General features: G+C 44.1%; 5 protein-coding genes across 10 annotated transcripts; 2 read left to right on the plus strand and 3 right to left on the minus strand.

Annotated features, from left to right (window-relative positions):
- Positions 1-2,812: 2,812 nt before the first annotated feature.
- On the plus strand, positions 2,813-7,552 carry gper1 (G protein-coupled estrogen receptor 1). Of its 2 annotated transcripts, none has more exons than XM_077007810.1 (2): positions 2,813-2,990; positions 5,438-7,552. In XM_077007810.1, exon 2 carries the CDS (start codon positions 5,864-5,866, stop codon positions 6,923-6,925), a length of 1,062 nt encoding a protein of 353 aa, XP_076863925.1. In that variant the 5' UTR covers positions 2,813-2,990; positions 5,438-5,863; the 3' UTR covers positions 6,926-7,552. The 2 variants fall into 2 exon arrangements, with proteins under 2 accessions (XP_076863925.1, XP_076863926.1); XM_077007811.1 differs by having other exon boundaries at positions 5,443-7,552.
- A 3,567-nt stretch (positions 7,553-11,119) lies between these two features.
- Positions 11,120-13,232, minus strand: h3f3a (H3 histone, family 3A). Of its 2 annotated transcripts, none has more exons than XM_077009288.1 (4): positions 13,074-13,232; positions 11,862-12,002; positions 11,588-11,741; positions 11,120-11,471 (listed from the first exon to the last, which is right to left on the minus strand). In XM_077009288.1, exons 2-4 carry the CDS (start codon positions 11,987-11,989, stop codon positions 11,343-11,345), a joined length of 411 nt encoding a protein of 136 aa, XP_076865403.1. In that variant the 5' UTR covers positions 11,990-12,002; positions 13,074-13,232; the 3' UTR covers positions 11,120-11,342. The 2 variants fall into 2 exon arrangements, with proteins under 2 accessions (XP_076865403.1, XP_076865404.1); XM_077009289.1 differs by lacking the exon at positions 13,074-13,232 and adding an exon at positions 12,210-12,325.
- Positions 13,233-13,744: 512 nt separating this feature from the next.
- Positions 13,745-30,962, plus strand: unkl (unk like zinc finger). Of its 3 annotated transcripts, XM_077009286.1 has the most exons (16): positions 13,745-13,894; positions 14,865-15,074; positions 19,366-19,542; positions 20,871-21,004; positions 21,117-21,252; positions 21,336-21,453; positions 21,590-21,674; positions 21,759-21,925; positions 22,632-22,820; positions 23,351-23,413; positions 23,534-23,723; positions 23,910-24,002; positions 24,247-24,477; positions 25,127-25,323; positions 25,490-25,747; positions 25,930-30,962. In XM_077009286.1, the coding sequence occupies exons 1-16, from the start codon at positions 13,830-13,832 to the stop codon at positions 26,083-26,085; spliced, it is 2,469 nt and encodes an 822-aa protein (XP_076865401.1). In that variant the 5' UTR covers positions 13,745-13,829; the 3' UTR covers positions 26,086-30,962. The 3 variants fall into 3 exon arrangements, with proteins under 3 accessions (XP_076865401.1, XP_076865400.1, XP_076865402.1); XM_077009285.1 differs by having other exon boundaries at positions 21,590-21,925; XM_077009287.1 differs by lacking the exon at positions 22,632-22,820.
- Positions 30,963-31,341: 379 nt separating this feature from the next.
- On the minus strand, positions 31,342-43,651 carry LOC143517131 (dynein axonemal assembly factor 8). 2 transcript variants are annotated; one of them, XM_077009291.1, is made up of 30 exons: positions 43,497-43,651; positions 43,025-43,135; positions 42,562-42,942; positions 42,364-42,472; positions 41,303-41,432; positions 40,944-41,132; positions 39,451-40,713; positions 39,093-39,231; positions 38,809-39,000; positions 38,566-38,709; positions 38,290-38,484; positions 38,056-38,169; positions 37,816-37,960; positions 37,474-37,738; positions 37,293-37,366; positions 36,954-37,108; positions 36,610-36,736; positions 36,367-36,498; positions 36,115-36,282; positions 35,678-35,974; positions 35,546-35,602; positions 35,443-35,475; positions 35,189-35,358; positions 34,892-35,084; positions 34,574-34,668; positions 34,321-34,441; positions 33,915-34,132; positions 33,725-33,807; positions 33,193-33,262; positions 31,342-33,102 (listed from the first exon to the last, which is right to left on the minus strand). In XM_077009291.1, exons 1-30 carry the CDS (start codon positions 43,566-43,568, stop codon positions 33,031-33,033), a joined length of 5,514 nt encoding a protein of 1,837 aa, XP_076865406.1. In that variant the 5' UTR covers positions 43,569-43,651; the 3' UTR covers positions 31,342-33,030. The 2 variants fall into 2 exon arrangements, with proteins under 2 accessions (XP_076865406.1, XP_076865405.1); XM_077009290.1 differs by having other exon boundaries at positions 35,678-35,977.
- A 1,255-nt stretch (positions 43,652-44,906) lies between these two features.
- igfals (insulin-like growth factor binding protein, acid labile subunit) lies at positions 44,907-47,341 on the minus strand. The gene is made up of 2 exons (XM_077007812.1): positions 47,230-47,341; positions 44,907-46,954 (listed from the first exon to the last, which is right to left on the minus strand). Exons 1-2 carry the CDS (start codon positions 47,264-47,266, stop codon positions 45,150-45,152), a joined length of 1,842 nt encoding a protein of 613 aa, XP_076863927.1. The 5' UTR covers positions 47,267-47,341; the 3' UTR covers positions 44,907-45,149.
- Positions 47,342-70,156: the final 22,815 nt, after the last annotated feature.

The following is a 70,156-nucleotide window of genomic DNA, read 5'->3' on the forward strand; positions in this document are numbered from 1 at the left end:
GATGCGGTGAGATTAACATCAGACATCTCTGATGTGGTGAGATTAACATCAGGCAGTGTAAAACGATTTGGATCCACCATCTAGCCTCTTGAGAAAAGGTGCTTATAACGGTTGTCGGATGATATTATATCCAAACAGTTAATTAAGATGTACTAATATATTTTATTTGTTCTTGTACTGGAATATGTGAATATTATGTTACTTGTAATTTGAATTGGTAATGCATTAGCCTAGTTGATGTGTGGGTTTGCTTGTTCAGAATGATCATCAGTCTTTTCACATATACTTGGACTGAGCTTCCACATTTGCAGGGTTTAGTTTTACCCTGGAGTTTATTTAACTCGGTCATGGTCCAAGGTTTCTCTATTTAACTCCATGTGTAGAGGTCATGTAACATCAGTGACATTTATTCAGGTCCCATTTGGTCTCCTTGCTCACATACTCCCCAATCAAAAGCTGCTGCCAAATGTTTGCTAAAGCTAAACTAACTGAAACAATAGAATTAGCTTTGTATTGTACAAAATAAATGTGTATACATGTGCATGTGTATATATTTACAAGATATATATATATATATATATATATATATATATATATATACAGTTGTGATCAAATTTATTCAACCCCCAATGCTGCGAAGGGTTTTATGGAATTCAGTGCACATTTGTAATTGTGTTCATAATGAAATCTTACAAGGACTTGTTAAAGAACTAAATGCAACTAAGATAGCATCAATTTTTTTTGTCATAAAGTATTAAATGGACTTTTTGTGATTTCTTCATTGACACAATTATTCAACCCCTTTACGACTACCACTCCTAAGAACAGAGGTTCATTCCAGTGTTTTCCATCAGGTATAGAAAACATCTGTGGATGTCAACGAGCAGCAATCAAGCATGATAAGCACCAATTAGGCAGATTTAAAAGGACTGTGATACTCAGCTCCTTCTAGACATCTACTGGTGTGTTTCCAAGCATGGTGAAGGCAAGAGAATGGTCCCAGAAGACAAGAGAAGAGGTTATTGCTCTTCACAAGAATGGCAATGGATATAAAAAGATTGCGAAGTTGTTAAATATTCCAAGAGACACTATCGGAAGTATCATTCGCAAGTTCAAGTTAAAGGGCACAGTGGAAACGTTACCTGGTCGTGGCAGAAAGAAGATCCTGACCGCGACTGCTGTGCGCTACCTGAAGCGTAATGTGGAGAAAAATCCCCGCGTGACTGCTAAGGAACTGAAAAAAGACCTGTCAGATGTGGGCACTGAAGTTTCAGCTCAGACAATAAGGCGCGCACTGCATAACGAGACCTCCATGCCAGAACGCCCAGACGCACCCCCTTGCTGACTCCAAAGAACAAGAAAAGTCGACTGCAGTATGCCAAAAGTCATGTGGACAAGCCACAAAGGTTTTGGGACAGTGTACTGTGGTCAGATGAAACTAAATTAGAACTGTTTGGGACAATGGACCAGCGCTATGTTTGGAGAAGGAAGAACCAGGCTTATGAACAAAAGAACACCTTGCCTACTGTGAAGCATGGCCGGGGGTCAATTATGCTTTGGGGCTGTTTTGCTTCTAATGGTACAGGAAAGCTTCAACGTGTGCAGGGTACCATGAATTCCCTTCAATACCAGGAGATCTTGGAGGAAAATGTGATGGAGTCAGTCACAAACCTGCGGCTTGGGAGACGTTGGACCTTCCAACAGGACAATGATCCGAAGCACACATCCAAGTCCACTAGAGCATGGTTGAACATGAAAGGCTGGAACATTCTAGAGTGGCCATCGCAATCACCAGACTTAAATCCAATTGAGAACCTCTGGTGGGACCTAAAGAAGGCAGTTGCAGTGCGCAAGCCTAAGAATGTGACTGAACTGGAGGCTTTTGCCCATGAAGAATGGGCTAAGATACCCATAGGTCGCTGCAAGACACTTGTGTCAAGCTATGCTTCACGCTTGAAAGCTGTCATAACTGGAAAAGGATGTTGTACTAAGTACTAAAAAATAATGTCACTAGGGGGTTGAATAAAACTGATAATGATGTGAGCACAGTAAAGACATTTGTGGTTATTCCATCATAAATATTATGTTATGTTTGTCTAATTTATAAGTGCCTCTTTGATATAATTGTAAATAAGATGACTGAAATGATCAAAATCAATGTCAAACTGGCCAAAACACTTTATTTCAGTGGGGGTTGAATAAATTTGATCACAACTGTATATATATATATATATATATATATATATATATATATATATATATATATATATATATATATATATATACACACACACAAGAAATCAAGAATTGCGCAACAAACAAGTACAGTTTGTTATCCTGTACCATATCCCAGTTAGCACAGTACAGGAAGTATTTTCCTCAGCCTGGTTTCTGGGATGTGTAGGTGAGCTGCTAGGACAATTCTCTCTCTCTGCATTCTCTCTAAAAATGAAGAGGTAACACTATGATGGTCTTAGTAGTGCGACCCTCAGGTTCCTCATCTGTACATTCTCAGAAGAAATCGGACTTTTAAGAGCTGGAGCAGGACGTCCCTGACAGCACGCCTCAGGTACCCAGAGCCCGGCCGCTGGACCTGAGATCGCTTGGAAAGTCAGGAAGTGTGTGTGCAGTCACCTGCTCGTCCTGGGGTCACTGGGTTTGTCTTGATCCCACTGTTGATGAGAGCGTGTGTCGTGGTGAGGGAGGGAGGGAGTCTGAGCTGCAGGAGGAGGAGGGGATGCTGGGGGGGGGTGTTGGGGGGGTGGCCAGCTCGCCAGGACACCAAGCACCAGCAGGGAGCTGACGCCAGGACTCTGCTCGGATTCTCCCCGGAGTGGAGGCTGCTCATAAAACGTCCTCGCGCGGTGTCTAACAGCAGGGGGCGCCGCGGGGGTCCCGGCTCCTCGCGGTGGGATTACAAAGCCGTGCTTCCTCTCCGAGCAGCAGGATGGAGCGCCGTTGCACCTGTGCGCTGGCCAACTGTACGTGAAGTAAGTACCTCTCTTCCGGCTGTGGGATTTGCATGAGACAGAGAGACTGCAGAAACACCTTCAGCGAGGGGGGGTGGGTGTAGACAACCGTTGTTCAGAGGTGAACTCTGCATTCAAAGTCTTTGTAAATCAAAAACGTCATAATCTTTGGGAAGTCATTCTTTGGTGAGATGTCTCTATTTCCAAAGTGCTTCGATGGTGAATCTAAGAATGTCGCTAGGATGAGTCTGTGTGAGTGCTGTGTCTACTTGAAGAATATACAGTCCAGTGTGTCCCTATCGTCCGGAACATGTGTGTTTCTCATCAGTAATATAGCAAAATGCAATCTTACTGTTATTCATAACATTGTATACACATACACCTGTACACATACACTTCTACAAACACCAAACACTTTCTGATCTCACATTATCTGGCATAATCAGTTTCTCTATAGTAGTTTACCCAGTTCTAACTGAGAACTTTAAAAAGAAGCTTTAAATACATGTCATCCACTTCTACCCTCTGCATGCTGGCTGACACTCCTGAGATTTACAAGAGACATTTAACTGATTTCTCTTTCTGAGCTGTGTGGGTGTTTCACATGTTAAAGACACCAGTGCTTATTAGGGTTTGGAGGATAGTTGGTCAGAGGGTTTGCGTTGTTCACTAGCTGTGTGAGTGTGTATTTGTAGCCTCCACCTGTAGCAAGCAGAGAGGGAAACAGACAAACTGAGGAAGCTGGCAACTCTGTCATCTCTGTTGTATCTGTTGTCTGTCGTCTGTGTCATCTCCGTAGTCAGTGTCGTCTCTGTCTCTGTCGTCTGTTTCGTCTCTGTTGTCTGTGTTGTGTCTGTGGTCTGTGTCGTCCCTGTTGTCTCTGTGGTCTGTGTCACTCTGTTGTCTGTGTTGTGTCTGTCATCTCTGTTGTCTCTGTCGTCCCTGTCGTCTCTGAAGTCTGTGTCGTCTCTGTTGTCTGTGGTCTATGTCATCTGTTTCGTCTCTGTTGTCTGTGTTGTGTCTGTGGTTTGTGTCACTCTGTTGTCTGTGTTGTGTCTGTCATCTCTGTTGTCCCTGTCGTCCCTGTGGTCTGTGTCCCCATGTTCAGCCTGAGCCCCGAGTGTCGGTCTGTGGTGTGGTCTGTGTCCCCATGTTCAGCCTGAGCCCCGAGTGTCGGTCTGTGGTGTGGTCTGTGTCCCCATGTTCAGCCTGAGCCCCGAGTGTCGGTCTGTGGTGTGGTCTGTGTCCCCATGTTCAGCCTGAGCCCCGAGTGTCGGTCTGTGGTGTGGTCTGTGTCCCCATGTTCAGCCTGAGCCCCGAGTGTCGGTCTGTGGTGTGGTCTGTGGTGTGGTCTGTGGTGTGGTCTGTGGTGTGGTCTGTGGTGTGGTCTGTGGTGTGGTCTGTGGTGTGGTCTGTGGTGTGGTCTGTGGTGTGGTCTGTGGTGTGGTCTGTGGTGTGGTCTGTGGTGTGAAACGTGTCGTGCGGCTGCTCCAGGTGGGATTCTGCATGATGTACTTCATCCCAGGTCAAACGACGCGTTCGTAGGACTCTGTGCACTCCTCACTTCTGGGGTGTTGGCACAGTCTTTTGTCTGATTAAAATTCAGCACGGACATGTCATGCTGGTGAGTTATAGCTGTGAAAGTGTGTGTGTGTGTGTGTGTGTGTGCGTGTGTTTTATGGGAATGGCATTAATATTTTAACAGTTTCCTCAGTATAGAAGAAGGAGACAGAGCTCTGATCACTAAAGGTCGGTTTATTCGGCCACACCTGATTATCATTTTCATTTGGGTAATACGTTTGCATCTTTGATTTCATTCAATCAGCCACAGATAAAAACAAATCTTGACAGGAGTGATTTGCTCTTTTTCTCATTAGTCAGATGTTGAAATGTTGAGTCACATGCTCATAAGACAATTACAGGTCACCTCGGCACTGTACCAGGACACACCTGTTTTAGCCTGCACTGCTATGCCCTCGCAAATCGGTGACTCGTCGTCATTTCAAACACAAAACACTGCGATGCAGTTGCCATGTTGACAGGAAAGACCTTTCTTCCTGCTGTTCATGTCTGTTGGATGTGTGTCCTGGTGGGCAGCAGGTTTGTTGACTGTCGGGACTGTCTCAGCTCTTTAATGCATCTGGTTAAGTTGTTTCTTTGCATGTTAATGCACCTATGGACCACTTACCCCTCGCTGAGCAATCACAAATAAACATTACTATCAAAGTCAAAAGCTTGCTCTTAAAAAGAAGTGTCATCTGCAGTTACGTTTAAATTGACGACTATATTGCTGGGAAACAGATGGTAATACTGCAACAGATGTTACAATAAAGAGGCATACATTAGATGTATCAATTAAGCACTTTGTTCACAGCAGAGATCTCAAAAATGTAAATTTATGCCACTCAAAGTTTTTGTTCTGTTGTAAATGCTTTTTGCTCTGTGTCTGCCTCCCTCTTTCTCACTAGATTAGGTGTCACTGTAATAGCGTCATCGGCTGCTGCGCTGAGAATAATCATGCAGTTGGACTGGAGGAGTTGAGACTGCACTGGGATTAAAACGTGTGAAGAACAAAGTGCATAGAAGGAAGCGCAGAAGTGCAACCCTTACAGAGAGAGAGAGAGAGAGAGAGAGAGAGGGACAGAGAGAGAGGGAGGGACAGATGATGGATCACGCACATCCAGGTGGCCTCCATGAAGGAGAGAGCTGATCCAGAACCATGGAGGTGTTTGATGGTTTCGCGGTTCTTCACGCCTGCTGTGTAAGGTCCAACTGTGAGAACATGCGGAGTTAAATGAGTCATTCTCCCGGTCCGCGGAGCTGGACACTCACTCGGACGCAGCATGTAGCAGGACAGCATGTGACCGACGATTCAGTCCCGAGAGTCCGCCAGTATGGAAGAGCAGGCGGCCGTTTTAATTCAGATATACGGGAATAGCACTGAGCACTTAAACAGTTCGCTCGATTACAACTCGACGGACGCGAAGGAGAGCTCGGAGACGTACGACTTTTACGTGATCGGCCTTTTCCTCTCCTGCATGTACACAATCTTACTCTTCCCCATCGGCTTTATTGGCAACATCCTCATCCTGGTGGTGAACCTCAACCACAGGGAGAAGATGACCATCCCCGACCTCTACTTCATCAACCTGGCGGTGGCGGACCTCATCTTGGTGGCCGACTCGCTCATCGAGGTCTTCAACCTGAACGAGAAGTACTACGACTACGCCGTGCTGTGCACCTTCATGTCGCTGTTCCTGCAGGTCAACATGTACAGCAGCATCTTCTTCCTGACGTGGATGAGCTTCGACCGCTACGTGGCGCTAGCCAGCTCCATCAGCAGCCGGCCGCTACGCACCATGCAGCACGCGCGTCTCAGCTGCACCCTCATCTGGATGGCCTCCATCCTGGCCACGCTACTGCCCTTCACCATCGTGCAGACGCAGCACACGGGCGAGGTCCACTTCTGCTTCGCCAACGTCTTCGAGATCCAGTGGCTGGAGGTGACCATCGGGTTCCTGGTGCCGTTCTCCATCATCGGCCTGTGCTACTCCCTCATCGTGCGCATCCTCATGCGGGCCCAGAAGCACCGGGGCCTGTGGCCGCGCCGGCAGAAGGCCCTGCGGATGATCGTGGTGGTGGTGCTGGTGTTCTTCATCTGCTGGCTTCCCGAGAACGTCTTCATCAGCATCCAGCTGCTCCAGGGCACGGCGGACCCCTCGCAGCGCACCGGCGCCACCCTGTGGCACGACTACCCGCTGACGGGGCACATCGTCAACCTGGCCGCTTTCTCCAACAGCTGCCTGAACCCCATCATCTACAGCTTCCTGGGAGAGACGTTCAGGGACAAGCTGAGAGTGTTTGTGAAGCAGAAGGCCAGCTGGTCTGTGGTCCACCGTCTGTGTCACCACACCCTGGACCTCAACATACCCGGCAGGGGGGAGTCCGAGGTGTAGCACCAAACGCTGGTCCAGCGCAGAAGAAACGAGTTCTCAAAGCTCTTCTCTGATGAGATGCTAAGAAGAACCATGCGGACGCTCTTCGTTGTTATAAGAGCCTATTAGACTGAAGTTACTCTAGAACTACAGATGTAACTGTGCAGGGTGGAGATCTGTGCTGTGAGCACCACAGCCGTGAGGGAACTACAGATGTAACTGTGCAGGGTGGAGATCTGTGCTGTGAGCACCACAGCCGTGAGGGAACTACAGATGTAACTGTGCAGGGTGGAGATCTGTGCTGTGAGCACCACAGCCGTGAGGGAACTACAGATGTAACTGTGCAGGGTGGAGATCTGTGCTGTGAGCACCACAGCCGTGAGGGAGCACAGATTCTCCCTGCTGCACAGGGAAGTGGATGCAGAATTCTGTATTCTGTACAGTGTATTCACACTGTATTTGTTTTATATCCTGCAGAGTAATAGATACTCAGTGAAGTGGAAACATGGGGTATTCAGGGTAATGCTTTGCAAAGATGTTGACACAGTGGATTATATTGCAAAGAAAAAAATGACTGACCTGTTTTCTAAAAGTAAACTTTATAGTTATTAAAAAAAACATATAATGTATCAAAGCAATGACTTTTATATTTTATAGAGCAATTGTGCTCAGTGAGCCCGTGGTAAGGGAACAAATAAAGGAACACAACAAAAGACATGTGGCCTATTTCTCTTCTCCTCTGCCTCATAGCACAGCGTAGTGTAGTATAGCATAATGTGTGTGTTTGCATGTGTAATCAAGATTGCAGTGTACTACATGAGGGTTCCAAATGTCCTTCGACATTTCAGACATTTCCTCAACCGTGCAAGAAAAGTGCTTTTTACAGTCACTTTTGTTCTTTTAACTTTTTTATTGTTGCTGAGCAGAACTCTGCTGTTGAACAGGAGACGTCTTGGTCTGCTGCTGCTCCTGCATTAGGTGGTGCCCTAGTCACTCCTGACTCTTCTGTGCTCTGCTTCTTTGCAGTAATTTCCACATATTTCCTAGTCTGGAAAAGCAACAGCAAAAACAGAAAGTTTGAAATGCCCGAGTTCATCTGAGGTTCATTGCACATCTTAGCTTGACATGAGTAACATCTCCAGGTGAATGTGAATTAAAGCAAACTCTGTTAGGGGAATTAGAGCTCATTCTGTCAGAGGTGTCATCCATCCAAACCCCAGGTGTTTACCAGACGCAGGTGGCTAGCAGAGGGCCCAGTAAACGTAAACACATTAGTTCAGACTTCAGTAACCTATCTAGTGATGCTCTATCAGTAGTGCTCGTTTAGACCTGGAATCTCAGCCATGTTCCACCAGGTTACGTTCAACATAACCCATGGCACTGGTTATTTTCAGTGGAACTACAGTACCTGGGTATGTCTGATAACCTCCAAGAATCTAAGGATGCTCACAGAGGTGTTTTCTGTGTGTGTGTGTGTGTGTGTGTGTGCGTGCGCTCTGATATGAACCTGTAAATCAGAGCTGTGGTGCTGTCCCCCACAAGTGTGTTGTCTCCATTTGCTCTGCCCAGTCAGACCCTGGCCAATCGGTGCTGTATCTGGTCCCTGGTAGCTGCAATGGACACTGTCATACCAGAACTGGAGAAATGTCTAAAACGTCTTTGCACCTCTGTAAATAGACAATGAGACAGGCCATAGGTTGCTACCAGAGGTAGTGGTGATGTAGTGTGATCTTTCCCATGGAAACCAGACTGAGAAAGCAACTAAGTCATAAATATATGGGGTGTTGCTCTTAACATGTGGCCCCATGTTCCCATAAACTCAGCCTTAAATACAAATAAATCGCCCTTAGGATCAGATCAACAGGCCATAGGACTGCAGTGCTGAGTTAATGTCAGCGCCAGCTACACAGACACCATCTGACACATGGCACAAAGACAGTCCATCTGACACTATGGAATTTGTGTGTGTGACCAAAGATGGTGGGAACATTTTTCTATGACATGAAACGAGTTTCCTCCCTTGTCTGTGAATGCCATGTTATATTCATAACACTCTGCCTACTTGGCCGCAAATCTGCACATCAATTTTCAAATATTAATTTTTTTCTGAATTTTTTCAGAAGCTCCAACTCAATGTGATAATTACTTTAACTGAGAATGCTAATTGGGATGTAATTCAATCTGTGGCTGATGTAGTGTGCTTGGCAGAACCGGTGGGCTGTACCGTGTTGGGTCAGAGCCGTGGGTGTGGCCTACTGTGGGAAGCCAAAACAACCGACCCTAAACAAAACACTGATAAAGAAGCAGTTGTTTTTCCAGCTGTGATAATGGGAAGGGGCCTGGGAAATGAGATCCAAGCATGAAAACATGATTATGAAAGACAGTGAATACATAAGATTTTTCAAATGAACATCACATACCATAAGTAAAATCACAACTCCCCAGGAATGTCAGAGCAGTTCTTTTGGGAGTGACATTATTTTATGGCATTTTAAAAATTGGACCCTTGTGTCTACAGGCACAGAATTAGGTCATATGTTGCAGAGAGAGGCTCAGTAGCAGACAGAGACTCTGAGAACTGCCCGAAGATAGTCAAGGGCAGATGTGGGCACCAGGATAGGAAACCATTTAAATGATAATCTAATAAAGAGCTAGTGCGCTTGTTAGTTGATATAAATGAAAATAAATACAAGCAAGTGGCACCCAGACAGCTATGGCCCAGACAGCTATGGCCCACCCCCTCCCTTGGTCCGTCCCAAAGGGCCAGCCAGTGGAACATGTCCACTATGTCTATGCATAAACAAACAGACGGAGGCAAACCATGGACTCGGAGGACACAGAGAGTTGGACAGGAGGCGGAGGGGGCAGGAGAGGGCGGGGCGAAGACTGTGAGAAGAGGGTAACAGAAGCCTGGAGACGCAGCTGAGACTGGAAAGGTTCAGAGTTGAAGGACTGATGTCATGGCTACTGGTACAAAACATCTCCCTCTATGTACAGTCTCTCCTCTGATGTGGTTAAATCAAGAACTTCATCAAACTGCTCTTTAAAAAAAAGACAAGATGACTAAAAGACCATGTTCACACATGCTGATGTACTGGTTTCTCATGCAGACAAACTGCTGCATTGTGACTGGTCTTTGTTCACACTCAAGGCCACAGGTAGCTGTTTTTGCACATTTATTGCAAGTATCAGGTGATATAAAACGTAATCGGGGCTAAGCAGGACGACAGACTCCTTCTCTTGGGGTTTGGTCCCACACCTGGTGTGCACAGAGCTGATTCTAGTTATAGAGGCTGAGATCATGGTTTCTGCAAGTGATCTGCAAACCTGACCGGCAGACGCTGGTTTTACAGAGGGCACAGGCAGCGAACACCCACGAGAATGAAGCCATGTCTAGGGCAATTAGAGGAGCGTGAGTTAATGCATAATCGTGAAGCTGCGCATTCAGAGGGAATCAAGTCTGAATAATGGATTTGGTCTACAATTACATTTGCATATTAAAATCTTTACTGAATCTTTACTGGAAAAAAGAAAGGAAGAAATTTGATAAGGCTTGACGCTGGCACACACGAGGATATGGAGCTACAAGACACCCATATACCATAAGGACTAGACACAAACCTGGTCCATCATTACTCTTCAGGTCTCTGGCTGAAGAACCAGCATCTGGAACAGCACTGGACATGTAGCCATGCAATTTGTGAAGATAGCAATACAAGTAGTAAAAGAAAATACATATTCCTAAAACAATAGCAGTGAACAGCAAAATTAATGTTATAAAACTTTTTAAAATAAATGTACAGATTTTGATAAATTTGTTTACTGCCAATATGATTCTGACCTCTAGTAGATTATAAAGAAGACCAATGAGTGGTTAATTACACTTTGCAAGTGCACTTTCTGTAGTACATGTAACCATTTAGAAGTTAAATCTTCAGTCAAACACAAATACACATTAACCCAAATTTAACAGGTGGACTTATAATTAATTTTCAAATCATGATCATATTGAACAATTAGTAATGGCTGTGCTGCACACCCCAACAGCGGGAATTGTAGTACTAAAAACTCCAAGTCGCTCCCTATGAATGCCACCAGGGGGTGGTAAAGCAAATATTACATTTTGCTAGGAAACTGCTCAATGAAACTGCTACAAAGCAATGCTTGTGTAGTTTGATAAGCAAGTATGATATTAACCATTCCAGGCAGACAGGATGAGGTAGTTAAATTTTATTAACAACCCACTGAATGGTGTAAAAAGATAAATAGATTTCTCAGCATGCAACCTAACACTACTCTACAATGAGCACTGCTAACTAAATACACATTTCACTTGAACCTGAGTCTGTAGGGAATGTATTATAAAATTATACCAACAGTTTTCAAATCCATTGTTTGGAGAGTGTAACAAAATTTAAAATAAGGAAATGTTTAAAAGTTATGCTCGCTCCCCACGGATTCGCCTGGCAAGCTGTATGTCTTTCGGCATGATCGTGACCCTCTTGGCATGAATGGCACACAGATTTGTGTCCTCAAACAGTCCAACAAGGTAAGCTTCACTTGCTTCCTGTGGGAATGAAATACACATTTCAGTTGTCAAACTAGTGTCCAATAACTTTATAACAAGTTTTGTACAAGAGTGAAAAGCACACAGTTAAAGTCTTAATTGATGAAAAAACATACCTGCAGCGCACCAATGGCTGCACTCTGAAACCTGAGGTCGGTCTTGAAATCTTGTGCAATTTCTCTGACCAGACGCTGAAAAGGTAACTTGCGGATAAGTAACTCCGTTGACTTTTGGTAACGACGAATCTCTCTCAGAGCAACGGTGCCAGGCCTTTGAAGAACCAAAACAATAATATGAAGAAAACTAGCCATTAACCCACGACTGGAGCGTATACAGCAAACCCTTTGGTTTCAGAAACCATCGTAATGTTCTACGCAGGGCAAAACTCACCTGTATCTGTGGGGCTTCTTGACGCCGCCAGTAGAGGGCGCGCTTTTCCTCGCCGCCTTGGTGGCCAGCTGTTTCCTTGGAGCTTTCCCTCCAGTAGATTTGCGCGCAGTCTGCTTGGTACGAGCCATGTCTTTTCAGAAGCTACAAATCCAAAATAAAAAAATACTACAGTTAAAGGGAAACTACTTTATTAACGAGAACGTTAAAATACGTAAACACTTTACAAACTGTATTACTCAGCCACTTAAAACTATCTGGCTATAATTCGCTTAGCCAGCTATGTCGGTGGGCAACGTTACCGTTAGATGCCCAACTACTACCCCTACACTCGTCTAACCCCCTCGGTACCTAGTTCTGATACCCCACGCCGTTAACTGTACTGTAGAGCCGGCAAGTCCACTACCCCAGCTAGCTGTGATTGGGAGGGAAGACGGTGTCGCAGACAAAATGGCGGCCCGATTAACGCTTCCGGTCGACGCTGTAACCCACCATACAACCCCCAGTTTAGGATTATTATTATAATAAACTCACACACACACGAACATTTATCCGTGAAAAAAATGATAGGTCTACGTTTTTTTTACGAGTTGATGCTTGATATGTAGCTGCTGATGAGCAAACTGATTATATGTACCGGGATATAGACGACCAACTTACAGGCTGGGCAATAAGCTAGTTATGCATAAATCCTGAATAATGTTTAAAAATAGGACAAAAATAACGACTATACTAAAGGGTAATAAAAATAACTACGGAGAAGAGTGAACGTGCAGCTAGTTAGACAGATTAGCCGACATATGCTGTCCCGTTTAATCTCGTCAAACTCATTGTCCAAAATGGCGGGCGCAGACAGCAGCAGATCCACTGGGACATAACGGCGCAATTTACGGTCCAACAGACAAGACGGACATCGGGAGATTAAAACACATAAATCCGCAAATCTACACCGTAACGTGACCACAGAAATGTGCAAACACGTTAAGCTGCGCGGCTCCGTATCCAGCACAGCTGATCAGTTAATGTCACCCCGCTGACAGAGAGCAGCGGACCGCCGCGTCTTTCCTCCACATTGTCCAACCGAACCCCAATTTATTTCTACGGACTTGAAACAAGCTTTGCAGAAGTTAATACCGTTTCGCTGCAAATGCTCCATTACACTCTTTACAAACACAGTTAGCTAGCTGCATCTCCCCCGCCTTCCTCTCTCTTTACCTTAGATCCTGCGCAACGGACGTCCTAGTAGTGTTTGAAAATACTGGCGTTGTGCAAGTTATTTATATCCATGTTGTGTTGCACACAGCAGCATGACGCCCCAGTCTCCTCCCATACAGAGCTGCAGTCCAACACGGCCAACACCAACCGAGGGTTCTGTCCTGCTCAACATATAGGCGTTTGTATCTAAAACACAAGCATTAAGCGAGTTTGAAAAAAAAACACTATATATATATATATATATATATATATATATATATATATATATATATATATATATATATATAATGACGTTTTAGGTCCCTGTGTTTTAGATTTAAACACACGAATGAGGTTTTCGGCTACATACTGAGAAAGGGGCCTGCTGGTCCGCTGAAACAAATAAGTAGTTTACTTTTAATCGCTTCTTTAGGTCGCCATCATTAAAAACCGTCATGCCTTCCGTTTAGTTCCACAAATACGTGAGGGACAGAACTGCGGCTCCGAGAGAGAGTGAGAGACAGATCGACTTTATTTAATATGAATTAAAAGAATCATTTCTCTTGCTAAATCGGTACGTGTGCAAATACAGATTCCGTGCAACACATGCATGCCATGCTCGGGTATGTAGCTGTGTGTGTGTGTGTTTCTTTGCAGCGTGCTGCTGTCCCCGTTCGTCGGTCCCGCCAGTTGCTGATATTGGCCGTGCAGCGGCGTGCGAGAGCGCGAGCCGCGGAGGGAGCCCGCGCGCAGGCGCTATTATTGTTTTGACTGAAAATGCCGTCGGTTTCGAAAACGGCGGCGAGCGCTTCTCCTCAAACCGAGAAACCAACCCACTATACGTAAGTAAAGTGAACGTTAAAGGAGCTAAAATGTGTTTTTTATGACGGAGGGTGCGTCTTTGGTGTCCCGGTTCTTGGTAGATATTTGTAATACTTGGTATTTCTGTGTCGCTCGTGCGTTTAAATATGGTGCTTTTCCCTTTTGTAAATTCTTCCGAATGCACGCAGCTGAGCTAGCGAGCTACCGCTTAAACGTTAAAGACCACAGTTCTCGGTCGAATAAAACACATTTAACGTAATATTAACGTCGTGATATGTTCGTAGCATTGTTACACTGCAAACTAAAACAAAAAAGAGCGGGCGTTTACTTTAGACGAAATGCAGCTCTTTGGAAGCGTGTTGGAGACCTGGCTGAGCCCGCACAGTAAAGCAGCTAATGTGGGAGACTGTGCTGTAGCGAGCTAGCTCACGAGCTGGTTTGTTGGCTCGCGAGCTCCTTCCTCCGCCTCGGCCCGAGTAGCTGGCGCTACGCTGCTTGCGCTACGCTGCTTGCGTACGGTGTTGTTGTGTGAGTGGAGTGGGCGGCCAAGACTGTGCGTAAGTTTGGTTCAAAATCGCCCAACACCTAACGCAAGCTTCACAGTTGATCTGGGATCCCGTGTTAAATAGCCATTCAGAGTTTGACATTTGTCGCCATTTGTTCTACAAAACTATTTGATTAGCCCGGTTATTTGCATTGTTTTGTTGTCGGATGGTTCACTTTTATCCGTTTAAATAGATTTTGAAGAGTTATGTCCCATTTTAATTGACAATCAGTGACAGTTGTTGCACGATAGCGTGTGCGGAGTACAGCTATCCTCTTAAAGTTGAGGTTAGGTAGTTTGGTAGGTTTATCTGACCATCTGTCGTATCATGTTGAGTTTGGTGTGTTTTGACATTATTGATTTTACCGTCACCGTCATCATCAAGCTGGGAAGCGCGCGCTGCTGTTCTCATCGTGAAGTTAAATTATGTTTTTCCCTCTTCGCAGATATCTGAAGGAGTTCAGGACCGAGCAGTGCCCGTTGTTTTTGCAGCACAAATGCACTCAGCATAGGCCCTTTACGTGTTTTCATTGGCATTTTCTAAACCAGCGAAGGAGGAGACCGATCAGGAGAAGAGATGGAACTTTTAATTACAGCCCTGATGTGTACTGCACGAAGTATGATGAAACGACGGGCATATGTCCAGACGGAGACGAGTAAGTCTTGTGATTTTGTTCTCTACGCCTGCACAATCTGAGCAGTGACGTGCCTACACCGCTCATCAGTGTTGGTGACTTCAGGTTGACAGTTCTCCAACACGTGCTGTATAATGTAAAAGTACCATATTGTAACATGTTTCAAGCTACCACACCACGCGCGTTATTTCTGGTACGTGCATTGAAATGCCAGTGATCTCAAATGCGTTCGGAGTTTGATAGTTTCAGATTAAGTTTGTTTTAGCCGCAGGACCGTCGCTTACTGCCATGTCAGAGAGAAAGGGTGGTTCTTTAGTCGCAGACAGACGTTACACGCGTCGTACTTCTAGCATGTATGTGAGGGCCAGCACCGAGGAGTTTGCACGCGGTACTGTTGTTGACGTGCCCATTGTTCTGTGGAAGCGAACGGTGCAGCACACGCCCCTCGCGCGGAGTGACGCGGAAACGGCGCACACCACTGCACGAGCATACCAAACGACTAGTATAATAATATTATTATATTACGACCATTATCTACATATGTGGGGGTTTGTTTTTTCCTGAAAGGGACGCTTTCGTTGATCTATGTCCCTGGCGATGACGAAGCACGCGCGTGTCGGCGTCTCTGGCTCGAGACCACTCTGCCATACGCTCACGTACAGCACGTAGCTGTTAATTTATGCGGAACGCACTTTTTTTTTTAAGCTGCGCGAGGGGCATTGGAGACGCGCGAGCCGTGGGTGGACGTATCCGCGACGGGGAGTTTTACTGGAGCGTGGTTTCTTCCCGTTTTCAGTGAACGCGTTTACTCTGCGAGCTCGCGACACGGAGCACACACCCCCCGTTCTCTCGCTCGTGATTGACTCCCTCCTGCACGTAGTCTCCTCCTATTGGTCCACAGCAGCTTGCTATGATTGTAGGGCTCCTGTTGATTACGGGTGAGGCAGTGTGTGTGTTCACCAGCATCCATTAGTTGAAAAAACTATTATTATTTGCATTTAATTAACATTTCAGGATTCTCGAGCTCCGGCCCTAAATTTACTCAAACTTCGTTGCATTTTGTATTGACAGTGCAACACTACCTCCTCCACATCAATTAGTTCAAGAAATTTGATGATTTTATTTGCTCAATTTTTTAATAAATTGTAATTTATAATAATAAATATTAGAGCTTATTAGAGCGTTTTACCTGTGACGCTGTGAAGATTCTAGAAAGGAGCAAGAGGAAAAATTCCTTCCAGAGTTGTGGGGGTTACAGCAGAGAGCATGTCTGAGGATAAAGACAAAGATTCGTACTGTAGTGCGCTTGTAAAGAAGGGGTGTTTCTTTCAAGTGTACTTCAAGAGCAGCAACTGTGAATTTGTGTACATTCATTGTTTGCTAGAATTTGCTGTCTTGTTAATTGCAAAAACAGCTGTTATGTTTTGCAAGTATTCATGGATAATAAACAGCGTCTACATGCTTTTTAAATGTAGTCTAGTTTGTTGTTTACTGTAAATGTGACACTAAATCTGGAGTATTGCCTTTCTTAAGGCACTAACAACGCATATACAGTCCACTGAATTCATTATACTGTGTTTTCTATACACAGTCGACTGGGTGAAATGGTGTGTTTTAGCTAAACATTCTGATTGTATGACAATTCTGGGTCATTGCATTTTTATTTCTGTCATTTCCCTTGTCATGCAGTTACAACTGGATAATGGTAACAAAAGTCATTTTCACAGATTGCAGATAATTGGAAGACTCAGTCTCTCAGCTTCACTGTGGAAGCTCCTGCACGTTCATTCATCCAGCAGAAGCCATTCTGTCATGACATCACTGCTGTTGCTATAGTAACTGTTGCTACCTGAGCAAGATGCAGTTGCTATATTTGAAAAGATTATTGGATATGTAGCATTTTTCAGTATCAGGCTGTGACCTGCTAGTGTGCAGTTTATTTCCTCTGCCTGGTTTGGGTGTTTATTTGGTCTGTCTTAAGTTACTTCATACATATTTATTGGTCTAATTAAGTGTGTAACTGTAACTGTAATTAGGGACCATAACTTTATATGAACCTGACAATTTGCATTACGGTTATAATTACTGTATTTCACCAATAACTGTAAGAGGTAGGCTGCAAGATAAAATATCATATTATGGATGGGTTGAGATGGCAAATGATGTAATTTCATCCCTCAAGACTGAAACAATGAGTGAGACAGTTAGAATTCAACAAGGGTCAGATATACAGTATAAAGTTATAAACCTTTGAAAACGTAAGTGTAGGGCAAACCAAACAAATGGCAGGTGTGATTAAGTTATATATACATGTTATATTACGTTCTAAAACCCCAGGTGCAGACTACACTGCTGATTCTTAGACTTCTTGGAGAGTTTTGCTATTCCTGCAGAACGCTGAATGTGTGCTTCAACAGGGCAGAGGAGGCTTGTCTCAAACCTTTTATTCCTGTATATAACCCCCACTAGTCCAGGATGGGGGTGATGAGTGAGAATGAACTACTGGTAAAAAGTGGTTCTGTCACAGAATCTATGAATGTGTGAAAATGTGTTTGATGCTCATTTTGGTTGCCAACATTTGCAACTATTATTAGAAATGATCTATTGGTATTATTGGACCATTTTTGTAACTTTTAACGAACCGTATTTCAGTATATTTGTGTATATTCAGTATATTTGCGTGTGTATTTTATTCTGGACAGTTTGAAGAGCTGTAAATTGTGAATGTAGTGGAGAGTCTGTGTGGATACAGTGTAGGGTGTTGCAGGCTGTTTCCGTCCTGATGGCTGTTCAGCTGTGTGTGTGCTCAGTGTGATCAGCTCTTCAGCTCTTCTCTCCACACTGTGCCAGTGGAGGTTCGGTGGAGGGAGACCCGGCTGCTTCTTCAGACCCTGCTCACCCGCGTTTAAGTGACTGTTCCCCCCCAGTCGAATGTATTTGAATGCTAACAGCCCTGCAGGAAGTGGTTGGACATTGGTGAACCAAACACGTAATGATTTATGATGCGTGACAAACAGTGAAATGCAATGACACGGTGTGTGTCAAGAGTTGGTGAAAATGCTGACGTTTGGTTCTGTTTGTTGGACACCACCGTTTGGAACAGCACTGAAAGCTAGATCAGCCAGTGCTGAAACAGCTGGTCCGTCTACATGATGCTCCGCTGGGGTGCGTGAGGTCACGGCCTGCTGTTCTCCTGCAGCTGAGAACTACATGCAAACTGTGGTGTACCTGTACAGCCTCCCACCTCTGTCCCCCAGGAGCAGGAGCGGCCTTGATCACACTGGTGTATATCGCTCCTCTATCAGGGAGGATATTTACCTGGAGACGTGCAGTACAATGTGATCTTGTACAATGCATCAGGTGTAAATGGGAAGAGTTTGGGTACCTGGCAGGTCATTAGCTGTGAAATGGAAAGACTACATTAAATTGCCAACACTTCTTTGGCGGTGTAGTGGGTGTTATTCTGGTTTTTATTACATTTCACATGTGGCTTTGGGCTCAGGGCATATGAATTGAGGAACTGAGCACTTAAAGCCTTACAGTCTTTAATGATTTGATGGAGTGTTTTCCATCGTACGTTTTTATAGTGCTGCGGGGGGGGCTGACTGTGGTATTATGAGGATGCATTAGTTCAGTGTACAGTTATGTGATCTGCATCTATGGCCTTCTACCTATCCTCAAAAGCTGCTGTGTTTACTGAGGCAGTATTTGGCCCAGAAGAACTGATGCCATGATGAATCATTCCAGGCTTCTCCAGATGCTGCTAGCTTCATTCGGCGCTTTGCTCAGGTCATGTGACCCCAGACATTCCCAGTTCTGTTGAGGGTTTTGTGCCACAGATGGAACGTTTCATCGCATCATCATCATGTTGAGGTTTATGGCCAGTCAAACCTTGAAAAGAAACAAAAGCAACCTATGGGAGCAAAACCAGTGTTTTAGTCATTAATCAAGATATTCACTTTTTGGTGACACAAACAATTAGTCTTATTTTATATTGTACAAAAAACCTTTTATTTGCATAAATGTTGTATTTCATATACCCAGAGGATATACCCAGTGCCAGGTACATTATGCTGTACACACTGTAAATTTATATGATAATTTTCTTAAATTATATAATTATAATTTAAAATAATATTTATGTTTCTTGAGTACTTGTTAAATTTTGCTTGCTGCATTACACCTGTGAATTGCTCTGTGGAGTTTTTTTATCTAACTGTGTTGATGATAAATATCAAAGAAAGTTTAAATGTAATAATTAGATTAATTAGTTCTCCTACCCTGCTAAAGTTGTTCTGCCCTCTGCCCCCAGCTGCCCTTATTTGCACCGGACCACTGGGGACACCGAGCGCAAGTATCACCTTCGCTACTACAAGACGGGCACGTGCATCCATGAGACAGATGCGCGAGGACACTGTGTGAAGAATGGCCTGCACTGCGCCTTTGCTCACGGTCCCCACGATCTCCGCCCACCCGTCTATGACATTAGGTAAGCCCCGCCCACCTGCCTATAATATTAGGAATGCTCCTCCCACCATGGAGGCAAGGAGTTTCCGCCATTGCCTCCACGCAGTATCACGTGACCCGAAATGATACGTGAGGGAGACCACTGTGATGAACAGTGGAGCGGTGTTCACGTGGCCCATTAAATTATGCCATGTAGGGATGGGGAGAACAGGTAAGCTCACGTGAGCTGTGAGCATTGAAGGACGTAGCTGCTTTTCATAAATTCTAATCACACACTAAGCCCTTTAGTCCTACACAGGAACGTTGGCCTTTGTCCTGGTTCTCTATAGGGTGTCAGGGTCTCCCTCCACCTCCAGGTTGGGGCAAAACGTAATGCACAAAATGAGCACTGAATTAAAATGATTTTAAAATGTAACAGAACGGAGACTAATATAACAGTAATTTTTTTTATTTTGACGCAAGTGTAGGAGAGCGAGTCCATCACTGTAACACTCTTAAAAGTATTTCAGTTTAGGAATGCAGTTTGTTAAAAAAAAAAAGAAAGAAAGAAAGAAAATGGAAAATGTTCCAACGTTACGTATTTGTCTTATTTTCCCCTAAATCTTCCGATCTTAAATCACTAACCCTCAGTTAACCTCATTTGGGAATGGCAGCATTGCCCAGCGAACGGTTGTGAGTGTGTGACTGCAAGCAGTGTGGCTAATTCCTGCATAGCGCACACACGTATGAGGAACGCCATTCACTCAGCAGCAGCAACATATCAAACCATAGATATGTACTCTTGGCAGTTGCCTAGCAACTGTTATGTGGACCTCTGCGCAACATCCGTGGTGGAGGGTTGAGTTTAGAGTGTGGACCTGCTGCCTCTGAACGCTGTGGTGGAGGGTTGTGTTTAGAGTGCGGACCTGCTGCCTCTGAACGCTGTGGTGGAGGGTTGAGTTTAGAGTGTGGACCTGCTGCCTCTGAACGCCGTGGTGGAGGGTTGAGTTTAGAGTGTGGACCTGCTGCTTCTGAACGCCGTGATGGAGGGTTGAGTTTACAGCGTGGGCCTGCTGCCTCTGAACGCCGTGGTGGAGGGTTGTGTTTAGAGCGTGGGCCTGCTGCCTCTGAACGCCGTGGTGGAGGGTTGTGTTTAGAGCGTGGACCTGCTGCCTCTGAACGCTGTGGTGGAGGGTTGGGTTTAGAGCGTGAACCTGCTGCCTCTGAACGCTGTGGTGGAGGGTTGTGTTTAGAGTGTGGACCTGCTGCCTCTGAACGCTGTGGTGGAGGGTTGGGTTTAGAGCATGGACCTGCTGCCTCTGAACGCCATGTCTGGGTCACCGGTCTGACGCACGCAAGCCTTTTCCACAGAGAGATCCAAGCTCAGGAGGCCCTGCAGAACGGTCAGCTGGGCTCAGGGGAGGGGATACCGGACCTGCAGCCGGGGGTCCTGGCCAGCCAAGCCATGATTGAGAAGACCCTCACAGAGGACCCACGCTGGCAAGGTGAGACCCCACCCACACCTACCCGCCACTCCTCTGCTCCAACAGGGAACCACTCAGTAACACACACACCTGGTTTTTGTGTGTGTGTGTGTGTGTGTGTGTGTGCTTGCAGACACCAATTTTGTTTTGGCCACCTACAAGACGGACCAGTGCACCAAACCGCCACGTCTGTGCAGACAGGGCTACGCCTGCCCCCACTACCACAATAGCCGAGACAGAAGAAGAAACCCCCGCAAGTTCAAGTACAGGTAGGCCTGGGCCGCCCTGAGCCTGTTCCACCCCACCAGCAGGGGGCCGTGTTGAGCAGCGATGTCTGTGATGTTTCCCACAGGTCCACCCCGTGTCCCAGCGTGAAACACGGTGATGAATGGGGAGAACCCTCAAAGTGTGAGAGCGGAGACTCCTGCCAATACTGCCACTCTCGCACCGAGCAGCAGTTCCACCCTGAGGTGGGTGGAGATGGGTGGAGATGGGTGGAGAGTGTGGGGCAGCGTGGCTTTGCAGTGTCTAATACGCAAAGGTTTGCTTCTGCCCGTCGCATTGACCCCTGGCTGCCATGTGACTCGGGTCCATATCTGTTTTCAGATCTACAAGTCAACAAAGTGCAACGACGTGAGGCAGACGGGCTACTGTCCGCGGGGACCCTTCTGCGCGTTTGCACACGTGGAACGTAAGAACGCATCACCCTCTCAAAAAATGTGTCTGATTGATCTCGACGTTTCACCACTGAATGGGGTGCTTGCCTGTTCTTCAGGAATTCCTTCTACAGAGGAGACCATGAGCACTCTGCTCACAGCCATGCAGACCAGTTCCCAAGCCAAGCTGGGACCCCAGCAGTACCCCGAGTGTCCCAGCAGCGAGTGGGGCACCTCCACAAACTCCATCACCAGCACTGGCAGCAACAACGGCCAGGCACAGAGCGTATGTCTCCACCCCGCACACACCACACCTCCCATGCACCTGCCCTGCTGAAGCAGGACCTGCACGCTTCCACACACACTCAACACGTGACCCCCACACACTCAACACGTGACCCCCATACGCTTCCACACACGCTCAACATGTGACCCCCACACGCTCAACACACTACCCCACTCTCAACACATGAACCCCACACGCTTCCACACACACTCAACACGTGACCCCCACACACTCAACACGTGACCCCCATACGCTTCCACACACGCTCAACATGTGACCCCCACACGCTCAACACACTACCCCACTCTCAACACATGAACCCCACACGCTTCCACACACACTCAACACGTGACCCCCACTCAGCAGGTAACGTGCGTGCGTCCCAGTCGTGCGTGCCCTCTGCAGCTGGGCCCCCGTGTCTTTATTGTTTCCATTTCAGTGTTCGCTTCTACCACATCATGTTGCTGTTGGATTTATTTGCCCCTCATTTTCTGTGTTGCAGTCTGTGTTTGAAGGGGAGGGTTGTGCAAACTCTGATCCCTGCGTTTTCCGTTATAAATCTGAACTGGGTTCGGGCGGCACCGTTAGCGCTCCCAGCTTAGTCCGGCTCACCTAGCGTAGCCAGCGCCTGCGTCCCGGCGGGCGGACGCGGACGGTCCCTGCCAGGAAGCGCCTCACTACGCTCCTTTGTGCTTCTCTCCTTCAGGTGTCATGCTCTAGTAGTCCCACCGTAACGCCAAGCTCGGCAAGCACCAGTTCTTTGTCCCCAATCGGACCCGTCGGCAAGCCCAAAAGCTTTACTAATGGTAGCTTATGTTCAGAGTCCACCGTGTCCAGCGTTTCTTCTCCGACGGCTAACTGTGCCAAAGCGCCGGGCTTTGAACGCGAGGATCAGGTACTCCACGGCTCGCCATCCCTTCCGCCCTCTGACCCGCCCCTTCCTGTCGGGCAGGCGCGCTGTCGCAGGGTGACACACACGCTGCACGTCCTTCTGCGTTTCACCTGTTTTCTCACGTATCTCTTACCCGCCCATTTATATGTGGTGTGTTATTTCAAATCTCTTCTTTTGCTTTTTTATTGCAACCCAAATACTTTTGACTTGGTTAAACGTTTATTTTAGAGTTAATACCTTGTCTCTGACCCACTGAGAGCACTCATCATGAAACACATCCTTCTCACGCAGTGTAGTCTGGTAAATGCAGAACGTGTCCCTTACTCACATAGTATAACGCAGCTGCATACTTCATAATATATTCAAACAACATTTCTGAGCGCACCTAGCGTACCTGATAGTGATGCGTCCAGACTGAACTTTAGGACAGAGTTGTGTCTCACTTAGCTGCTATATTCATTTGACTCCATGTTCGTGGCAACACGCTGCTTTGATGGTGTGAGACTACAAGACGCTCTGCTGTCTGCTTTTAGGCCAAGACCCAGAAAGGCCACACTGGAGAGAACAGTCAGAAGTTAATGGACCAAGACAAACAGGTAAACGACCCAATCCTCCGTCCTGTCTGTACTGGTGTATCTGTTACCAGCCACAGAGTCTGTACTGGTGTATTGTTGGGTGTCCTTGGGTCTGAGCTGACGGTGTGTGTGCGTCCCCAGGGCCACAGTGGGGTTTTCTCAGTGGTGAACCCACTAGCGTCCAGCATCACGTCCAGTATCACGTCCAGCATCACGTCCAGCCTGGCCTCCAGTATCGGCTCGGACAGTTCCTCCCCTACCACCTTATCCACCATGAACGCAAAAGCCACCCCTTTCTATCCAGGGAGCAACACTGTGGAGTCAGTCATAGGTAGGTGGCATATCCTCGCCTCACCTGTATTAGGCCACGCCCCTGGGGGGTGTGGTCCAGTCCCTCGTGGGTCCAGCATTAGCTGTTGGGGTGTCGTCTGGTTTCTGAAGCTCTTTGCTGTTTTATTTGTGTTCTGTAGGATTTGAACAGCTGATCTGATTTCTGGTTCTGCTTCCTCCTTCATAGGATCCGCACTGGACTTGAATTTCAGTGACATCAATGTGGCTTCCCTTGACAAAGAGCTAGAGGACCAAGACAATAACGGCCTTGGTTTAACAAGTGAGGAGTCCTCATTATTATAAAACCGCCAGCCGCATGTGTTACATGTAGCAAACTTGCACGTATCTGCCTGGTTCTGAACAGGAGCCGCCGTGCGTCCTGTCTCACGTACGCGGTCCAGCGGGCGCTCTCCTCCAGAGCTGCATGCGTTGGTCAGCACAGCTGAATGTGTTCTGGCGTGGTGTTGCGAGGACCTGCTGCGTGGTCCTGCGAGTCCCGCTGATCCCGCACTCTCTCCCCGCAGCACCCAGGCTCCTGACGGGCTCGGCGCCGGTCAACATTCCCGGCTCATTGGCGCGCTCTTCGTCTCTGCACTCCTCCTCCTCCCTGTCGGCGTCTCCGCTCAGCTCCCTCTCTCAGTCGCTCTCCCAGTCACTCCTGTCGGGCATGGCCACGCAGACCAGCCAGACGCAGACCCCCACGCTCAAAACTGACCATGGCCTTCTGGGGACGTCGTCCACCCAAAACTCTCTGGGTAAGAACAAGAGTGTGGGAGGGGGGAGGGGGGAGGGGGGAGGGGGGGGGCACACACAAGCATTTTAAGCTGCATATTCTGGAGCCTGAGCAGTGAATCACTGGCCTACAACATATTCTAATATTAAGGCTCCAATAACAAAAAAATAGCATTAGTAATCGTTTATTAATAATAATAATTAATAATGATTAATAATTAATTACTAATCATTTTTCTTAGCACGGAGAGCAATATGAGTTTTACATACATGTGTGTGTGGCCTTGTTTGACCCTCACGTGAAGATACTGAGAGCTTACATCCTGTTAAGACAGCAGCTGTTTATGTTCTCATGTTTAGCCATCTGGTGATTTATAGAGGGCTTGTGTTATATATATATATATAAAATAATGCTATCTATTTAAGATTTAGCGAAATTCCACTGTATAAGAAATCTGACAACTGACTAAACATGAGTCACTAAAGTACAGTTTGACTGAAGGGACTGGAGGCTGTAATGTTTGACCACATAAACCGTTCAGCTGTCACACCGGTCCCGCTCTGAACGCGTACGCTCAGTGTGCGTTATGTGTGCGGAATGTTCCGGGCCGGGTCGTGCTCGTGAGCCACCGGGCACTTGAGGCAGTGTTGTTGTCGTTTGTGCTGGCCCAGGTCTGAACGGCGGAGCGGGAAGCATATGGGACTTTGTGAGTGGAAGCCTGTCGCCCAGCCCGTCCCCGGTCTTCAGCAGCCTGGGCTCGGGCGTGGCGGGGCCCGGCGGGGCCGACCTGGGCCGTCTGCTCCGGGAGCTGGAGGACGCCAAGCGCAGGATCAAGCAGTGGGAGGACGCCTGGCACCAGGTCAAACAGGTCCGAAAACCCTTCCGCCTGGGGGGCTGTCCCCTGATGTTTCTCAACACATCTCACTTTGAAGGCTCATGTCCTTTAGGGATCACACACACACACGCGGCCCCAGAGCTTCAGTAGGGAGTATATGAGGTGTGTGTGTGTGTGTGTGTGTGTGTGTGTGTGGAAGGCGTGTGAGGCGTGGCAGAAGGACTCCCAGGAGGCGAAGGAGCAGGCGCGCTCGGCCCAGGCGGAGCGACAGCTGGCAGAGCAGAAGCGGGAGGAGGCGGAGCGACAGCTGACGGAGCTGCAGGGCGACTTCGACGCTCTGTGCCGCTCCCCGGCCACGCCCCTCCTGCGTAGCTACGGCGACCTGGACCAACTGGCACTGCCCAAGCTCCACGCCCTCCAGAGCCAGCTGCACTCTGACCTGGAGCTCATCGATGGAGTAAGAACGCGCGCGCACACACACACACACACACACACACACACAAAACACACACACGTTCTCCTCACAGCTGACGAGCAGACTCTGTATTCAGCTCCATGTCTGTGGAGCGCACACCTATGACACTAAATGATGGTGAGTGTTGCGATCACTGATGTTCACTTCTCTCTCTCCCAACGCAGGTAATATATCAGCTTCAGTCAAAGAAATGTGTAGTTTGCCAAATACATGACCGCTGTATCATCCTGCAGCCTTGTCAGCATTACGTCCTGTGTGAGAACTGTGCTCCTAGTAAAACAGAATGTCCTTACTGTAAGACGAAAATATTGAAGTGGTGATGTCCAGCCGTTCGAGGTACTAAAGATATAGCCCTTTGAAGAACTACTAATACATATAATGCTTACAATTCCTACAGAGCATTTTTGTGTTTCAGTATTTCATATAGTGATTAAATGATAGTTTTATTAGAATCTAATAAATGGTGTTTGACTGATATATGAATCAAGTACTTAAATGCAATACATATTTTGTACTAGCTAGATAATTCATTTACATTAAGCATTACAAGCTCCCTTGGAAAATGTCCTGGCGATTTAAACCATTGGCCCTGATTTGACTGTTAATCACAGAATCATCAGTCAAACATCATTATTGCTACTAGCTGTGTGAAGAGAATTGATTTCTTGTTTAAAAAGCACTTTGTTCACCTGGAGATTTGTCAGAGGGTATTTTAGAACATTTGCTTTAAGCTGCTTTTGTAGGGTTTTGTTTTTTTATTTTTAATTATTTTTAGTTTTTTTTTCTTCCCAGATACGCTAATGTATGAAGCTTTCGTGTGTACTGTGAAACATGGTAGAATATTTCATATTTCTTACTGTTAAATCATGATATAGTATATTGCTAGTTTTCGTATAAAATAGTACTAAATGGTAGTTACTACTTCATTGTTACTTACATTTTTCAATCAAATAAGTGCGAACTTTGAATGCATTTTAGGTATAACCAGCAGCTGTAATATCAGTAAGGCACATACTGTATGCTAAGGCATTTAGTAAGTTTTCTGTCTTTAGTGATTATTAATGCATTATGTAGTTGTTTAAAATAAAGTGTGTTCTGAAATCCTCAGAGACACACTGATATTTTTTATTTTTTTTAGGTAGGATTTCTGGCCTTTCAGATATGTTTGCTAGAACATACCTGTTTTTTGGTCACTGACTCTCTAAGTGCCTTGCCTTCTAGAGTACTTTAAGCATCTGTGAGGGGGTTAGGATTGTAGTGCAAACACCCACAGATAGTCAGTGCTTGTGCAAAAATTCTGCAAAGTATGTATTTCTCATCACTCTCTCTTTTCCGCATTGGGTTCCTTGAGCGCATTATCAGCCCCATTCCATACTGAGGTGTTTCCTCCAGCGGTTGTGCCCTGACACTGTCAGGAAACGACCCCGTAACTGCGTGTCCTGTCCCCGGGTCTCACCTCTGCCAGAGCCGTGGGGCTTCTGGGTGCGGCTGACGTGTCCTTAGTTAAATCCTCTTCAGTTTAAATGTTCAGGAAATAAATCCGTATGAATTTCTGCATTTCGCCAATTAAAAAAAAATACAACTGGCTTTCTTTCTTTTTTATGTTTTGTAACGTTTAGAAGTAGTTCTAGTCCTCTAGTGTTTACAGATAAACAGATTCATGGTGTTTAATTTTTATTTTCATTCCCGATTTGACGGTGTAATGTGCTTAGGTTAATCTAATTGAAATGACCTACTACTGTGTTATCTGAAATTTAGGTGGGTTTTTTTGGTCCTTTAATATTACAGCAATGAGTGTGGTTAAACAGTCAGGTACACACATGCAAATTGTTTTAACAATGGGGATAAATGGTTTACTTTTTAAGGGATTGTAGTTCAGACCAGGGCCAAACAGTTAGCCCCAAATCAGACCAGGCCCAGTTACCCCCAAATCAGATCCCTGAAGTGTGCGTGTGTGTAGTTATCCCCTTCTACATTGGTATTTAAATCAACAGTGTGTATGTAGCTCATATTCATAACATTTGGCCTATAATGCCATAGGAAAACAATCATTAGCATGAGCCAGTGGAAGTTGTGCACGCAGCTCTCTAGGTGAAGCTGTGTCGTGTTGGTGTGGAGCCTGTACGCCCCCGAGCAGCCGTGTCCCTGATGCTGAGGTATTTCTAAGGTTCCTGACAATACTTAGGAAGGAAGCTCAGAGCAGCGTGAGGTGATGTGTAGCTCCAGGCGGCCGATTTTGAAATGTTGGAAACACTTGTTATGGATCACATGGTAGTATTGTAATGTTCATGTTGGTTTTTTTGTTTTTTTATTTTGCTTTTTGTTTTAGGTTATTTCCTTAGGTCAGATTTTTGTCTTTTTCAGAGTTCTAGTTTGGTGAGGGGTCCATAGGTTCTGGATCTAGGGTTAGGATTTAGGTAAAGTGCATAACATGTTTGCTGCGTCTGGAATGTGGCAGTATATGAGGCGTTGTTAAATCAAACATCAACTTGATTCATATGAACCAAAGTGGTATTGTAGTTTTTTTTTCTTTCTTTTTCAAAGTAAAAATTAAATGACGTAGAATTATTATGAAAGTTTTTTTTATGTTTAATTTGACAGGAAAACTATGCCAACTGCTTTTGCTGACAATATTAATGGATTTCAAGCTCCTTTTGTAGTTTTACCAAAGACCTTTACTGTTTTATTTTACTTTCTTTTTGTCTCTTTATTTTTATAATTATATTTTCATTTTTAGCATTTGAATGAATTGATTAGCAGCATAATTTAAAAAAAATGACCAAAACTAGTTCCTTATTTACACTGAGATTTGCATTTAAAGGAACTAAATGAATTAAACTCGTTTTGTATATTTCTATTTCTTTAGTTATTCCGTGAAAATGACAGTAACATACTAGTATTGAATTGGCTGATCTATAGTGAAGGAATGTCATGAATATGAAAAGTTTGTGTTAATATTCTTGAGTGGCCATATGGATTAGTGCTTATTCGAAGTATCTATCATTTCTTTTTTAATGATAATAGTACTTTCTAGTAAACTTCTTTAAATCAGTTTTGAGATGTTTTGAGTGTGTGTGCACTACTTGTATGCTGTCAGGAGAAAAGTGTATTCGGGCTGTTTGGTGCTTGCTTTAGTTTCGATCTGAATGACCTTCATCACTCACACATTTTATTTTTATTCAGAGTTACACATGGAATGCGATGCTTGTTATTAAAACTCTATTCTTGTAATGTGTACCGCCATTTAGCTAAACGGACTGTGTATTGTAAAGGGGGCTCTGACCATTCCTAATGGCTGATGCAGACAGTGGCTTATCAGAGTATAGAAATCAAATTTTGGCCTGAATTGCACCTAAATTGGGCTAACAGTTTTGCATGTCATGTTAAGAAATCTACATGCTGTGTGTGATTAATTCACATGTATGTGGTTATGTATTTCAGATAACTAATAACTGATGTCCTGCAGAAATTATATATTTGTGTAAGAAACAAAACTGAACAAATTTGTGCCTTTGTGTAAAAATATTTGTAGTATTCTTGATCAAGAGGCTTGATCTCATCTTCTAAAATGAGCCAAATGTTTGTGCCTTGGGTCAGTGGCCTGTGCTCAGGGGCACAGCTGTCCTGATATTGATCTCTACACGTTTGTGTTGTGTTAATCATCTGCTTCTTTCCTATTATGCTGTGGGAAGTGCAACTTTAAACTCTTCTTACAAATAAAGTGTTGCACATTGCTTGCACAAGCAGTTATTGACACTCAGAAGCATGTCTTTGGTCTTTTGGTACAAATAATGTATTTGCTGAAAATTACTGTAAGTCAACTGTTAATTTCGAGTATGTTTCAGATTAAATGATTACATAGTGGGTCACTAATAATTATCTGTGTTCCTGCATTTTGTTAAGATGTTTTGTTTTGGTTTTTTATTTGTGAATGAAACTGTAACTGTGGAAAAAAGTAGGTGTTAAAGGTGAATTTCCAAAATACTTTTACATAGAAAATCAGTCACAGCATGAATGAACTATTTGTTTCTTAATATTTGTAGTCCTCTCATCTAAAAAGCGCCAATGTCTGTGTCAGCCACGCCCCCTTCCCTCTCCAATTAGGATTTCATGTTCAAATCACCATTGCTATCATTAATAATTGTAAAATTAGGCAATGAAAGGCCAGGCAACTGTTATAAAGGAAAAGCACCAGGTAGAAAAGTCTGTTATTTAGCAATGTGTAGATTAACTGTATTGGAGATGTACCATAATGCTCTGCAGTGGAATGGTCCTTTTGTGAATTGTTTTCTTTATTATTATTTTTTATCAATATTGTGGTTATTGAACCTGACAATTTATGCAATCTTGTACATACATATGTACATACATATGAACCTGGTCAAATTTAGCAAGCTAGCTAGGAAACGTAATACCTATTGCAGCAGTAAACATTTATAGGAAATAAAAGTACCGAATTGGAACCGCTGTTCCATGTAATTAATGTTATGGTTATTCTAACATTGAAACCCTGAATATTGAATGTACCATTCAAATTTAATATAAAGTGGGTCACTGGAAAGAGGGAAAACCCATTGAGAGTAGTTGATTTATGATGTAGCACTAGTTTTGTGAACTGCGATACATAACAAATAAATTTATAAGTTAAACTCAAATGTAGTTTTCAAGTTTCTGTATTTATCAGTGTAACAATTAGACAGGATTAAGAGATGCGTTTTCTCAGGGTTTTACAGCATGTCTAGAATAAAGAGATGTCCAATTTTCAGAGGAAGCAGCAAAATCAGATGTATTTGCCAGGGTCACTATGAATGACCTTGATAATGAAGACACATATCCCTTATTTTGGTACAGTATGCATTGATATATGAAACAGCTTATATTCTAATTAGTGTTTTAACAATACAATGTTCTGTCAGTATAATTCTTTGTGATGATACAAGACCGTATCATATTTTTGGGAGTTCTCTTCATTTGTGGGGGCTTCATGAGATAGTTGCTTTGATGGGATATAAGACCTGAATGGATTTTCTTCACTAAAATCTAAGACATTATTATTTATAATGCATAATCTTTTATTCATAGTGTATCATTTAAAATTGTTAACATTTGTGTACACTACAGCGGTTATGCAATGGTTTACAGAATTCATGGAATTATTTTTATCATACTGGGAATTAAATAATTTTTGATCTTTAAACTGGTGCAAGCGTGTTCTTTTCATTCTTTTTGCCTTATGTTTATATATATACACACATACATATATACAGAGCCGGAGTGGCTAATCGGGAGATTCGGGAGGATTCCCGATGGGCCGGCTCATGTCAGTCTCTAGTTTGGGCCGATTGGGATGGAAAAATAATTTTGGGCCGGATTTGGGCATGAAACTCCCGGGCTGAAAAAGTGTCCCACTCCGGCCCTGTATATATATGTCATTATTATTTAACTTATTGACTTAAGAAATAAATGAGACGGCAAATCAACATTTTAAAGCCCGTTTTAATCTTCTAGATCATCTCAACAGTTTTCTTGTGATGAGCTCTTAAACCATAAAAGTTTTTTTTTTAAAACTGCAATGGTTAAACCACTATTAAAGAATAGAAATCTTGATCCCACAATTCTTAATAATTATCGACCTATATCTAACCTTTCCTTTCTTAGCAAAATCATTGAAAAAGTAGTGTCAATCCAGTTGAATGACTATGTCAAAGTAAATCAAATAAATGACACTTTTCAATCTGGTTTCAGAGCTCTCCACAGCACTGAAACAGCCCTAGTTAAGGTAGTAAATGACTTGAGATTGAATAAGGATGCAGGCAAACTCTCAGTCCTTTTTCTGCTAGATTTAAGCGCCGCTTTTGACACCGTTGATCATGAAATACTTCTTGATCGACTACAGAGCTGGGTAGGCCTTAGTGGCTTAGTCTTAGACTGGTTTAGATCGTACCTAACTGGGCGTGATTACTATGTAGCATTAGGTACCTCTTCCTCCACACGTCAAAAAATAACTTGTGGTGTCCCCCAAGGATCAATTCTTGGGCCGTTACTATTCAACCTATATATGCTTCCATTACCACACATCATTAATAAACATGGTATTAGTTATCATCAATATGCAGATGACACTCAACTTTATATTTCGCTAGAACCTAAAGCCCTAAAATCAATTTGCTCACTGTTTGACTGCATAGATGATATACAGACATGGATGTCTGACAATTTTCTGCAGTTAAATAAACAGAAGACAGAGGTTCTTGTTCTAGGCAGTGATTCACAAAGGAATGATGTCCAGACTTATTTAAATCAAATGAATCTGAAAGCCAGACAATGTGTTAAGAACCTGGGCGTCACCTTTGATAATGAGCTCAGCTTCAAATCACACATCATGACTACATGCAAGACAGCTTACTTTCATCTTCGAAACATCACTAAGGTCCGAGATATGCTCTCTCCTGCTGACAGTGAAAAACTTGTCCATGCATTTATCACATCAAGGCTAGATTATTGTAACGCTGTTCTATCTGCTCTTCCAAAGAGCTCTATTTCGCACCTACAGCGAGTTCAGAACGCGGCTGCAAGGGTTCTGACCCGCAGGAGAAAGAGAGATCATATTACACCTGCACTCCACTCACTGCACTGGTTACCTGTCAGCTTTAGAATAGATTTTAAGGTTCTAGTCATGGTTTTTAAATGTCTTCATGGTCTTGCCCCTCTTTACCTAAGTGAAATGATGGTTAGATATGTTCCAGTCAGGTCTCTCAGGTCTTCAAACAGTAATCTACTGGTGATTCCTAAAAGCCGATTAAAGATTGGCGAGGGTGCTTTTAGCCACTATGGCCCAAAGCTCTGGAATTCTCTTCCTGAAGAGCTCAGAGGCATTTCATCCCTGCATAGTTTTAAGAGCAGTCTCAAAACATTCCTGTTTAGATCCGCTTTTAGTTAAAACTATTAAGATAGTTTCTTATCTTATTTACTTTACTTTTTATTATCTTACTTACTTCACTTTTAACTTTTTATGTTATTTTAATATTTTTATCTTTAATTTCTTTTAACATTTTCTTCTGTCTTTTTGTCTTTGTCTTATCTCCTTTTAATGTTTCTTTTATTTATACTGTAAAGCACTTTGAGTTACATGTATGTATGAAAGGTGCTATACAAATAAAGATTATTATTATTATTATTATTAAAAGTCCAAATTTGAGTACATGTTTTTATCAAAGTAAATAAAAATTATAAAATACTAAAATATTCACTATATAAATAATCTACTATCGTGGTACAATACTGTGGTAGCTGTCAGGAGAGAGGTCGTCAAACAGGAAGCACAGTAAGTTCAGCGCCTGTGGAGCCAGAACACATGACGCAGAACACAGTGTTTCAGACGCACCGTCACTGTGAAGCGCTGAGGTTCTGGTGCTGAGGTGTCTTACCTTGTTTTCACACCTGGGGTACAGAAGCGACTCCCTTACTTTCTCAAAGTCAGGCCTGTCTCTACAAACACTGGCACAAAGAGACAATACAGTTAGGGGCAGTAAGGTTGAGGGCAGTTAAGTTAGGGGCAGTAATGTTAGGAGCAGTACGGTTAGGCGCAGTACGGTTGGGGCAGTACAGTTAGGGGCAGTAATGTTAGGAGCAGTACAGTTAGGGGCAGTACGGTTGGGGCAGTACAGTTAGGGGCAGTAATGTTAGGAGCAGTACAGTTAGGGGCAGTACAGTTAGGGGCAGTAAGGTTGGGGCAGTACAGTTAGGGGCAGTAAGGTTGGGGCAGTACAGTTAGGGGCAGTAAGGTTGGGGCAGTACAGTTAGGGGCAGTACGGTTAGGGACAGTACAGTTAGGGGCAGTAAGGTTGGGGCCTTTCTTAAACAGAATTTGTTTACCATTGGCAACCTAGAAACAAAAACACAAGAATATGAACATGTTTGAGTATGAAACACATAATTTAAATAAAGTCAAATCTGTACCTTTCAAGAATTGAGTCAAAGCATGTCACAATGTTGTCCTTTTGCAGAGCAAGAATAAGACAGGGTACTTCAGCCAGAATTTCCTGGGCAGAGTGAGGAATGTATATTAAAATAGTACAAAGTAATTCACAGACAAGTTACTTCGTTATAATAATTTCAACAATAACACTTAAATGGAGAATTCACTTACGTGACCTGTTCCACCACCAGGGGGCCTCAGTAACTCAGATATATGCTTCCTTTGGTCTTTGTCTGGTTTGCATAGCCTCCCAGCCACCAGGTGGCAGCCTGTCCTCAGAAGTTGCTCCAGAAGATCCAGGTGAAGGGTCGCGCGGCTCAGCTGGAGTAGACTGGAGGGCACGATGAGGCAGGTGGTCTGGCAGAGAGCACTGCGCACTGAATCACCCGCTGGCATGGAACACAAATAACAAGACTGTCCCACTCCGCTTTACAAAGTTCACATTCAGCTCGTGAAATGTCAACCAGAATCAAGGAGACATGAGAATAGAGCAGAACACCACAGAATAGAACAGAATATTCTTAGCGTTCTGGTTAGTGACAAGGACATGAAGGTATAATGCTGAGTAGGCCCTTGCCTCCGATTTGTCCCAAGTCCTTGATGAGAGACTCGGAGAGGTTGTTCTTAGAAAACGCTGCAACAGTATGAGACTGTTCCCTCTCCAGACTACACAGGGGGTCTGAATTCAAACAGGGTATCTGAAACAGATTAATGTTCAACCACAAACTGAAACATTGCGATTACGTCTGGTGGTTTAGCTTCTGGAGGTACAGGGGAGCTTGCATACGAACACACACACACACACACACACACACCATAGCCTGCTGTACCTGCTCATACTTCATGATTGCTGTTTCTGTGCAACACAGACCCTCTGAGAACAACAGCTTCACATGCTCCACAGCCTGTTGATAAGACTCCGACCCTGAAACAGAAACCCCAAGACTCCATGGCACCAGTGTGAGACCATCCCTGTAGCTATGAGCAAGACTGGGACTATTAATACAAATGGGTATAACAATAAACGCAACTCTGCAGTGTCTCTACAGCTACTACCTTTCAGCCACTGTTAGGTTAGATTATTGAATCTAGGCTTAGCTGGGGTTATTTTTTCTTTGTTAAACACGGCTGTCTCAGAGTCCTGCTACCATAGATGGTCTTAAGCTTGTCAGATCCAAAGCCGGCCCTCCACAGGTGCTGGTCTTCGGTGCCGTCTCGAGTTGGATCATCAGAACCCAGCAAATCTAGGAGTCGTTTGATGGCGTTCACTCTCTGCAGACACAGGACCAGCGCTGGGCCGGACGTGAAGTGTTGCAACTCAGAGTCCCTCCCACAGGAGTCCTGAACACCAAACGCAGACAACACCGTATCGCTGAACACCACTGGTCGGTCACGTGAGTGTTGGGGGGTGTCACGTGTGAACGTGCCGGGAGAGAGCCAGCAACCTGGGACGCAGGCGTGTGTGTCAGCGCTTCGGCGGTCTCACGGCTGAGCGTTAGTATCCGCATGCCCGCCACGGTGAAGCCGGCCCGCTGCGTCTGTCTGAGGATTCTGCCCAGCCGCCGATTCCAGGCCCCCGGCCGCACCAGAGCCAGCGTGAACAGAGGCAGAGGCCCTGCGGAGAGAACATTAATTTGGAGTCAGGGAGAAAACGCAACCATGAGCAAACGCGGGGCTCTCCGAGTACGACATCGCTTACCTTCCGTCATGTAGCTGTAGAAACTGCTGAAGCCTGTGAATTGGAGAATGCTGTCAGCGTGCTTTCAGTGTGATGCACTTAACACTGTGGCGTGGATACATACCGCACATGCCTCCGCTTGGTGACGGCAGGAACTTCAACAACGTACGGCAGCCGTGATCTAGAAACATGAGTGAGCGTAAATATTCCAAACTAATTTGCCATGCACTGAACTGCTCTTGGGTCGAGTCGTCACCTGGGACCAGCTCGGCCTCGCTGAAGAAGACGCAGGTCTGTCTGAAGGCCACTTCAGGGGTTGATGACATCAGTACGCTGGGGTCTGCTGGGTAGTCCTGCGGCATGAGTCCCCGCAGCGTGCCGAGAGCCCGCGGCCTCCGCAGGACGCACACCAGGGCGGGGGAGGACGCCAGGGCCGTCACGCTGCTGCGCCAGCCCCGCTCGCCCACCTCAAACGGGCTCAGCTCAACGGCCTCCTGCCCAGACAGGGCAGGCAGCCACTTCAGGGCCAGCAGCTCGAATGTGCCCTGCCCCACTCCTCCGGGGCAAGATTACATGTAAAGACTCAACACTCAACTCACGTTTTACCTCCGTGCATGTGAGAAAACACTAAACCCTGCGATATGTGGCTCAGACGCCCGTGTTCCACAACCTGTGGGGGCATCGGTGCAGTACCTGCTACGACTCCCGTGAGGACTTTGTGTAGAAGACTCAAGCCCTGGTCCACGATGTGGGAACCGGTCAGTGTGAGCACCACCATCTGTTCCATGTCACTGCAGGAGGGATAACTGTGGTTCGCCAGGACCACGCGGCTGTAATCTGGAACGGTCCACATGAGCCCACCTGCCGTGTACGGATACATTCTCCATCACGTCTCTGGATACACAAACATATCTGAATTGTGTTGACACTAGCACACCCATGTACCGAGCAAGGTGAGGTGGTTTTCCATATAAGGCACAGTGTGAAAGCAGAGGTGTGGGAGTGGCTTGGCCCCGCCCACCAGCCAGGTACGGAGCACTCCCACCAGACCCTTCACGGCGAGCTCAGTCATCACGCCTTCACAGAAGACACAGAACACGCTAGCTGCTAATTTAGCCGACCCACAGACCTGGGCATCACTGCATCAAGTAGGTATATTTCACCCTCACTGTGGGGGGGGGCACCAACCTGCAGGGAGGGCGGCAGAGTGACGTAGCACATTCTCTCTCCTCAGCAGCAACACCAGGCACTGAGAGGGCATCTCCAACCCTCCTCCACCCAGTCTCATCGTAGGTGCACCGCAGAACACCGACACCTGACGCGAGAGGAGCGGCGCTTACGTGGATGATCTAGCGTAGTCTGACGTGAACGTAGGTCTTTATCTGCATGACTCTAACGTGTCTGCTCTGGGACTCACACACACAACCTGCTGCAGACGCCATTCTACTCTACGCACAGGTGCACGTTCTCCATCAGTGCTGCTGCGTGGGACTCTGCTGAGAGGTCACAGGGTCTCTGCTGGGCGTGATTACCTGCTCAGGGCCGAGCCCCAGGGACGGGGCCCTCTCACTGGGGATGTGCGCTCTCTGCAGCCCCAGCAGCTGAAAGCCTCTCTTTGCACAGGCGGAGAGCACATGGCTATAACAGCAGGGCGCGACCACTGGAGACACGAGCAGGAACACGTCCGCTGCGTGGGGGTGGGGGCGTTGGGCAGGGGGGGTGGGTCATGCTTCAGAATGTGTTCTCCAAAATTACATACCACAAGTTTTGTGTCCTGCACATGTAGTTTTAGCAGACATGGACATCGGTGCTAGTGATTCCAATAGCTGTTTAGCAATGATGATATAATAAACACAGTGAGGAGTTCTTACCTTTCGTGGTGGCGCAGAGAGCAGCAGCTGACCAGGGTTCTCCTGAGCCTGCTGTGTCAGTCCAACCCTGTACCCTGTTGTTAATATACATCCTTAAGGTGTAGTACACTTGTGTAGTGTTATCACAGCTTTGACAAACACAGTACTGCTCCAGGGCATTAGGGTCTGTGGAACTACTTACGGCTCAGCTACCACAACACCTTCCTCTGGAGCTCTCCCACCGACCCACACGGAAGATCCAATACTGTCCAGGCGCAGGGAGTGGAACAGGACTGGTCCGCGGCTGGAGGAGTGCAGAGCATTGATGGAGGCCGGGTCGGTCTTCTGGGCCAGCCGGGGGTCTGAGGGCCCAGTGATGTCCTGCCACACAGATCTGGCGTAAGGCCCTCGGATAGCCAGGACGAGCACTGCATCCTGGGAATACTCCCCTCTGCCTGTAACATGCACTGACGAACAGAAGACACCCCATTACACATGACCACAATGTAAAGCGTTAATTCTGTTAGCGCTGTGCGTCGTTTACCTCCTGTGTTGGCCAGGAGCTCATGAGAAGGGTAGGCCAAACGCAGACCACACACATCCAGCCCTGACGATAACAGGAGCTGAAGGGTGTGATGAGTAGCTAGGGGGTTGAGAAACAGTGGCCGATACGCCAAAGCAAACACCACCTGAGACAGAGACGCACAGTCACTGGTGGCCCAAGGAACAGCAGAGTGTATTTGCATGGCAAAACCAGGCGGTTGCAGTAGACTGTCGACCTCACCTCAGTGTGAGAGGGCTGAGAGGTCATGACCTCTGCCCTTTGGCATATTTGGTCCTGGGTCACGAGAGTCTGCCAGTAGAAGCCAGGATTCATTCCAAAGGCTCTCTCAACTGCCTGCAACAAAGCCCCGTGATGGAGCAAACCAACAGCTGAATATTAGTACACGTCCCAATTAATTATCAGCTCGGAAGAATAAGATTGGCAATAAGACTGCATTCTTTGGTTTGTCTTGACCTCTTTGTCAGGACTTATGGAGATGAAGCAGGAGAGACAGGAGGAACACAGAGAGATGGACGTGGGACAGCCCTGACGCTCCAGTAGCTCGTTAAGCTGGGGCAACCAGGACACCACTGTCCTCAGATGCGTGTTGGACAGGAACCTGGACACACATCCATGGAACGATGACTGACCCATTTCCGCATCTCTCCTCTGTAAAACAAACAAATAAATAAACAAATAAAGACCAACTGAAAGCTGACACACAATTCAAAAATGGAGAATATCTCTCACCATAGGTTTGAGACACTGGCTATCTTCATGAGACACAGCACAAACATAAAGCACCAAAGCGTCATCCCTCCAAAACTGCTGCAGCCCACCCACCCAGAAGGGGGCAGCGTTTCTGTCCTCTCCACTACCTTTGTTGGGCTCAGCCTGCCAGACACCAGACCGTGGGCACAGAAGCAATAAATATCACATTCAATAAAAATAAAAAAGACAAGGCAATATTCCTATAAAAAAAATCACACCTACCAAGGACATGAACCAAGCTACGAGTGAGTTATAAACGTGACACGTGTCGGAGGTGGAGGCTACAGTGTGCTTCTGTCCCTGTGATGTTTGTGCCACCACACCTGGACTGAGCAGAGACACGGTCAGGAGCAGACACTCTCTGCTGCTCACGTCTGGAGGCAGAGTGCAAAGTGATGGGAGGTTAGACCCATCCTGATAAAAGAAAAAGAAAGAAAGAAATGAAACCTACTGTTAAAAGCTACTGTGTTGAAAGACAGAGACCCAAAGGAGAAGAGCATGCTCACAGTGTTATAAAGAACATCGGTGGTCTCAGCAGCTCCCTGTTTGCCATTAGTAGATGGCTGAGGTGTGAAGGTCAACAGATGGGACAGATCCTGCTGCCGATGGGCCCTGGTCCTCTGCTCCTCCTCCTGCCCACAGCCACTGAGAAGGACACCTTGTCAGATGATGTCTTTCACATAGTCTTATGTCTCGTAAATTAACATGAGGGGGTTTTTGTATCACAGATGCAAATGTTTTTTGCAACTCCCATTCAATATTACGTTCTTTAATACTCTGTTCAAAACAAAGACATGTAAATACAGGTGAGTTGAGCTTATTGCCGAAGTGTTTATGATTTTATGGTCCGTGATGTCTCCCTACCTCTTGTGCTCTTGTATATGACCTTCTGCCTTCTTGTGAGAGGACAGCATTTCATGTACAGGTGCTGCAGTCTCACGTGCAGTTGTTGAAGATGTTGTGACCAGTCGTTTATCAGAGAGTGATGTGCCCCAGCTGGTCTGATCTACCCTAACCCCTGTGGGCTGATCTGCCCTAACCCTTGTGGTCTGATCTGCCCTAACTCCTGTGGTCTGATCTGCCCTAACCCCTGTGGTCTGATCTGCCCTAACCCCTGTGGTCTGATCTGTCTTAACCCCTGTGGTCTGATCTGCCCTAACCCCTGTGGTCTGATCTGCCCTAACCCCTGTGATCTGATCTGCCCTAACCCCTGTGGTCTGATCTGTCCTAACCCCTGTGGTCTGATCTGCCCTAACCCCTGTGGTCTGATCTGCCCTAACCCCTGTGATCTGATCTGCCCTAACCCCTGTGGTCTGATCTGTCCTAACCCCTGTGGTCTGATCTGCCCTAACTCCTGTGGTCTGATCTGTCCTAACCCCTGTGGTCTGATCTGCCCTAACTCCTGTGGTCTGATCTGCCCTAACCCCTGTGGTCTGATCTGCCCTAACCCCTGTGGTCTGATCTGTCCTAACCCCTGTGGTCTGATGTGCCCTAACTCCTGTGGTCTGATCTGCCCTAACCCCTGTGGTCTGATCTGTCTTAACCCCTGTGGTCTGATCTGTCCTAACCCCTGTGGTCTGATGTGTCCTAACACCTGTGGTCTGATCTGTCCTAACCCCTGTGATCTGATCTGCCCTAACCCCTGTGGTCTGATCTGCCCTAACCCCTGTGGTCTGATCTGTCCTAACCCCTATGGTCTGATCTGCCCTAACCCCTGTGGTCTGATGTGTCCTAACCCCTGTGGTCTGACCTGCCCTAACACCTGTGGTCTGATCTGCCCTAACCCCTGTGGTCTGATCTGTCCTAACCCCTGTGGTCTGATGTGTCCTAACCCCTGTGGTCTGATGTGTCCTAACCCCTGTGGTCTGATGTGTCCTAACACCTGTGGTCTGATCTGTCCTAACCCCTGTGGTCTGATCTGTCCTAACCCCTGTGGTCTGATGTGCCCTAACCCCTGTGGTCTGATCTGTCCTAACCCCTGTGGTCTGATCTGTCCTAAACCCTGTGATCGTTTCCCTTTGAGGTTCAGCAGGATCTCCAGGAGTTTGTGTTCTGTCACTCCTCTCACTCCTGACTCCATCTGACTCTCTTATTCTTTGAAGCAATGAACTCTTTCCTGTAAGCATCCTACAAACACACAGATAGTTATGATGGTATACTCTGTTTGAACATAAAATATTGAGAATGTTTTAAAATAGAAATGAAAATGGGGTTTTGCCTTATTTATCACCCCTTTATTTATTATTAATATATTTACATAAATATAAAAATGTTAGCTCTTAACATATTTGAAAATATTGCCCATAGTCATTTGTTTTGTAGTCCTGAGAATGGGGAATCTATGAGAAGCCGCATACCCTCTCCTTGTGAGTGCCTCTGCCTGTGTGTGTCCCACTCGCTCATCACGCAGAGCACTTGGGCACGTGTTACAAGTGGCCACTGGCTTTGTCTCGTGCTCCGTATATCGCAAATCAATATACACTGTGGGAGGATGGTCCTTTTCCAGAAGCTGCTCATTAAATGTTTTTGTCCACCCATTAGTGCTTCTGTGGAACAAACAAAAAAAATCAATTTCAGTGTTTATAATATGATGCACTTTATTTGAACTCGGTGCCTTAATGGGTGGCAGTATTTATAATATTTAATATAAATGATATGATAAAATGATAAAACTAAGATTCACAAGATTAAAACTAGAATGATCCTTCAGTTATACCTGCTATTTTTAGAGCCACTCTGCACTTTTTCAGACTCTGCTACTGACTCGATCTCCTTACGTTCCTGCTTCTTGCAGAAGGCAACCAACTGCTCCAGTATATTAACATGTTTTCTTTGACTATCATAATCTGTAACACACACACACGTATACACAAACACAATTTTATACTGTATATAGTATATATTCAGTTATGTGTAAATGTCTTAAGCCCCTATTAGATATTGTTTTAGCAGTGGTATAATGGGCATATTTAATAATTTAATAATTTTATTATGATCCAAACAGAAAACACAGGAACATATGTACACAACATAAAAACACAATTTTCTTAATGAAATGGCTTATATGGGAACAGCATATATGCCACATGTTTCGTGGCATCTCCCTTGGCACCAAGCACATCTTGAACTCTTTTGGGGAGACTGTCCTGAAGTTTTCTGAAGTCATGGCCTGGTACATCATACCATCACTCTTTCAGCACTTCAAAGTTCTGTACATTTAGTCATTAGCTGTATTTATTTCTATTTTTAAAACTATATGCAAATTTCCTGTATTTTCTGGTTGCATTCTAGTAAAGAGACTGATAAATTATTATATATGGTTTTACCATTGCTAAAACAACAAATCTAATGGTGGTCTTAGACATTTGCAAGCTACTGTACATTTTTGGACACATCCCAAGTCAAAATGGGAGGAACCACAGAGAGGGGAGGACAAAGTCAAGATCCTGTTGGTCCTTCCGATCCAGACAGATAAACAAGTAGAGACAAACTAATCAAACGGGCAGAAAATGTGGCAGTCTCAAGAGGTAGAAACGTTCAAAGAAAGCAATACAAAGAGTTGAAATAATAAATACCGAGTATGTGAAATGTTAGCACCAGAGCATACTCAAAGGAACAGTGAAAAAACTGAGATGCTCCCTCAAATTCCCAAGCCTGTGGTAGAAGGCCCACATTTGAGGAATATGATATGACCACCCAATAGAAGGGCAAGACATTTTCTTTTTTAAGAATTTAACAATTTCACTGTTCACTGAATAAGAATAAGCAAAATCAAACCTGTATATATAAAGGGCTGAACTGGTTTGTCTTGTTTCACAGTTTCATTGTGATGGCCGGGTTGTTTAAGGGATCGAAGAATATCATCCAGATCCCAGTTCTCCAGGGGCTGTTGAGAGATGCATTATTGTTTTCCGAGTACTCCTACAGGGGGCTTTAAGTGGCTTCTATTAGGATTTAATTATACAACTAACTCACCTCTAAAGACAAAATTGGGAGCGGCTGGGAATTTAGCATCACCTTCCTTTCTGTAAGATGTGTTCTACACACCTCCCCTCTGGATTTCCTCTGTGATCTCTTGTTTTGGGGAAACCCATCTGAAGTGCAGCCTCTTTCATCAGCATCCTTGTCACTGTCACATTCATTCACAAGGTCTTTGCCAAGTGGCTTCGAGTTGTCCACATATTGGCTAGTTGTGCTTTCTGGTTTAGTCGAGTTGATAGTGGGGACCTCAAGTTCAGGACCCATAGTTTGAGCCAATTGGTCTCTGTGCTCTGCAGGTCTAAGATCATCGTTTTGGTCCCCTAATCCGCCATCACTCGAGTACAAAAATGGCTGTTTTACTGACTTGAGGAGGTCCTGTTTGATGGGGAGAAACACATGAAGGACTACCAGGAGTTTTCTGTCTCACACACACATAAATATCCATCCATGCACACACCTCAATGTCAGGTTCCTCCAATGACATGCAATTGAGGTCGAGTTCTATCCCTTCGGGAAACCTGAAAACTGATGGTCGCTGATAAACTGAAATGTCTTCTTCATTGTCTGACTGCAGAATAAAATATGTTTAATTAAAAGCAAGATTTACAATCAAACAAACAAACCACTTTTTAGTTATTCAAAAATTGTACAACAAATAAAGCAATCTAAAAAAAATAGTAACCCTATTTAAAGTTACCTAGGTTGTTAAGTTACTAGCCTAAAATTAATTATCTAGCTAGAAAAGGTAGTTAACTAAATTAACAAGCTAGTTAATCAATAATTTTTAGTTAACTGTTATCTGTTATGAAGTTATCTAACTAGATTAACGTCAGTTCAACTAACGTTAGCTTGACAGGCACTTCATTTCAGGCTAGGCTGCTATGCTAATTCCAGTTGTCTAGCTAACCTATACAACATTATTTACTTACTGAGGACGACAAGTCAGAGTCAATTGAAGGTATTTGTGATTTTATGCTGTCAAAAAAAGAACTATTCTGCATTTTCGGACACGGTTCTTTTGTCTTTATCTATAGCCAGCTAACCAGCAAATACTAGTAAAGCTTGTTTGAAGCCATGTAGTCGGTTACCATGAAAACGGGACGCCTTCAAACCACACGTGAGCTCGCACGCGGTCAATAAAATTACTTAATCGAGTTAATAGAAGCGTTTAATATGCTAAAGTATGTGTATGTATATATTCTCCCATTTCAGCACAGGAAACCAGTCACACGCCTTCGTGAATTTATTAACACTGATCATCGGTATGATTCTGATTAAGCAGATAATTAAAATGTGCATTTACATCTAGCCTATGTTTGTTGGATTGATGGAATTGATGGAGGATCCCATGGAGGATTGATGGATGATTCGGGACAGTTATTAATCACGGATATTGAATTAATGGAATTGTGAGGGCATCAGTATTATTTGGATCTGGGCAACATATGACACAGTTGTTGTAGTGGTTGACCTGCGGGTCATTTCTGACACTGGAGGCTTTGAGGTGTCACATGGCTGTAAACATCTGGTAGTCTTCTGTGCCATCATTCTATGCGGTCTGTGGGCTGCAAGTAGGCTATGTGTTGGACGCATACCAGCTTGGGGACACACCAAATGTGCTATCTGGGATGATGTGCTGCAAATTCAATGTGTAGTGTAAAATGCCACTGAAAGGTTAGCAATGAAATAATCACAAATCATTAGTTTTTTTTTATGCTCCATTATTTCTGTCAAATGTAGCCTAAATGTACAGGCTGTTTAATGTTTTGATTTAAAGCATATCCATGTGAAAATAAATAAATAGATAAATTAAATTGAAAGTTTTAAATAGATTTGTATCTATTTTTCTGTAATATGAAACTGGACAGATTTGCTCCTATTTGGTCTGGATTTGTCAGTCTCCATGTTGTTCTCTCCTGCTCTTGTGAATATTTATTCAGTGGAGGAAACCAAACACAATCTGTTTATTCTGATAGATATACCTGATGTTGCATGAACAGTTACTGTCTAAAGGAGGTTATGTGAAATACCTGAGCAGATTTAAACAGAAGCTGTTCTACATTTTTTACATTGTCATTAATCCTAAAATAATGAATCCCATACCCATATCTGACCCTCACCATTCCAACACACCTGACTGAAAATACTTTTAATAAAAACTCAGAGTAAACATAGACCTTCAACATCTGTCCTGTATCACTGCTAATGATTAACAAACAAGAGGGAAGAAAGTATTGTGATAAGGTCTATTTGGACACAGAAATTACATGTAGAGTCCATAATGGGAAATGTCTACACATCTTTTCCCAACACACATCTTTATTTGAATCAGGCCACAAACTTGTCCTTAATATAATACATGAAGTGTTAGTTCCACAAAGTTTAAATGCAGAGGTTAATACATTCTGATCAAGGCACGTTTTCAGCAGTGAGAGTAGTAGTAGTAGTAGTGAGTTATGTGGCTTAGAGAAAACCTAAATGTTCAGTACGAGAGAAGAAAGTGCAGTTTCAAAGGCAGTACATTTAAATATTCACACTTAAATCATAATAATTTGTTGTGCTTGTGCAAGCAGTGTGTGAACTTAGCAGTCCAAAAACTGGTTGCTCTTCACATCCCGCAGGTCTAGTCCAGCAAGAATGGGAGGGCTGGTGCAGGTGATGTTATTATAGATAGTGATGAGGGACAGAGGCTCTTCGCCCTCGGCCAGAGTCTCCACCTGCCGTGGAACAACGTGTGGCTTCTGCATGCTGAAGTCTTTGAAAGATTTAGCAGTGCAGTCACATTTCCAGAGGTTACCTGAGAGCCAAAGTTGGTCCAAACTGTTGGGAATGGAGGGAGGGAGGGTGGTCAGCATATTGTCCTTCAGGTTGAGGTACCGCAGCTGTGGCACCATGTGCAACGTCGCATTGAGAAGAACCTCCAGCTTATTCCCAGAGACGTCCAGCCATGAAAGGTGCTGCAGTGGTAGAAGAACTTCTGAAGCGAGGTGGCGAAGCAGATTGTTCGACAGTAGAAGATAGTCGAGATTTTTTAGGCCATTAAAGGTGTGGGAGGAAAGGGTAGTTAGTTTATTAAATCTTAGGTCAAGCTGTTGAAGTCCTGGAAGCTCCACAAAACTCTGACGCTCCACCACAGAGATGTTGTTGTACTGCAGGAAAAGTCGACGCAGGCCTGTCAGACCAGTAAAGCTTTGGGTGGAAATTTTGGTCAGACAGCCCTTGTCCAGATGGATGCTGTGCAGTTTTGACAGGCCTTTAAACACCTGGTCTGGTAGAGTGCGAAAACAGCTTCCAGTGAGTTTGATGACTGCCAAGTGACTGAGACCTGTGAAGGTGCCCATGCGTGCCTCCTGTAGCCTGTTGTGTTCTAAGTTGAGCACCTCAAGATGGTTCAGTCCATCAAAAACTCTCTCTCCCAAGGCTCGAATCTGGTTATGGCAAAGACAGAGTTCTTCAAGGTACTGGAGATCACGGAAGGTGCCCGGCCTCAGGCTGTTTATTGTGTTGTTAGACAGCCGAAGAACATGTAGACTAAGGAGACCGAGGAATGTGTCATCAAGAATCACAGAAATCCGATTTCTGCTCAGGTCCAGCCATCTCAGGGACTTCATGCCCCCAAATGCTCTAGGTGCCACGGTCACAATCTGATTCTGAGCAAGATAAAGCTTCTGTAACTTTGAAAGTTTCAGGAAGACGTTTGCTTTAATGACTCTCAGATAGTTTCCAGTCAGATCCAGCTCCTTTAGCTCTGTAAGACCCTGAAACAGCTGTGGCTGTAGATAAGCCAGGCGATTCCCAGCTAGCACTAACTCCCGTAACCCATGTAAGTCCTGAAATCCCGTCTCAGGAAGAACTGCAATGGAGTTCCATCCTAGGTTTAGTAACCACACATGAGAGAGTCCGGCAAACAACTTCTCATCTATACGAGACAGTTGATTGTAGTGTAGATTCAGGGAAGCAATGCTACGGGTGTTCTGGAAGACTGTGGCAGGTAAAGACCGGAGATTGTTTCTCTCTAGGTGTAGGTGAGCGAGAGCTTGTAGTCCTCTGAACACCTGGGACTCGAGGTTTGACAGTTGGCCACCTTGTAGGTTCAAGAAATCCAGATTGCTCAAGTTTTTAAATGATTCTGCAGGCAGAGTAGTAAACAGGTTCCCGTCCAGCCATAACGAACGTGTAGATGCAGGAATGTCTCGAGGAACCTGGGTCAGGTTCCGTGAACTGCAGTAGACACTGAGTTCTGTGGTATAGTCGTCATAGATACAGGTGCAGAATTTCGAGCAGGGTACTGGTTCCTCCGTGGGCTGATCATCCTCCATGACAGTGTCTGCCTGCACCAGTGCGGTAACCAGCGCCCATACCAACACCAGTGTAGAGAACTGCATGCCTGATGGGAAAGAAACACAGCTGCCGTCCTCAGTGGAATGTTAGCACTAAAGGTTTCACACAATTTAAATGTTTCAAATCATTTACGTAATAATTTCTTTAAGAAATTCTTCCATTGACTTCTCCAACATTAATACATATTTGTTCTATAGTTGTTTAAGCATTGTTCTAAATTTGAGTTTCAACGTTTAAAAATCAAAAAAGTATGTTTTCTGAACCTTAGCAATTCACTAAAGGAGCAGATTGTTTAGTTTGCCATGTTTCTCAGTGTTTTACCTGTAGTCTCTGTAGTCTTGAGCGGTCCGACAGACATTCACTGGAATGGTGGCGTGTGTGTGTGACAAACCCTAGTCTTACACCCCACACACACAGAGCCCATGAGTTAACCTGTTCATGTCCTCTCACACAGTCTCCTACATGTTCATTCATGATTGACCATAATCAAACTTCTATAACACAGCCCATCATAACAAGGAAATGTATTTCCACAGCCTAACATCTTCATCATGAAAGCATTCATTTTGAAAGCATATTAACTGAATCACACTGGGGTTTGTGTTAAAAACAAGAATAACAAGAATACTTGCAATAAAAGAATATAAAGTATTTGCCCTTAGTTTCACACAGGAATATGCAACATATTGTGATGCAATGTGTTAACATAGCAGAACATTTCTTCTCTCCTTAGTCTGCATCAAGGACCAGTATAACACAGTATTGTTAGACTTTTACTTTGGTCCTGTTCGGTGCTTCCTGGAAACTCACAGACCTGGACCAGTTCCAAGAGATAGCAGAACGAGCAGAGGACACTTACGTTTAACGCCCCACAGCAGGATGGACGGACATGAACTTTGGAATGCTTTTGGCAAAAAGACAAGGCATTCCATTCATCTTTTTTCATTCTTTCATTCTTTATCTCTCTCTTTCTTTCTTTCTAGCAAGCACTAAATCCAGTTTTTTTCTATTATCAAACATGGGACGTAAAGTCAGTTTAGGTCATGCAGCTATTATTTTTTCTTTTGAGATAAACTTGCCTGCATTTTAAATACAATAATAAACACGAGTCCAGACTGGCAGCATGTGCATTTATAGATTTAATTATATGCCTATAAATGCTTGCAGTGCCGTAGGACGTAGTCTACAACTTTACTACCTGGCACGGCGCCAGTAATTGTGCGTACAACGTAGTTTCTTGTAGTGGGTAGTGAGTAGTGAGTGTAGGCTTAGAAATAACTGAACGTCGGCAGATGAAAATGTACTAACATTAAATGATCAGTAGAGGGCAGTGTAGCATCAACGCTCCATCCTGTTGCTTTTGTGAAAGTTTAAGATGCTCAAAGATGCTGTATGTTTCAGGATGTATTTAGCAAATATTATTACCATAATGTTATAGTTCATGTTATAGAAATGTCTGGAAAATTTTTTAAATGGACTATTAATACTTTAATATATAATTATACGTTTATAGTGAACAATACATAAACTTATGTAAAGGATTACTAACTATAAACAACAGCAAGCAACAATAACAATAAATAATAAAAACACTTATAGTAATGGCAATAGTAGTAAACAATACATAATAATAAATGTTGATATGTGATATTAATTACAATAAATATATGACCAGTCATGTGTTTACACTAAAAATGAGGAGTGTTAATGGAATAAATGTGGAATGTGTGGATACTGTGTGATAGTCTTCTGTCAATGAAGACCACCCAACTGTATGAATTTCCATCTAAATGAATCTGCAGTAACTGATTAATCGGACTGATAGTGTTGGATGTACGGAAGCAGGGTTTGGGGTCATTGAGTTTTTCCTGAAAATGTCAATTGTCATGTGTTTTCTATAGCTGTATCATTGCCACTACCACTACACACATACCTAGATTTTAACTTCACCCACTGGTGAATTTTTAAATATTTTATACATGTCCCATCTATATGTGGCCGTGTGCTCGGCGAAACTGTGAACTGTGGAGGTGATTTTACCTGCAGTGGAGCTTCAAGGACTTGACAGCTCCTTTCCTATGGAACACACACCCCCATTAACACTCAACTTCATGGCCATGGTTTCAAGGTGACCCCGTTGAGGACGTTGGTGTAGTAGAGGCTCCCTCACAGCAAACGAGACTCCAGCGTCTCCGCCCTGAACACACCTCCAGTCCTGAACACACCTCCAGTCCTGAACACACCTCCAGCCCTGAACACACCTCCAGCCCTGAACACACCTCCAGTCCTGAACACACCTCCAGCCCTGAACACACCTCCAGTCCTGAACACACCTCCAGTCCTGAACGCTGCTGGCATCCACAGGGGCCGATTACACCAGATCAGCCCGTGCGCCCTTCTCAGTTTAATTATGTATTATCGACACATTCTGGGAACTAATATACTGCATGTGAGAGATGTGCTAGACTGAGCGACCAGCGAGAATCTCTCAGATAGAGTGCACAAGGAACGGTGCCCCTTCGGAACATCCTGTTATGTGAGCCCAGGATAAATTAAGGTTTCCTACGACGAGGGCAAAACTCTGGTCCGTGTGCAGCTCCTGCCGCCCTGTCTGAACCCAGATGAGCGGCTCCACGTCCTTTTGAGCTTCGGAAAATGAAATAATGATTATAAATACAAACAAGCAACGCAAATCATTTTTTTAGCGAGATGGTGTAAATGCAGGCGTGATGCATGTTTTTGACAGAAGCCTTCCATTAGTGTTCTGTGCCAATCACGCCATGCACATCCCAGTTCAGTTTTACTAACTTTGCAATGTTAGTTAGGGAATAGCAACATTGTTGTTGAACACAAATGTTGTTAGGGAATAGCAACATCTATCTATCTATCTATCTATCTATCTATCTATCTATCTATCTATCTATCTATCTATCTATCTATCTATCTATCTATCCATCCATCCATCCATCCATCCATCCATCCATCCATCCATCCATCCATCCATCTATCTATCTATCTATCTATCTATCTATCTATCTATCTATCTATCTATCTATCTCACATTATTTCATTAACGTAAAAGGCTATGAGAGTCAGAAAGCGGTCATGAAAACTAAATTCATCATTCTGAGTCTGAAAACGGAAGTAATCGAATTTGTTTATGATAGTTTTTATTAGTTATTAGATTAGAATTACCGCCTTGTCATAACAGTCACATAGTCGTATGCACATGGGGGTAGGCCAGCACTAAGCACTGGGGGTTAATCTGCTCCAGTGTTCCTTTTAATGATGACGGCTCCCCAGACGAACAGCCTTAATTGGCTCGTTTCCCCATGCACTCGACGAGACTAAAAAGTTTTCGACACCGGGCTCATCAGGCGGTGTCGGTGTCTGCGACGTCTGCAGCACTCGGCACACGGCGGCGGGGCGAGAGCTCACCGGCAGGCGCAACATTTATCGCCTCCTGCGCGCGGAGGACGGCGATGAGCAGGGCCTGAGGGTGCGGTGTCACTCGTTGTTAGGAGCAACTGTTGCTCGGGCTGCAGCTCCTCCTCGCGCCGCGGCGCCGTCTCCGCCAGCTGTCTGTCAATGGCGCGCGCACGCCTGTCGCTCTCCTGCTGGGCTCGGGGGGTTTCATCAGCGGTGGTGTTTTTTTCGCCTCCGTCGTGCCGGAGGGCTTAACTCTGGCACGATTCGGGGCTCTCTATATGACACGCGCCAGGCTGACACCAGCAGTGAACCGTGTCGAATTGGAACCACAGCAAACACGTGCGCTTCTAAATGTATAAAACCTCCCCAAGAACTTCGCAGGGAGGCCGCTGAGTTACTTATAGTGTTCTAGTGACGTACACTTTCATCTCCAGCCTAATTAAAGAAAAACGTAGATTCTTCTGTATTTACAGTACACAGCTCCTCAAGGACTTGTAAGATATTATAGTTTTAAAAATGGAAAGTGCTCCCTGAGGAAAGCCAGTTATAGAAGCAAAAACTGATGACTGAGAAATCAACCCTCCGATCTACAGTCATTTTGGTAATTTTATCTCCAATCTTGAAATGGCGGTTGTCTCCGCTGTGCAGTGAGCATATTTGAATCAGATACACATTATATCCTGAATAGCAGGCTGAAATGTCCCAGCATGCATCACAGACATGGGCTTTGATCTAAAATAATGATTGTTTAGTGATGTTATAGAATGCAAACATATAATTTTAGTAGAACATATTGTTTACTCTTTGTGAGCAATTATCAAAGAACATGACTCATGTACGAGTATAACCTTTGTTTCCTATGACATCTCTACCTCCCTTGCTGCATCATGGCAACCCTGTTAGCTGCAGCATCATGGCAGATCAGGTGGGAGAGGGAAAGCTCTAGAAGTAGACCTGCCGCCCGCAAACTGCTGGATTAACCTGGCTCCTCTCACGTGTGGCTCCTCTCACGTGTGGCTCCTCTCACGTGTGGCTCAAGGCCGACTTTGGTCCATGGAACCGCTGATAAAAGAACACTTTAATCCTGCATGACAATTTTGCACTAGACATTTGAACCCGATATTCAGGGGTTTAGAATTAACAGTGCTCTCGCAGATGATGGGTAATGACATGTTGAATCTTTTTAGAGGTTAGCATATAAAATTAAAAGGCTACTGAGAACACTTTAGAACAGAAAAGCCCCCTGGATTAATGTTGATAGCCATGGGTTTACAGCACTTACCCAACACTTTCTTTCAGAGGCATCTAATTTAATCACCCTCTCCCCCAAAAACCTTGAGTGTTATATTGTATTCATTAGACTGACTTAATGATACCAAAACCTTGATGCACTTTTCATTTAGCAAAGATAACGTTCCTTAATCTGTTTAGATCTTGTTCCCAATCTCAATCCAGCCTTTGTTCCTCTTCAGATCATTGGGATTTATAATCTTTCCATTGTTTTCACCCACTATTATTTTCCATGCTTTAAGCCATCATTTCTTTTGTAAATCCATCTGCTGTGTTACATGTTTGAAGCCACTCTGTTTTTAATCTTTTTATACTAATAATCTTAATCCTTTGTGATGATTTCCAAAGGCTTTGTTCCACCACAAATTATGAAGATTATCTTAGAATGATCCAGATTTGGATTACAGTAATGTCTTTATTAAGCCTGTGAACATGTAATTTGTTCTGATCATCTTGGATGTCTCTGCTGCCTTTGACACAATTTACCACAATATTCTTTTTTCCACCCTCTCTAGTCCAGTCCTCATTGACTCAGTCTGCATGGGAATGGGTATCGAGTGGCATGCAGGGGGTCCTTATGTGTTCTTCACAGGGTGTTCCACAAGGATCAGTCCTTGGACCTTTTCTATTTTCTCTGTATTCTGGCTCTCGAGGAGATGTAACATCACATAGCTTCTCCAGCCACATCTATGCTGACAACTCTAAATTCATTCTCTCCTTCCTCTATCATACTGATTCAGATCTCAGCGTGCCTGTCTGACATAACGTCTGGATGGCAGCCCCTCATCTGAAGCTGAATCTCAGTACAATTGAGCTGTTACATATTCCTGATGACACCTCCTCCTGCCATAATTCTGTCATCTCCTTTGAGAATTCTGTGATCTTGGAGATGTAAGGATGCAAGAAAATTCAATGAATTTCTTCATCATCTTGTATAAGTAGGCATCCTTGTGTTACCAGCATGACTACCACATGCAAGGTCTGTGACATCAAGAAGATCCATTCATGACCCTCACCCCACCAGGTGATCTGTGTTTTACAGTGTATCCTTGTGCTGTTAGTGGAATTATTGTATTTCCATTTTAAATGTTTTTAACTTTGGTTTGTCCAAAGTATGTTATTGTATCTGTGAACTCAATTGGTAAGCACGTTGTGATTTTGCTTATAATAAGCAAAATAATAAGCTATTTGTTACTCCTAGAGAAACGTCTCAGTTGCCTGTTCTGACCGTTGTGACTGGACTCTTGGCATTACTTCTTACACATGCCGCTCGACCTTCACAGGTGACCCAGAAAGGATTTTCAATCATTCCAAGTTCACACACATCACTGCATTGCTGTGTTCTCTTTAGTGGCTTCCTGTAGTTGCCTTCAAACCAAAAACAGACCCACCCCCTCCTACCTGTCTCATCTCACACATTCACACCCTTTGTTCTTCAAGCACAGTTCATCCTGATCCTCCAACCCTTGAGATGCATGAAGAAGTTACTTATACCACACCTTCATCAGACCCCGAGGTCACTGTGCAATCAACACACAGCTTTTACAACCAATCAGCACACCAGTGGAAGAATATATACACTATATTGCCAAAAGAATTTGCTCACCCATCCAAATAATCGGAATCAGGTGTTTCAATCACTTCCATGGACACAGGTCTATAAAATTAAGCACCTAGGCATGTAGACTGTTTTTACAAACATTTGTGAAAGAATGGATCGCTCTCAGGAGCTCAATGAATTCCAGCATGGAACTGTGATAGGATGCTTCTCCGTCTGGCAATCTGATGGATGAGTCAGGGTTTGGCGGTTACCAGAACCAAGACACATTTCATTACATTTACATTTACGGCATTTAGCAGACGCTCTTATCCAGAGCGACTTTTAAAGTGCTTTGCATCCGATCACAGAATTCATCCTAGGAAATAGTACGGATAGGCCAGAATTCAAGATACCATTGACACCACCTAACAATTGATCAACAGTACCTCACCATTGCAAGACTTCAAACAGGATGTTCTCAGAAGGAAGTGGCCACTGAGCTTAGAGTGTCACAGAGTGTCATCAGGAGGTTGCAACAGAGATACAGAGAGACTGGAAGAGTCACAGAAAGGCACAGAAGTGGACGTCCTTTGGCCACATCCCACACTGATGATGCTTCATTGTGAACAGAGCCCTGCGGAAGCGGATGATTAATGCCACACAAGTACAGGCACATTTAAGTGAGGTGAGAGGCACCCAAGTGTCATGTCAGATAATTCAGAACCATTTACATCAGAGTGGTATGTGTGCTAGATGACCTGCAAGGGCACCTGACCACACCACCAAACACAGGTGTCTTCGTCAGAGAGCATTTACACTGGACCAGGGCCCACTGGGCCTCAGTGCTGTTCACTGACGAAGGGCAATTCACGCTGAGCAGAGCTTTTGTTGGGCCATACCCACCACTGTTGTTGGGCCATACCCACCACTGTTGTTGGGCTATACCCACCACTGTTGTTGGGCTATACCCACCACTGTTGTTGGGCCATACCCACCACTGTTGTTGGGCCATACCCACCACTGTTGTTGGGCCATACCCACCACTGTTGTTGGGCTATACCCACCACTGTTGTTGGGCCATACCCACCACTGTTGTTGGGCTATACCCACCACTGTTGTTGGGCTATACCCACCACTGTTGTTGGCTTTTGTTTCAGTAAGATGAGATGAGTGGAAATCACCACTGCTAATTAAATGTCCTACTGTCATGATCACTGAAATATCACTGTAGTGTGAACTTTTAATGTTTTCCATAAATTTTAAATATCCCTAAATTGAGGGAGTGTGTGTGTGTGTGTGTGTGTGTGTGTGTGTGTGTGTGTGTGTGTGTGTGTGTGTGTGTGTGTGTGTGTGAGAGAGAGAGAGAGAGAGAGAGAGAGAGAGAGAGAGAGAGAGAGAGAGAGAGAGAGAGAGAGTAGTGAAGAACACCGGGTTTCCACAGGAACAGAGGTCCTGAATTGGCTGGGCACTCTCCTGTCACTTGTGTGTATTTTCTCTGACAGGGTCCTACCACAAAGGGATCTTTAGACCCTCGTTCACTAGCACAAGAATTACAGCTGTAAATGTATCTATAAATGTGGACATAATTTATGCTTAACTGGTATGAGGATTGTAAGTTGACATCTACACGACCCCAGGTGCAGCACCGGTGTTGTTCTTTATTTATTTAGTTTGTTAGGTCAAAAGGCTTCTGTGTTAACTAATTATAAGTGCAGATTAATGCTACACTCTACGCATCTAAACGAATTCCACAGGAGCAGTTGTTCTAGTCAGTTCATTTCAATGGGGACAAAATGATTAATTATTTGTTTGTTGGCTTTCAAATATTTTTTAATATGACAGTATTATTTTAAATGAAACATTTTAAATTTGTTTGGGTTCTTTTAATGCAGCTGGTTATCCAAAATGTCCTTTGGCTGTGTAAAATGTTTTGCACATATATATTTTCTTCAATCTTTTATCCTGATTGCACATTTCTGCACTGCCCTTCAGACCAGTTAGCAGCAATTTGTGTTGTGGTCAAAATTCCACAGATTGTTCCATAGTGGAACTGAAGAAGGAGGTCTGAACACATTCTGTTTTTGATTAATGCACCTGACTCACATTGTAACCGGACATCGCTTCATGGTTTATAAAGCTTTGAGTAAGAGTTCCTAGGTTCTGGGTACCAGGTCTGTCCTACTAGGCAGGTCAGCGGGTGCTTTAAGCACTGGAAGATTCTTGAAACTAAGCTTCCCTGTTTGGCCAGATGCTAAGGAGAAGATGAACCTACCGACCCGCACAGCAGCTCGAAGGCTGTTGAATCACTCCTGCTTTATGTGTGAAACCTGCCCCTAGGAGTAGACACAGAAAACATTTTGGGAGTTTTCATGGTTTTAAAGGTGAAGGTTTAAAAGTGAAAATCTGGTCTGCTGTGATTAGCAGTGGTATTTTTAATGTAATTTGTTACAACCTAGATTAGGGAATAAGGCCGTAACAAGAAACAGCTAGCAGAGAATGTGAATGAAAAGACAGACATACCATACTGGTTATATTACTAATATAAAAATAGTAACAAAACCCCAAAGCCTTAAGAAATGGCACCAAGTCAAAACACTATATACACTATAACCTTTATATACCTTACACTATATATACTATAACCTTTATATACCTTACACTATATATATACTATAACCTTTATACACATTACACTATATATACTATAACCTTTATACACCTTACACTATATATACTATAACATTTAAACACCTTACTGTAAGGAATGCCACCTGATCTTCCCTAACCAGCCTCACCTGCCCCTCATTACCACGCCCCCTTTCAGTCACACTTATACACCTTCCCCAGCACGTCTCAGTCGCGAAGTATTGCCGACTCATGCCGCGTACCAAGCCGTTCTATTACCTGTCTGCTCTCCTGTGTTCTGACCCTCGCTTACGTCCCCGACCTTGTCTCCTGCCTAGTCCCTCTGTACCTCCTGACTTCTTCTCCCCCGGTATGACCCTGGACCGTCCTGACCACGCCAAGAAAACACTGTTACTTATCCTAGTACTCGTGATTCCCCTGCCTGTTTCTGTACCAGCGTCTCATTTCAATAAAAGCGGTGTTCTTCCGCATTTGGATCCCTCTCTGCCTGGTCAATTCGTAACACTTACACTATATATACTATAACCTTTATATACCTTACACTATATATACTATAACCTTTATACACCCCACACTATATACACTATAACCTTTATACACCCTACACTATATACACTAGTCTATAACCTTTATATACCTTACACTATATATACTATAACCTTTATACACCTTACACTATATATACTATAACCTTTATACACCCTACACTATCCATCCATCCATCCATTATCTGAACCGCTTAATCCTGCTAGTCGGGGTCACAGGGGGGCTGGAGCCAATCCCAACATCTCCGGGCGAAGGCAGGGTACACCATGGGCAGGTCGCCAGTCCACCGCATGGTCAACACACACGCATGCACTCACACCTACGGGCAATTTAGCATGATCAATCAACCTAACTCACATGTCTTTGGACTGTGGGAGGAAACCGGAGTACCCATAGGAAACCCACGCAGACACAGGGAGAACATGCAAACTCCACACAGAGCAGCCCAGACCGAGAATCAAACCCAGACCGCCTTGCTGTGAGGCGACACCACCACACCACCGTGCCGCCCCACCCTACACTATATACACTATAACATTTATACACCCTACACTATATATACTATAACCTTTATACACCCTACACTATATACACTATAACATTTATACACCTTACACTATATATACTATAACCTTTATACACCCCACACTATATACACTATAACATTTATACGCCTTACACTATATATACTATAACCTTTATACACCTTACACTATATATACTATAACCTTTATACACCTTACACTATATATACTATAACCTTTATACACCCTACACTATATACACTATAACATTTATACACCTTACACTATATATACTATAACCTTTATACACCCCACACTATATACACTATAACATTTATACACCTTACACTATATATACTATAACCTTTATACACCTTACACTATATATACTATAACCTTTATACACCCCACACTATATATACTATAACCTTTATACACCCTACACTATATACACTATAACCCTTTATACACCCTACACTATACATTATACTCTTAGGTAACACAGCCATAGACCAGAACAAGTAGCTAACATTGCTTGATAAAATGTGAATTTATAGCTGAGGCTGAAATGAGACTCACACAGAGACTACAAGGCTGTTGGGTCCTTATTTTGATTCATATTTTAAACGTCCCCTTAGGGAAAGGCATGGAAAACACTTTGTGAAGGTTTGAAAGTGAAATTCTGGTCTCCTGTGATTACCTTAGAATTAGAAGTCTCTGTGTCTCTGTAATATGACAGAGCTTTCATATTAACATGTTTAAGCAGGAGTGATTCAAGCTTTTTAAAAATTCTAGAGGCTCAGGACAAAGCATCCTTGAATAGTGAAAACATTTAAAAGGTTCTCTTCCCTAGGAGGATTTATTTATATTTTGTTTACAAGCAATATTTTCATGCCATTTTGATATCACCATGACATTTTGCAATAATGTGCAGGTCTCTTGAACAACCACATTTTCACATTCCATATGGCATTGTGTATAATCACATTTTAGATGTAGGTTTGGAAAATAAATAGATTATTGTCTTCTTATTTTCTGTGTGAAATTAAGCAGATTTAATTATTGGCCACTTTGGGATTGGCCTCTTCTTATCCACCTCAGCTCTTTAAAAAAATATTTGTCTATATTATACACAAAACCCCCCAACACAAGCCCAAAGAGAGCTCTCCTCAGCCTTGCATTAAGCTCTGGAGCATTAAAGATGATGCAGTCTTTAAAACTACAGGTACATTCAGAATACTAGAATACATTATTCTAGTAAATTTAATGCATTATTTTTGAGCAGCCTTCAACGTAAGAACTCTTGAATACTTTTTTTACTTTTAGTGAGCTGATGTCCAGGTGACCACCTCACTGTTGCTGACAGCATTGCTGCAGAGTCCTGATCCTATTAATAACCCCCATCATCTACTACTGTGGCCTCCACTGATGCTGAAGGAGGCGGGAGTGTGTCAGCAGGGTCTCGGTACCTGAAAGACACCAGAGCTGAACAGCTGAGACGCTGAAGGTGATGATCACTATTCACCCTGCTGACTGACTCAAAGGAGAGGTAAAGATCATTATTTCTTACTCTCCCCTCAGTTAATATAATTGAGGAGAGACTTAGAGATAGTAGGTTACCCCGTTTACCTTCTTGAAAAGCCTAGAGACACCAGTAATTCTGTGAGGGTTCTTCAGTGGTGGGTGGATATTTATGTCCTTTGTTATACCCCACACTCACCCCTGGCCATGATAAGCCATTTAAACATTACAGGAGGATCTCGTTAAAGAAGGCCGCCGACACAGTTGAGCATAAGCATGGCCATAATGCATAATAAGGTGTTCATAGTACCCTAGTTCATATGAGGTTGTATGTAACATTGACAGGAACTGGTAGTGGTATGAGGTGGAATGTCTCCTTAGATATTTAACAAAGGCCTCATTAACTCTATTATAGTCTGAGCAGAGCAATTCAAAGTCACCATCTTTATTTCTTGGCAGAGAAGACTGCTGAGACTGGGGATGTGGATGGCAATATGAGCCCTTGCTCAAGGGCTTTTATTCTGTATTCTTCTACTTCTCCCGGTACCATAACAGACTCCAAGTAGACCCAGGAGTGTGGAAAGCATGTCGCGCTGGACAGCAGGTCAGTGTGGGAGTCCCAGAGTCTGTGTGATGGTAATTCTCTGTTCTTGACCTTGTAAAACACCTGGTTCTTGTTAAAACCACTGGAACGGTGGAAGTCAAAATGGCAGCTATAAGCTTTTATGAAGGTAGAGACACGCTGACACCAGACAGAATGGGCTGTCAGCTCTGAGCTTCCTCTCTGGTGACCTGTGGGTTAGCGAGGCACCAAGGAGCTGCTCAAACACCGAGGTCATTTGGAACGACAGTGACAAACAAAATATTGGACTAAAGCTTGTTAGTGTGCTCTGCTTGAGACGAAAGTGTTTTTATCTAAGGCATGATTGAAGAGAGATGGCTGGCAGGATTTTGCCATAATCTAGGACAGACTGCTCTCCGTGAGCTCAAGGGCTGCGGCTGGGGCCCAGTGCCTGGACCGCTGACGACGATCTGTGGCCTCACGTCCTTAATAGATCATCCAGCTGACTGCTGAGGGAGTTTCGCTGGAGTATTAGGCCATCTCCTCTTCACAGCATCACTAGGACTCAGTGATGAGGGACTGCTCCGTCCAGCCACTATTGGCCACTCGGGTGGAGAAAGTTCCCATGCTTGTTCCCCTGACTCGCTGCTTCTGCTCTGATAGGATCACTTCTTTATAACCAAATGTCTTCACTGTCTGATCGGCTGTATCCATTGAACTGTGAGGACAACACACACAGATGGGTGGAAATGAATAACGGTTTAATCAATGAACTAAAACCTAAGCAATAAATAATGTACACTGGTTGTAAAGCAAACCTTGTGAAGCAAGACAATAACCACTCTGAGGTACAGATTTACACCGTGGGCGGAGGCGGACCTAATTGGGAACAGGTGTCAGTACTCAGGGGAGGCAAAACACCAGGAATATGTCACCAAGGAAACCTTTATGACACTGGAACAATATAGGTTCTTCCATTGCTCTATAATAAAAATCTTTATCATTCCATTTGTTTTCCGTGTATTTTTTAATCCTAGGTTTAAATCATGCATTGTTAACACTTTGCCTATTAGCACATTTATGTTGCCTGTGACATAATATGTTTGAAACTTGTGCCACATATTGATTAAAGTATACAGGGGCCCTGTCAGTGATTTGTACTGCCTGCCTGAAAGTCTCTTCCTTGATGTAAAGTGAATTCATTTTCCCCAAACAATAAATGTATGCACAGGAAAGGCTTTCAATTGCATGTTCTCAGTCAGGATTATGGGGTAAAATATAATTATAGACTCATTAAAGTTTGTTCAGACTTTCTACTGAATGCAAGTGAGATTTTAGCTTTGTGTGAAGCTGACCTGTTATAGCAGCTGGTGCACAGGAAGGACTTAGGATTCAGTGTTTAAGGCTTTAGTGTATAAGGGTTTAGTATTTAAGGGTTTAGTGTTTAAGGGTTTAGTGTATAAGGGTTTAGTGTTTAAGACTTTAGTGTTTAAGACTTTAGTGTATAAGGTTTTAGTGTATAAGGGTTTAGTATTTAAGGGTTTAGTGTTTAAGGCTTCAGTGTATAAGGGATTACTGTATAAGGGTTTAGTGTATAAGGGTTTAGCGTATGAGGGTTAAGTGTATAAGGCTTTAGTGTATAAGGGTTTAGTGTATAAGGGTTTAGTGTATAATGGTTTAGTGTATAAGGTAGGCCATGGCCAACGCTGGTTGGTTGTATGGATTTTCATCTTAGACCACAGTCACACCCTGAAGGAGTCCCATCAGAGGTGATGTCCTCCTTTAGTGTATCACCACAGGACTACATTGCCACTGACATCACAAGACAGAGATAGAGTCAAGAGTCACACAACAAGATCTCACATGATGCTGTGTGCCTCCCTATAGACTGTAAATTAGTTGGAAATGATTGTTTATTGGGTGACAGTTTTTATTTAGTGTGTTGTGGGTGCTTAGCTTTTTGCTTTTAAGGTCATTTTTAGCATTATTTTAAAGCACCACCCACTTCATGTTCTTTCAGAATTGGTGTAGATGAGAGGTGATATACCCAGTATATGTTTCTTTTACCTATTTTCTCAGTTTAATTAGTTATTGTCCAGTTGTCTATCAATTATCAACACCTTTGGAGTATTTGACATTTGACCAGTGAAATGGCATCCCATTGTTCCTCTTTGCCAATGCCACAATATTGTACAGCATTAACATCACGCCAGTAAGCTGGTAGGAGAAGTGCTGGTGCAGAACTCTACTGAGATGCTCCCTCTGCCCTGGTGAGCTGGCATTGCTGCTCTACTCAAATGTGTACTCAAATGTGTACTCAAATGTGTTCTTTCCCAGATGACATTTGGCAAGAGGGACATTTTTTTCTAAACTATGTTTTGAAAATATTTCTAATCAGAGGCTTAAAGGCTTATGCAAGAAAACTGAGACCAGTCACTCTTGACTCTGTTCTGCTCATGTGATCTAGAACTCCACTCATTTTCTGTCCCAACTGCTGGTGAGAGCAACGTTTAAGGCATCTGGAGAAGTTTCTACATTTGAGCTGGCCAGTCCTTAAGGTCTGTTTCTTTCTGGTATGGACTTAACTATGCATTATATCTCCTATCTGCAAGCTATAGTTCAAACACCAACAAGAGTGCTTTCGGTATTTATATACAGTATACAGTGTATCGATACTGTATGTTTTAGCGCATTCTGTAGTTAACTGTGTGTGACTTGTGTGGTCCTTCAGTGGGTTCTAGCTGATCACTCAGGGAGATTCATCAGTGTAAGTGTATATGCTGAATCACAGAGGAACTCACCCAGTAGCCTGATTAGTTTGGATAGGTGCCATGGATCAGTGGTACATGACTGGTATGCCATTAGAATATATTCAAAGTAACATGTTCAGTGTTTAAGTAGGACATACTCTCTATCTCAGTGAGGGGTCTGACATTTCTCTGTTTCACTTGTTTCAGTTTCTTCACGCTTGCTTTTCATGGCGGGCTGAGTCACTCACAAGCTGTTCTTTCTTTCACTTCAAAATAAGAAGCGAATTAAAAGTAGGTCCAGAAATTACTTTGGACTTGTTATATGATAAAATAATTATATTGGATTAAGGGAGTAATTTTGCCCCATAGATTTATGATGATTGGATGTAAAGGCCAACATTGTGTTCAGAAGATAAAAGTGGATATAATCGTAACCTTTGAAGTGGCGACTGAGACATTGACTTCCAGTGTGTTGTTATTTGCCAGATGTGAGTCCTCCACTGTGATCGTGTGTTATCTCTGTCAGTGAATTGCATCTCTGCTGAGAACTGATGTATTGTACTGGTCTCAGAGCAGAGCACTGAGATCATGATGATGTTCCTCCTAGTTTAACCATGTGTGTGATTTAGAGTCTGTTCTCTATAATAAACACCAGAGTTTTTCCACACAGTTATGTGAGCTCAATATACATGAACCCACTGGAACAGCAGTACTTAACAAGTACTGTGTGTATGCTATGTGCACATTTATTGTGAAAAAGCAAAGCCACTAGCTTGAATAATGTAATCAATATTTTCCTAGAATTAAAATAACTTTGGATCATGGTTTGAATCATGGTTTGGTGGTGTCACAACAATACACTATGTTTAGCTCAAATCTGATCATAAATGTATATTGTTTCATTTTTTTCCAGGGTTTAAGTCATTTCATTCAGATTAAACAAACAATGATGATTTCTTGATAGAAGTGCATGAGATTATTTGTTCATGTACACATTTAATTAAGTGATTTCAAGTGAATAAAATGCCTTTTCCAATGTAGTAGTACAAATAGTACAAATATTTAAAAAGCCTAATAAATAAATAATGAAATGACTACAGTTAGCCTAATAAGCTTGACATGACAACCAATCAAATGAACTGATTTGATCGTGTACACATATAAGTAACTTTGAGTAAGGCCAGACTAAAGTGATGCCAATGATGGACTCCTGCGTTGCCCATGATCGAAGCTGCTGTATCCCAATGTGTGTTTGCTGGGACTACAGCACTGGAGATGTACTAACCCTAACCCTGCTGGGACTACAGCACTGGAGATGTACTAACCCTAACCCTGCTGGGACTACAGCACTGGAGATGCACTAACCCTAACCATGCTGGGACTACAGCACTGGAGATGTACTAACCCTAACCATGCTGGGACTACAGCATTGGAGATGTACTAACCCTAACCCTAACCCTGCTGGGACTACAGCACTGGAGATGTACTAACCCTAACCCTAACCCTGCTGGGACTACAGCACTGGAGATGTACTAACCCTAACCATGCTGGGACTACAGCATTGGAGATGTACTAACCCTAACCATGCTGGGACTACAGCACTGGAGATGTACTAACCCTAACCATGCTGGGACTACAGCATTGGAGATGTACTAACCCTAACCATGCTGGGACTACAGCACTGGAGATGTACTAACCCTAACCATGCTGGAACTACAGCATTGGAGATGTACTAACCATAACCATGCTGGGACTACAGCACTGGAGATGTACTAACCCTAACCATGCTGGGACTACAGCACTGGAGATGCACTAACCCTAACCATGCTGGGACTACAGCACTGGAGATGCACTAACCCTAACCATGCTGGGACTACAGCACTGGAGATGTACTAACCCTAACCATGCTGGGACTACAGCACTGGAGATGTACTAACCCTAACCATGCTGGGACTACAGCACTGGAGATGTACTAACCCTAACCCTAACCCTGCTGGGATTACAGCACTGCTGTGCCATGCACCAATATATAGAACACATGCTAAAGATGCATTGCATGAAATCAGAATAGGTTTTTATATAAATGGAAGCATTCTTGGAATTGTCAATACAGTGGATGGCACAAGGCATAAGAGTACATGTCTCCACCCAATAATTCCTGCTCAAACTACAAAACTACATACTAATACTCATACTACCGTCTTAGTTTGGGTGATGTGGGTGGTGTTCCAGTATTTGAGTCCGTCCTTGGAAAAATCCCGTTTGTGTTGCGGTTTGCAAGGCAATGACGTACTGATGCATGAAACGTTAATTGTGTGCGCAGGCTTGATATGTGATGGATACTAATTGAAAGTGTAAAGTAATTACTTATTACTTATTAATTTATTCCTTAATTATTTTCCTAATTATATTTTTATGGTATAATAATGAAAAAATTTATGTAAACCGGTGATTCGGTTTTCGACCAGCGGAGCTAGTGCAGTGCAGATGCAGAGTCAATGAAGAATTTAGAACTCGTTCGTAAATTGGGAGACTAAGAAGATTTTTGGGAAACGTAATTTTGACGTTCTTAAAGTTACGTCGTTCTTAAAGTTGTTCTTAAATCTCTAAGATCGTCCGTTATCGGGAAACGCACCCCTGGTAGCCGTAGATATACCAATCCTGAACCAACCCTGGTTCTCCGTAGATATACCAATCCTGAACCAACCCTGGTTCTCCGTAGATATACCAATCCTGAACCAACCCTGGTTCTCCGTAGATATACCAATCCTGAACCAACCCTGGTTCTCCGTAGATATACCAATCCTGAACCAACCCTGGTTCTCCGTAGATATACCAATCCTGAACCAACCCTGGTTCTCCGTAGATATACCAATCCTGAACCAACCCTGGTTCTCCGTAGATATACCAATCCTGAACCAACCCTGGTTCTCCAGACTCCTTCAATCCCTCTCCTTCTCCAGTCATGCATCACCTTAGAGGTGGTAGATGACATATGAGTGGCAGAATTATCAGGGTGCTCATCAGGGTGCGTAATTAAATGCAGTCACGTCAGAAAATGACACTCCTGCACTACATGACTGTTTATTATTGGTGGTGAATCTATGGGAGAAAGAAATCATGTCTAAACCAATTTCGATTTCTTGATCAATAAAAATAAAACATGAGATGATTTTAGTCAACAATGCAATCAATTTAACAAAAGAAATAACACATGATTTGTGGCTAAATAATACATTGTTGAAAGATTAATTCATTACTTTCTTTAATGAATGCAAAATAAACTTGTATAAATGACTGACCAAAAATGGATCTGATGCTGTGTTTACATGACAGTAATATCTACATTGTTACTATGGATATGGAATGAAGGGGCGTGATATCTGCTGATGACCACGCCTCTTATCTACATCTGTTAACTACTTACACCTGTTTCCAATAGACTCTGTGCTATTGAAACCTTCAGACTTTCTTTGGTCTTGTGATTGCCATGTTTTCTGCAGCATATCCAGTGTTTTCACTGCCGGGTTTTCTGGCTTTTGGCCCATTTTGTTATTTGGTTTTTGTATGCGTGCTTCCCTGCTTTGTCAGACTGATCTCTGATATTGTAACTCTTGGATTGGTATCTCATGTTTGCTGTAGTCTGTCCCATATGATTTCCAACTTTTCTGGTTAGTGACCCATTTCTGATTCACTATAATCCGGGATTATCCCGTTCTGAATAAATCTACCCTGTCTGAAACTATCTGCAAGCATCTGAATCCTGTCAGTTCTATGATGGAGGTTCATTCTGGTTCTTGTGTTACTGAACTATTGTTGCCTGCCTGTAACATTGTAGAGAATTTTTACCAGGCAGCCTGTTCATTTTTTTTTTACCATTATATTTAATCTGTTAAACATTCACACTCCTATTTGTATCATTATTAGTGTCAATTTCCTGAACCACAAAACCTTCATCCATAAGCAGCTGCAATAAACTGAATTTAGAAAAGTAAGATTTTTTGTCTGTGTAGAAAGCAACTGAGTAAAGTGTTCCTAACTTTGTGGTTCAGAGATTTAGATATTTTTGTTTTCTGTGCTGTCACAGGAGTTGTTCTGAACTTTCTACACGAAACCAACATCACAGAGCTGCAGGTGCTGAAGCTCGACAAAGAGGAGTTGACTACGGAGTGCTGAGGGGTACAAAAATGTAATACTTTGTCAAAAGTTGAATATGGGTGTTGGTTTCTCCCTCACACATCCTCATCACACACTCACACTATAGCAAACACGTCAAATGATTTTCCAAGTGAACCATGTAATGTTTTTGTGCATGCACTCACACCTGCGGTGCCAACATCACATCTACGATTGAAGACCCTTTGCCCCTTCAGTTTTTGACAGAACGATGTTAAAAAAAAAAAAAACACCAGTTTAGGTCCCATGTTCTTGTCTCATACACCCAATATCAAATCAGCAGTGACACTTGTGCACTTTGCCACTGACATAATGCATCCTTGAGTTGGTTGATTGAACATCCCATTCTCTTACATGCAAGAGGAGAAATGTCAAGGCTCTGAGCTCCATTAGACATGGCAATCCTTTCAACACTTCCTCTTCCCCCTTGTTCCTGGTCACAGATGTTTATTTATAACCCCAAGCTGTTCTTTGTTTTCTGGTAGTGTTATGCTTATTAAAAAAAAAAATTTTTATCTTCTATCATGAATTAATTTTCTCTTTTCATTGGATTTTTAAACCCTTGTGTGACAATTAACCCCTCTGTGACATTATAAATGGTCATTGTGACATCACACATTTGGTAACATCAAAGTCTCTTTTCCTCAAATATAGGGGTAGGATTACGGTTGGCTTTAGAGAAACGGCTAAACTAGTTATCACAGCGTCTTTGCCTTATTGTCACATATACAGAACGGTTTGTGCATGAGTTGTAAATTTACTGTGGGCTCATTAATTTCCAGCTGCCTTAATAATGGACCCACCTCACTGACGTTCATGTGAACAGTGTGACAGTTAAAGCAATTGGCCAATCAGACTGAAGCATTTTTCATTCTGTCATTGCCCATTAGATTCACTACATTCACATCCAATCATCTTTTCCATATTGTCACATACACAGAACCAAAAGTCCCACATTTATTGTTAGCAGCGGGCTCAAAATAATTAGCAGTTGCCTTACACTAATATAAGCCCACTCCATAGCCAGCTGCAAATTAAGTCAGAATTGGGATAGGAAGTAAGGTTAAAATTTGACCTGAAACTATTTAAGATTATTAGGAAAAAAATAGTTGGCAATGAATATTTTGGCTATGTGACCATTCACCTCTCACTGCTTCCTACCAGGCTATCATTTACTATAAGTGTAAAACACATTTGTAAAGTTGATGTACATAATAAATTGGCAGTGTACATAAAGTGGATCCACATAAAGTGGATCTACATAATAAAGTGGTCGTGGGTACCTGTTGTGTTTCTAATAAAACAGAGGAGTGTGGTCAATAATGGAGCAATATCAGACTCCGTTCAGTGATACAGGCCTGGGCCTGCTCTAGTGTCCCTGGATGAGTTAAACAGAGCGTTTCTGTGTTTGTACTGAACAAGCTTTAGTTGGGTTTGCTGACTGTGTCCGTAACCAATAGGGGAAAATGCGAGATGCTATAGAAATGCTTTCTACATAAATCATAAAAGCATTACAAGTGCCATCAAGCCTCCTGTGCTATGGAGGCAAGAGTAGACTAGATGGTTTTCCTACATCCCATGATTCATCGCACAAAGCATTAGACACTCATGTACGTCTCCGGGAGGCGTGGAAGTGAGACACTGTGATATTTAGGCAAGTTCACTGGTCACAGATGGCTTTGCTGCGGAAATCGAGGCACCCAAGACTTATGTCCAGGTGTGGGGTAGACTGCAGTGCTGGCTGATGTGCCCTTGTTGCCCCTATGCTCTGTGTTCTCACCCCCCCTGGGGGGCAACTATCTCCCCTGACCCCCATGCGAGCGTTTGATCTGCTGCTGTCTGTTGTTCCAGCCAGGCTCTCTCTGCACTCACTCCCGTACTGCACCAGGGGGAATATTTGTGACCCATCGCTTTGCATGCAAAAGGATTTGCTTGAAAAAAAGCTGTAATTAATGTCACTCAGAGCACATGGACGTCTAGCATGTTTATCACGTCCCATTCTTCCATTCTGATACCAGAAAATAGGACTTCCCACTTCCCACCAGCTTGTTGCCCTGGGAGATGAATGAGATTTTGTGTCATGTTTTTGTTCAGCGGGCCAGTTATCCGGTGGAAGAACACAGCCCTGTTGTCCTCTGTGACGCTCTTCACCAAAGAGCACTGATTTCTCACAAGGCTGTAGCGCTGAGCAGATGTGGCTCGGCGTTGTAGGGCAGCGGAATCGACTGGTCGGATCCAAGAAGCAGCAGGATGGCATCCACCTTGCGTGTGGCTGAAGGCGAGCGACCGTACCTGCTGTCCCAGCACATAAACCCCCAGTGTCACTCTAGACAGAATAAACCGCGAGCTCAAACCACTCTCCCTACTGTGAGTAACACAGTGAAACTCCACAGGGCTAACGATTCTCAGTTGATTTCATTAAAAAAGCAGAATTTAACGCAGTAGGAAACAAACAAAGCATAGTGCAGTGCTGGCTTGCAGGCTGCTTTAACTCGATCAGCCGTAAATCACACGCTCAGTCAGCTTCCCATCTCACAAGGCTGGGAGCAGTATGGTAATGCGATGCAGGGACCCCAGATTGGGCCAGGATACACTGATTAACGTGGTGCTAATGACCAGCAGGTTTTGGTGCCATGATGACACTGTTGGCTCTGAGGTTTAACGTGAACACATGGGGTTCTCCTCAATGCCATGTGCTCTCATCCGCTCCATTCAGCCTTTGCTACACCACATTACACCACGATTACTGATCACTCTACCTCTCTGTTAGCGCTAACTTCACAGCAGAAGAGTGCTGAGTCTGTTTTAGCACTCAGGTTAGCACAGAGTGCCCTGTTTGGACTCACTCTGGACTCCTAGGTGTTTGCTGCCAATCCCCCAATATCCGTTTAATCACTGCTGCAAAGTGCATCTGTGTGCTGTGGTCAGGGAGCCTGCCGGGCCCGGGAAGAGCGGCATGTTGGCTGTTTATGCTTGTTTATGGCTGCTGGTGTGATGAGCAACATTTTATTGATTATCAAGCGACTGATTTGGTAATTAATTCTCACTGATGCATCGTATAATGTAAGACTTATGTCATCTGTAATGACATGGCATGGTGCCTCCTATTATATGTGAGGTTAGCTCAAGCACCAAAGCTGGTAGAGGTGGTGTCTCCTCAGAGTGCAGTCAGAGGTGAATTCTGTATCGGAGGGTAAGCACAGCCTCCGAGTGAGAAGAGGAACTAAGAATAATTAGCTGTTGCTTTCTCAGGAGCTATTGCTATTTTTAGCACACGATGAAGCTTTGGAGACTAATTTTACCTTCTGTCTTTCACTGCTTTTCACTCTTCCTCCCTCTTCCTCTCTTGCTCGGTGCGGTAACACCTTCGACACTGTAGTGTAACCATAACCACTGAATCCTCAGCTATGCAGCTTTTATAGACCATGGAGTGAAAACTTGCACACCAGCAGCATCATTTGTTCCATTAGGCCTGTCATTCCTGAAGGTGAGATTATCGCCTGAATCAAACAACCTATGGACATATTTAATGGGAACAAAATGCCATGATGAATACCTGGTGGCTTTAATAACTTTTATGATAATTCACAGTCCACATTCTTTGGCATACTGATAATAAATATATTGATGATTGATGAAATGACTACTGCCAGGCATGACGTTGTAATCCACCTAAACATGTAAAAGTGTAAAGTCTAATCTTGCTTTTCAGAAACAATGCCGCACCCAGCAGCACATACTTGGTTTGTCTTTCATTGACCCCATTCATGAGCCTGTACTCCACGCTGACCCCCTCCACCAGCCTGTGCTCCACGCTGACCCCCTCCACCAGCCTGTGCTTCACGCTGACCCCCTCCACCAGCCTGTGCTCCACGCTGACCTCCTCCACCAGCCTGTGCTCCACACTGACCCCCTCCACCAGCCTGTGCTCCACGCTGACCCCCTCCACCAGCCTGTGCTCCACGCTGACCCCCTCCACCAGCCTGTGCTTCACGCTGACCCCCTCCACCAGCCTGTGCTCCACGCTGACCTCCTCCACCAGCCTGTGCTCCACACTGACCCCCTCCACCAGCCTGTGCTCCACACTGACCCCCTCCACCAGCCTGTGCTCCACGCTGACCCCCTCCACCAGCCTGTGCTTCACGCTGACCCCCTCCACCAGCCTGTGCTCCACGCTGACCCCCTCCACCAGCCTGTGCTCCACGCTGACCTCCTCCACCAGCCTGTGCTCCACACTGACCCCCTCCACCAGCCTGTGCTCCAC

The sequence above is a fragment of the Brachyhypopomus gauderio genome, chromosome 6, assembly GCF_052324685.1.
Source record: "Brachyhypopomus gauderio isolate BG-103 chromosome 6, BGAUD_0.2, whole genome shotgun sequence".
In the NCBI taxonomy this organism is placed as follows: domain Eukaryota; kingdom Metazoa; phylum Chordata; class Actinopteri; order Gymnotiformes; family Hypopomidae; genus Brachyhypopomus; species Brachyhypopomus gauderio.

Excerpts from the sequence above, each read along its gene's own strand:
- gper1 (XM_077007810.1), top strand. The coding sequence starts at position 5,864 with ATGGAAGAGCAGGCGGCCGTTTTAATTCAGATATACGGGAATAGCACT.
- h3f3a (XM_077009288.1), bottom strand. The coding sequence starts at position 11,989 with ATGGCTCGTACCAAGCAGACTGCGCGCAAATCTACTGGAGGGAAAGCT. Across the intron at positions 11,742-11,861 it reads AAGAAGCCCCACAGATACAG|GCCTGGCACCGTTGCTCTGA; the intron begins GTGAGTTTTGCC and ends GGTTCTTCAAAG. Across the intron at positions 11,472-11,587 it reads CAGCCATTGGTGCGCTGCAG|GAAGCAAGTGAAGCTTACCT; the intron begins GTATGTTTTTTC and ends TCATTCCCACAG.
- unkl (XM_077009285.1), top strand. The coding sequence starts at position 13,830 with ATGCCGTCGGTTTCGAAAACGGCGGCGAGCGCTTCTCCTCAAACCGAG. Across the intron at positions 21,005-21,116 it reads AGAGGACCCACGCTGGCAAG|ACACCAATTTTGTTTTGGCC; the intron begins GTGAGACCCCAC and ends GTGTGCTTGCAG. Across the intron at positions 22,821-23,350 it reads GCTTTGAACGCGAGGATCAG|GCCAAGACCCAGAAAGGCCA; the intron begins GTACTCCACGGC and ends GTCTGCTTTTAG.
- LOC143517131 (XM_077009290.1), bottom strand. The coding sequence starts at position 43,568 with ATGCAGAATAGTTCTTTTTTTGACAGCATAAAATCACAAATACCTTCA. Across the intron at positions 38,710-38,808 it reads TAGCTTGGTTCATGTCCTTG|GCTGAGCCCAACAAAGGTAG; the intron begins GTAGGTGTGATT and ends GGTGTCTGGCAG. Across the intron at positions 34,133-34,320 it reads GGACTTGGGACAAATCGGAG|CGGGTGATTCAGTGCGCAGT; the intron begins GCAAGGGCCTAC and ends GTTCCATGCCAG.
- igfals (XM_077007812.1), bottom strand. The coding sequence starts at position 47,266 with ATGTCTGTCGGACCGCTCAAGACTACAGAGACTACAG. Across the intron at positions 46,955-47,229 it reads CAAGACTACAGAGACTACAG|GCATGCAGTTCTCTACACTG; the intron begins GTAAAACACTGA and ends CTTTCCCATCAG.